This window comes from Hyperoodon ampullatus (assembly GCF_949752795.1).
Source record: "Hyperoodon ampullatus genome assembly, chromosome: 20".
In the NCBI taxonomy this organism is placed as follows: Eukaryota; Metazoa; Chordata; class Mammalia; order Artiodactyla; family Ziphiidae; genus Hyperoodon; species Hyperoodon ampullatus.
Window position 1 is genome coordinate 10,114,514 of NC_136933.1, and position 72,089 is coordinate 10,186,602.

Below are 72,089 nucleotides of genomic sequence, written 5' to 3' on the forward strand. Positions count from 1 at the left end.
GGGGCACTTTAAATGTTAACTAAATCCATGACTACAGAGTAACTGGAACTCTTAGAGGACAAAAAAGTGCAAGATAAATCCAGTAAGGTGAGGTGATCTTTCTGTCTCTAACCTCTCCAATCTTTTCAGCCTTTTAGCAGTAAAGATGTAGAATTTTTTTTTTCTTTCTTGGGGAAGGGGTGGGAGGTGTGAAGTAATAAAAACCTATTCTGTGTTGCCCTGGGAAGTGTTGCCTCTGTTCAGTAGTTAGTAGCACATGGCTGGCACTTGAGATTGAGGGTTTGGGGAGTTAACCAGAGTGCACTAAAGCTTGGAGGAAAGGCTCCCTTGGGGAATTAGATGTTTTAGTGGGACAATGAAATTTCATCAACTGAGAAGGGATAAACAAAACCTTTTACCAAAGGTTCTGGGAAGTGGAAAGAGCACTTGGGAGAACTGTGATGCAGGGGAAAATACTGTATAATGTGTCACAGAAGGGAGAAGCTCTCTCCTTTCTGCCATGGTCTGCCTGAACCCAGATCAAGTGCCTACACCCAAACCCTGGTCTGGAGGACCCTACTCTTCCTGTCTGGTGTCCCCCCTCTTAGCATCTGCTGTTGAGACTCTGGGCTGGGGCCTCTATTGTCATGGCTACTTAAGGCTTCGAGCTGCTAGAGCACCTCCCATGGTGCAATGGTACTGACACTGAGCAAGGCCCTGTGGGGCTCCTGGGCACAAAAGCCTTTCTGCGTCCCCCATTTCTTGATTGCGGGAAATAGGCCTCCACAATCTTCCCTCGGTTACAAGGAGCAGGTTCAAACAGTTGCTAATTAGGGAAGGGAGGGGATGCAGAGACAAGGGAGGAAGAGTCAAGAAACAACAGTGCAGCCTTGGGGCAGGGTCCTGGTTCCCCCTCAAGGGATACACACAACATCTTGAGCTGTTTTGCAGATACTGAAACTCCTGCCAGGTGGCAGAAGTTAACTGTGTGCCACCCACAAGCACGGAGACCCCAGACCGGTTAGAAACAGAAGGTTGAGGATGCCAACTCCCACTTATCTCACCACCAGCCAATCAGAAGAACGTCCACGAGCTGATCACACCCCCTTTGAACCATTACTATGAAACTCCTCACTACCCTCTCCAGGTCAGGACACAGTTTTTTTTTTTTTTTTTTTTTTTTTTGTGGTACGCGGGCCTCTCACTGTTGTGGCCTCTCCCGTTGCGGAGCACAGGCTCTGGATGCGCAGGCTCAGCAGCCATGGCTCACGGGCCCAGCCGCTCCGCGGCATATGGGATCCTCCCAGACCGGGGCACGAACCCGTATCCCCTGCATCGGCAGGCGGACTCTCAACCACTGCGCCACCAGGGAGGCCCCAGGACACAGTTTTGAGGGCATTAGCCTGCTGTGGCCCCTTTTGCCTGGCAAAGCAATAAAGCTATTCTTTCCTACTTACCCAAAACTCTGTCTCTGAAAATTAATTTGGTGTCAGGGTACAGAGGCTGGATTCGGCTTAATGAGCAAGTTAAATCCATAGAAAATTAGCTGTGTGACTATTTCCTTAGTTATTCTCAGGATGGTTATTTAGTAGATGTATTCTAGTTAGTAGATGTATTCTAGATGCATAAGAGAGAAGTTAATTCATTACATTCAAGGATGCTTTAAGTCATGAGGTCTTAAGTTTTTCCTGGACCCTGAGGAAGTCTCTCCTGGGTGCTAACAGTGCCATAAAGTGGAAAGATCCCAAATCCCGGAGTCACTACTTGGCAGGGAATTGCCAGGTTTCACACTTAACTTCACAGAAGGGAAAAGTAAGCTACTTTCATGCATACTCTCTAAGACTTGGGAGTTTAAGTATTTAACAGAATAGCTTAGCCTACTGGATAACTCATCTCCCAACCAGCTTTATCAGTAGGAGTATTTCTCCTCTCTTCTTCAAAGTATGCCCACGTTAAAGTATGCCTGTTGTGAGATAAACTTTTGTGTAACTTTCCTGTTCTGTTTAGTCATCACTGTACAACATGCTTTCTTTGCCCCTGCTCTCTTTCAAGTCCATCATCACATCAGAAACAGGATGATTCAGTCTGACTTGAAGTAAGTCATCTACATAGGCGATAATAGAAAATTTGTTCCAAGAGGCAAAAGATATGCTGAAAAGACAAAACTAAATACTTCAGAAAGTAAACCTAGAGAGGAATACTTACATCCCTTGAACAGAAGTTTCAGAAACGTGCCTATTGGGACCTCCTTGGTGGTGCAGTGGTTAAGAAGCCACCTGCCAATGGCAGGGGACACGGGTTCCATCCCTGGTCCCGGAAGATCCCACGTGCTGTGGAGCAACTAAGCCCGTGCACCACAACTACTGAGCCTGCACTCTAGAGCCCGCGAGCCACAACTACTGGGCCCGCGTGCCTAGAGCCCGTGCACCACAACAAGAGAAGCCACCACAATGAGAAGCCCGTGCACCACAACAAAGAGTAGCTCCCGCTTGCCGCAAGTAGAGAAAGCCTACGTGTAGCAACAAAGACCCAACACAGCCAAAAAAAATGTGCCTATTGTTCCAAGAAACCGTGAGTTTTTTCAATTGTTTTTGTTTTTTTTAATATTCATTCATTTATTTGACTGCGCCAGGTCTTAGCTGCGGCACACATAATCTTTTAGTGTGGCATGTGGGATCGTTAGTTGCAGCATGCGGGATCTAGTTCCTTGACCAGGGATCAAACCTAGGCTCCCTGCATTGGAAGCACAGTCTTAACCACTGGACCACCAGGGAAGTCCCCAAATATTTTAATGGTTATGAGAAATAGGGTGAGACTGTTATGACTCTGATACATAGACTAGGTTAAAGCCTAACTCTAAAAGGAGCTGAATTTTATGGTTTGACTCTGGTGTGGGTGGGAGAGGGCGATGTAGACTGCAGTGTTTTATAGACCCAAAGGTTTCCTAAACTCTGCTGGTCACCTTGTATTAGCAGGAAAAGCAAGGAAGAAGAAGAGGGGTCAATGTACCTTACCTTCCAGAAGCTGCTTCAAAGTCCTCTCTTCTCTGGGAGGGAAGTTAGGCTAAAGATCTCTAAAATTTCTGGTAAGTTTAAAACTCGGATAGTTAAGAAACAGAAGAGATATTGACAATGGTAATGCAGCATTTGCTTATGCTCCATCGCCTCAAGCCTTGTGGAGTGGACTGAATGATGTAATATTTAATGAAAGCCTAGGCATTCTTCTCTCATTGTCTGCTTTCAGGATGGGTGGGTGCCGGGGTTGGAACAAAGCCCCACTCTACAAAGAGAGGATGACTATTGCCTCATTGTTTCATGTGTTCCCAACTAACCTATACCCTACTTGAGCAGAATTCAATTTTATATTCCTTTTTTACCCGCTTACCATCCCTACCCAGTCGTACCTAGGAAAGCTTTCAGCATTTAATAGGTGCTGAGATTGATTTATTGGTCTCCACAAGTGACAAACTGCATGCTCTCATTATGTGAGTCACATTTATGAATTGTTAGAAAAATAATGACTAATTGTATTTTTGAAGACTAACATGAAACGTGGTGCTCTTGATTTAAAGACATTTATACAAAACTTTATTACGAAGGCAGTCTTTATTATGTGAGCAATCATGCACGGCTTAAAGCCTCCAAGTTATAATAACAAGAACATTAAGTTTATAGCATGAATATTAAAATATCTGAATTTTTTAATAATGCAAAGTAGTAAACACTTTTGAATTTAACTCTTTTCTTCTTACTCCCCCCAACTTCATTTGAATAAATTGTCACTTTAAATGCTTGTCTGTAGTGGTGATCATTTTGTAAAGTGTAGAAATATTGAGTCACTTTGTTGTGTACCTGGAACTAACACAGTATTGTAGGTCAATTATACTTCAATAATGAAAAAAATGTTTGTCTATAATATTTTTCTTTTAGTACTACAGCTCCAGATAGGGAGTGTGTCATCATTTCAGACTTGTGTAGTATACATATGGTGTCATTCTTCCCTGGAGTTTTAATATAAATAGTATTTATTGAAATAAGTGTGAATTTTCAATCACAAATGTTGATTGGATATCTTTCATTTTTCAGGAAATGTGTCAAATGCTTTTGGCCATGAGAAAACATAAGGAAATAGGAAATTCATATTAAGATACAAGAGCAATTGGGGGAAAGAAGATTGCTAGTTCTTAAAGAAAAATTTTTCAAGAGTTGTTTTGTAAGTTAATGCATGGACCATTCAGCTCCCTTCAGTATGGCATGGGGTAAATCCTAATTTCCATTCTGAAGGGCCCCTCCATCTGTAATTTCTCAATCAGGGTAGATGACTGGTTAACGTAGTTGACTAGAGAACACAGGCCTAGGGGTTTGTGGCTTCAGAGTTGACCTTGTTGCCAACTTCACTCATTTCAGTGATACAAAATGTGCCCATCCCCAGTCCCCTAAGCCTACAGCAGTGCCACTCAAAGTGTGTTGTTTTATTTGGGGGGTGGGGCGCTAATGGTCCATGGTACATAAAGAAAGTGACAGTAAGCATTGAGAAAGCACTTAGAAATTTTTTATAGCAATTTACAGAGTAACTGCATGCATGTTGAATCTAATGGTAATTTAAGAATTTGAGTTCCAGTATGGATATCTTTTAGCTTCATTTTTCTACTAACTGAGTTTTAGTGTAGTTTATAAAAGTATTTGCTCACAATATGTTATAAAACAAAATAAACCTCTGACCATAGATAGTATGAGAAGAATTAGCATGAAATACATTGTCCTGGGTATAAGCACGTGCCTTAGAGGTAGAGTTCATGAGTTCAAGTGCCAATTCCATTGTTTTCTGGTGGTGAGACACTAGGCAAATTGCTTAACTTCTCTGTGCTTCACTTTCATTGTTTCATTATGGGATATCATTAGTATTATCACCTAGGATTATCTGAGAATCTAAAGTGCTTAAAACAGAGTCTGGTACATTGTGAGGCTCCTATTGTCCTCGGACACTAAGGGGACAAGGCTGTGGCAAGGTAGTTCAGTCATGACAAGAACTCAGGAGGGCGGAATCTAGGAAAAAGGTTCTGTCAGCCTAATGGATCCCACAGTGATTCTCTCCAGAATGAGACTTCTGATATGCTGAAGGGACCTAACCCTTCAAAAAGTATATCACAAGAGTTTAATAGTTTAATTACAGTCTGTCCTATCTCAGCTTGTCAGTGGATGGTAACAAGGCTGTACAAAAGCTAACTAGGTCTCAGGTACAGAGGTGAATAATTATTTCTAACCCTTTTCCATATAATTCTTCTCCTTCCTCCTGATTCAGGTAGATGAACCACATATTATGTCCACATCCCCTCTCTACAGATGATGTGTTCAGTCCTTCCTTATACTTTTTCTCAATCTAAGAGCTATGTCTCTATTCATTTATCTTAAGCTTGTTCTATGAAATAATTTAAGTGAGTGCAGTATACATTTGATTCCTATGTCATCCCCCCTCCCCTAATTTCCCTTCCTTCTTCTACTACTCATGACCAATTACATCATCATCCCTCCAATGTACTGATACTTCTTTAATAGTAAGCACATTAAATTAAGGACTAATATCTCATGCAATTCAGAGAAGAAAGCCAAGGCAAAGAACTGGAGGTTTTTAAAAATTTTGGGTTATTTGTCCAATTTGTGAGTTCTGGAGAGATGGAACTAATTGTTTATATATTTGAGTGATGTGTTTGGGTCTTGGTTTTTTTTTCTTCCAGCTCTGGATCTTGGGCAAATCACTGAAATCTGAGCCTCCATGTTCTCACTGATAAAATCATAATCATCCTAAATCACATGGCTCTTGCTAAGTCATAACAGTCACCATTTAATGAGAAGCTCTATATTCTATGAAGTGTGGAATTTAGATATAACACTTAAATTACACATGGATTTTAACCCAAACAATGACTTTAGGAAGGTGGGCATGATTACCCTCCAGTTTATAGACAGAGAAACTTTTGTGTTTAAAGAGCATTAATAATTCATTCAAGGTAACACTAGTAAAGTGCAGAGCTGGGATTTGAATTGAGATCTCTGACTGAAAACCCATATTTTTGCCATTATATCTTCAAAGAAGTTCATAGAAGCAAGTGTGTTTTGTAAACCAAGTTTTTTATAAATATCTCATAATCTCATCACCGATTCCCACTTCCAGAAAACTCCAGTCCTACCCATAGCAGGTCGGTAGCATGATCTTCAAAGCCCAGCAACAATCAGTTCCAATTACTTTACTAGGCAGGAGGAGACACCTTGACACTGTTGTATTCCGTGGCAGCCAGAACCGTTTGGCACTTTTAGCCTCTGATACCAATTGCTTCTCCTATGGTCACCTTCACTGGTGCGCCAGTTGCCAAAGCAGATCTGTCTCTTTGAGGCTTGCTTTTGCTCAAACACTATGGGCTCATTTGATAAAGAGGCTGACTCCAAGCCATGCTTAATCTTTTGCTTCATGGGCTATGCTTGGGAGTTGGCTCACAAACTGCCCCTCAAAGGGAGGAGGGAAAGTGACAATAAAAGGAGAGTTATGGACTGTGAAACCTTGCCCGACAGGCTCTCTTTCCTGGGAATTAGCTAGGAAAGCAGAAATGTATGTTATTAGAGGGCAAGTGTCTGGCGTTGCGGCTCTCACTGGGCTCTGTCATTGGTAAGACTCCTTAATGGCTGAGTTTGGAAAGACCACACAACAGCTGTGCCTGGAGATAGCACACACTGAGTGTGATTAGGGTAATGCTTTCTTCATTGCTTAAGCAACAGAAGGAAAGAGCCGAGCTAATGCATCAGGCTTTCCTCTTAGGCACGGGAGGGACAAGAGGATGCCAGACAGCTACAAAATGGTAGATCCCTGTGATCCAGACATAATTGAGTTGTTCAGCCCATGCAAAATCAGAAGGGGGAAAAATATATCACCTCCTCTTACAGAACAACAAAAAAAACCCCTCAGAATGATCTATACAGAAATCACGTGAAAACCATGGGATTATTTATGGGATTGTGGTAGGAAAGTTAGAAAGTCTAATCCCTTTTTAGCTCTGCCTGCCACTCCATTTTTGTGTAACATTAAGAAATACATTATCCAGAACTGTGTCTCAGTTTTTTCATCTGTAAATTGGAGATAAGACACTTATTCTATCAACATCAGAGCCATTTTGTAAGAATCAAATACAATAATGGATCTGAAAGTGTTTTGAAATGTACCTATATATTATTGTATTCATATTAGGAATTTGATGGTAAAGCATATTCAGTGTCTGACTGCATTAATACATGGGAGAAAATATCAGAAAACTCTTATGTGTATTGTGTCAGGAGTTTAAAAATGAGCTCTTGAAAATCACACTTAGGTAACTACTTCTAAAGCCTTCTTACATTTTTGTTTTGATTTTTACCTGCTCAGCTTCTTTTAAAAAGTGCTAATTACAGACAATGCTTTTCAGTGCTTTTCCCAAGAAAATGGCAATCGTCAGAACTATTCTAAAGGTAAAGAAAGCCTTGATTCTACTTTATGTGTGCCTCATCTGCCAGTGGAGGAATAATCAAGAAAAAATGCAAGAGTCAATTTTGATACACTCACATATATTTCTATGGCAATACAAACCCTTCCATATATATGCCCCAAGCCACGGCAGGAGTAAAATGTCTACTCTGTGTTTCTTTTACTCTCAGTTCAAGACAACTGGATTATATACCTGTTTGATTTTTCATGTAACCTAAACTTAGTTTTGGATTTCTCTTCTTGGATGTCCTTGTCCTTTGCAAAGACACTTGACTTAAGGGCATCATATAAGTATTTTTGCCACATTATTGTTCTGAACATCTTTTTTTCCAAAAGGAAATAACACTGAAGGTCCACATTCCACTTGGTGTTTCTGGAGGGTGTTTTTGTTTGAATTAGCATTTAAGTTGGTGAACTGAGTGAAGCAGATTACCCTCCCTACTGAGGGTGGGCCTTTCAAGTCAGCTGAAGGCCAGAATAGAACCAAAAGGCTGACCCTCCCCCAAGTACTCAAAATAAACCATCAACTCTTCTGGGTCTCCAGTTTGGCAACTCACCTTACAGATCTTGGGATTTGTTAGCCTACGCGGTTGCATGAGCTAGTCAGCCAATTCCTTATAATGAATCAATCTCACGTAAGTCCTGGGGATGTAATGTACAGCGTGGTGACTATAGTTAATAATACTCTATTGTATATTTCTAAGAGGGGAAATCTTGAAAGTTAATCATCACAAGAAAAAACAATTTGTAACTAGGTGTGGCTGGATGTTAACTGGATTTATTGTGGTGACCATTTCACAATATATACAAATAGTGACTTGTGTTGTACACCTGAAACTAATATAATGTTACATGTCAATTATAACCCCAATAAAAAATCAATCTCTCTCTATATAGATATAGATATATGTGTATATATGTAATATAGTTTTACGTACACACATCCGTTTAGTTCTGTTTCTCTGGAGAACGCTGAAGAATACAGGCAGTCACATTTTGTAGTTTTAGATTCCTCATGAGAGAAGTCAGGCCATTCCTCAATATTCCATTGTTTTCCATCTTCCAGTGTTTCCTGCACTGGTTTTCCATGTAAATTTCAGACTATCTTGGTTGAGGAAAAAAAAAGATATTACTGTGTGTGTGCATGTAAACACAGACAGTTCATATACAGAGAATTTTTCCAATGTAAAGGATCTTCATTATATTTAAACTCACACTCTTTTATGTACATCTAAAATACTCCTACCTGTTAGCTGTTTTCCTTCACTTTTGGTCAGTAATCCTTTTCTTGGCTAGTTTGCTGACATTTTCCATCTAAGATATGCCACAAGATTGATGGCCTCAAACCTTCAACTTCAGCTTTCCTCCTTTTGCAAGTTAAGATTGGGTTTGGGTCAAATCTGGGTCAAAACTATATTAGGTTAGTCTTTTCAGATTGTGTTTAGATCCATATATCAAGAACATACTAAAATTGAGATGGCTTCCTTGGCTGCCCTCTCAAACCATTCGACCTTATAAGATTCTTTTTCCAGTTTTGGTTTCCTCTTTGCACTCTGACTATACAGTTTCTGTTGAAAGTGCTACAGGAAATCATTTCTTAAAACCTCAAAGCACTACACTTACTTCATTTTTTAAAATTTCATTTTTATTCCAGAAATCAAAGTGCTCCAAACAATTCTGGGGCACTTAGGTAGTAGTATGTTAGCAAGAACACTGTGCTGGGAGTCAAACCACTCTTAAGGTGCTAGAGTTCTAGCTTGGAGCTGTGTTACTTTAGGTAAATCACTGAACTTCTCTGATGAAAATTGCACTGCCTACCTTAATGGAACTGAGGAACAGATGACACTGGATTTGGAAAATTAATTTGTAAGCTGTCAATGAATATCATAGTGTATTAAATTTTTCTTCATTTCCTAAATAAATGGTACTTGATTTGTAGTCTACCTATCTACCACTTCCCATTTTCACATTAAATCAAAATTATTATCTCTTATATCCTTGGTGTTGGATAGTGAATAGACATACTGAAACCTCTAAGCATATCTGGTCTAGGTGTTTCCCAATGTCTTCTTGTATATGAAAATATATAATGTAATTTCATTGGAATTTACAATTAAAATATGACCTGGAAGTTTCATACCAAGGACATGAGGTCTCCCCATTCCATCTTTCTTCTAGTGGGACTGGTTTGATCCTATTATCTCAGCACCTCTCATGGTGATAAACTGATCCCCACAGAGAGGACCCAAGTTTTCATAGGATAGATAAGGTATATTAAGGGCACAGAAAGTAAAGCTGCAAGACTGTAAATAATTTAACCTAGAAATGCTAAGCTTGGAAAGCAATTAATTATAGACAAAAATTTATAAAAAGAAAAGAATGATTTAGTTGAATGAATGATGGAAAAAATCTAGAGATCTGGGTTCTAACCCTGTCTATACCATGAAATAGCACTAGGATTTTAGGTACATTTTTAAGCTCAGATTCAGAGTTTTCATCTGTTTAAAAAATAATGAAGGGCTTCCCTGAAGGGCTTCCCTGGTGGCGCAGTGGTTGAGAGTCCACCTGCTGATGCAGGGGACATGGGTTCGTGCCCCGGTCCGGGAAGATCCCACATGCCGCGGAGCAGCTGGGCCCATGAGCCATGGCCGCTGGGCCTGCGCGTCCGGAGCCTGTGCTCCGCAATGGGAGAGGCCACAACAGTGAGAGGCCTGTGTACCACAAAAAAAAAAAAAAAAAAATGAATATGTCTGTACCAGAAGATCTTTAAGAAACTTCCTAGCACTAACTCTCTGATTCTGCCCCTCTCCTCAAGGCTCTAGTTCCCAGGACAGCCACCATGCTATCATAACAGCAGCTTCCTCTTTGTCTCTCATATTCCAACCTCCAGATAAGCTTATGTGGGAACTGAAAGAATTGCCCTCTCCAGCAGAATATATATTATAATCCATTCAATCATTCACAATAAAAAATATGGCACCTACTTTCACAAAGCTTCTTTTATTGCTACCATTTAAAGGTTAGTTCTGATCCAGGAGCCCGTCAATTTGAACATCAACTGGATCCTGTTGATAACAAAAAATACAATTATTAAGATTGACAGTAACTTCCATTTATTGAGCACTTATTATACTCCACACTTAACATTCTTATCTCACTAAAACTTCACAACAATGCTGTAAAATAGGCACTATTACCGTGTTTGAGATGAGGACCCTGAAGTTTACATGGTCAAATCAGACAGGTGGTAAGCACATCTCCTTCCAGATGGCTCCTTTGAAGGGTCTTTCTGTTATCTCACAGTCATCTAAATTCAACAGCAACATTCACATGAAAGCCAAAGTGTGAATGTCTTATTCTTGATCTACTGTGCATCTTTAGTTTTTCTTTCTTTGAAACAGTAACACTAAAGTTCAGGTAAACCTCACATGGACACTGTGAAGGTAATATGTGACACAACAATCAGACTTCAATGATAGATACTGCCAAGTTGTCTTTATTTTTTAAAAATTTTAATTTTATATTGGAGTGAAGTTGATTTACAATGTTGTGTTAGTTTCAGGTGTACAGCAAAGTGATTTAGTTATACATATACATATATCTATTCTTTTTCAGGTTCTTTTCCCATCTAGGTTATTACAGACTACTGAGTACAGGTCCCTGTGCTATACAGTAGTCCTTGTTGATTATTTTATATATAGTAGTGTGTGTATGTTAATCTCAACCTCCTAATTTATCCCTCCCCCACACCTTTCCCCTTTGGTAACCATAACCAAGTTTTCTTTATTGTAACACTGCCCATCCTGACCTTGATTCTGAATGGATTCCCAATCATCTTTTAGAAGTTATTTTAGAGATCAAATAACAGAAAAGAGACAGAATTTTGACTATACTTAGGGTGATCCTGCATGTGCAGAGAAGGCTCAATAATTTTCAATTCCTGATAATGCTAAAATAAATTAATGTAAAAAAAGAATAAAAAGTATTAACCCTACAGAGGGATTCCGTGTTATACTTGTTTGCGGTTTTTGTGTTTTCCACCTTACAAATGAGGCATCATCTTAAGAGATACACAGGTTCTAAATAAATGGTGAAAAAAATCACCTTGCAAGAGAGATTATTTCCAAAAGATTATTTTGAAAACAAACTATTAAATATTTTCTTTAATCATTCAGACCCTCATTATCAGACGTCTGTGCCCTGTGTCTGAAATATTTTGTTTCTTTACTCACAGACTCTCATTTGCTGTTAAAAATTCTCTTGAAATCTTTATCATGAATGTTTTAGCCTTATTGCAAAGAAATAGGCAATTTATTGATCAATTTACTAAGAATGTTTCAAGAATATACATATATTCATAACATTATTACATGTTATATACATTTATACATTATATATTACATTATATTAATCATATATAGATAGATATAGGTATGTCCTAAGACTTGTTTTGGATTATAGGACAAACATGATTTGATTTTAGCCAATATACTTGCTGGAGACACACTATGTGTATCTGTTTGATCTTTTACATGTAATTTACATTTCTCAAGCTACAGCTACCTGGAGGAGTTCCCTCAAATGAGTGGGTGTGGCTCATCAGAGCCTTAGTCTTTAGCTCCAGGGTGCAATGGCTTAGCTGTTTGAACCAGCCTATCCTGTCCCTCCTTTTCTGTATGGCAGTGGTTCTTAACCCCTGCTGCATATTAGAACTCCTAAGGATCCTAATCACTGATCACAAGGTTTCATGCCAGACCATTTGAATCTGGATCCCTGAAGGTAGGAGTCAGGCATCAGTGTTTTTAAAAAAGTTCCCTAGGTGATTCTACCACGCAGCCAGGGCTGAGAAACACTCCTTTACAGGAAAAGACTTGAGCCCTGTTGCCGTCCTGAGCTACGATCTCTGTGAAGCATTCTCTGCCTAACGGGGTACACTCCTGCTCCCTGTTGTAGGGCCTGTTACTCTCAGCTGGTCCTGAAGCTGAGTTTAGGGGTTGTAGGTGTCATTTCATGTGTCACCTCCAGTGTTGCTCTAGTTACTAATGTCTAGTCTCACTTCAACAGTCACCATGATGGAACGGAGAAGGACTCTGTCCCCTCTGTGTTAGGATTACTTATTAAACCGCAAACAGTAGGGGCTTGGACGTCCATTGCTTGTTTTAAAATCTCTCATGGTATTACTTCTGTTATTTAACACTGCTTGTTCAGTTTATTGAGACAGCACCTGTGCATGTCTTCCCTGAAGGACTAGGTCACAAAATGCCTTAATTAACATCACAAAGGCCCCAGTATGGCCTGCTCCCAGGAGCACGTGACCGTGGGAGGAATGACACAGTCTGGTTTATTCCTCCAGGTTAAACCAGTGGAGACGGCACGGGAAGCGGGAGGAGAGGACACAGCAAGTTGGTGAAGGCATCCTCCTGGCCTGTCAAATCATTTCTTATACAGATATTTACGATAAGATCACAAGCTCTTAAGATATTCAAGATCGTAAGATACACACCAACTTTATTTTCCTTTGAAGTGATTTTCTCTACTAATAAACTTCCCAAGAGTTTAAAGGACTAGTACTACATACGGTTATTCCACTGCTCCAACTCTGGCATTGGCCATTTACCACTATATACCTTAACTGTTTCTCGCATTAGGTTTTTGTTCTTTTTAATTTATTTTATTTTATTTATTTTTGGCTGCGTTGGGTCTTCATTGCTGCACGCGGGCTTTCTCTAGTTGCAGTGAGCAGGGGCTACTCTTCGTTGTGGTACGCGGGCTTCTCACTGTGGTGGCTTCTCTCGTTGCAGAGCGCAGGCTCTAGGCATGTGGGCTTCAGCAGTTGTGGCACGCGGGCTCAGTAGTTGTGGCTCGTGGGCTCTAGAGCGCAGGCTCAGTAGTTGTGGCGCACAGACTTAGTTGCTCTGCCGCATGTGGGATCTTCCCGGACCAGGGCTCAAACCCGTGTCCCCTGCATTGGCAGGCGGATTCTTAACCACTGCGCCCCCCAGGGAAGCCCTCGCATTAGGTTTATCGGGTCTTTGTATAAGAAGAATCTCCAACAATTTACCTCCACGATGCCCAATTCCAGCAGAATAACCCCTTTCCCTCTCCCCTGGGATCTAGATGTACAGATCCATAGGAATTTGTTCAGTTCAGATTTCATGTTGGTAAGAATCAAGGTCTTAAAGGACAGTTGCTAGAAACTTATAAACAATCTCAATAAACGTTGGATGAATGAATGAAGTCAGTGAACAGTGTCCAGTAAAAGGCAACCAGCAAATGAAAGCCTCAAACATTATTGCTCGTGATGCTCATAGAAGCGGAGTTGGGAGTTTTGAAGAACAGGAGCACAATTTCATATCCCTTTTGCTCCCTTCCCAAGTTCAGCACATACTCCGTCCCTGTCTACATATTTACTCTATCCCTATCACATAGATCAAGTAGATGCTGGTCCAGGACCTTTCAGGGAGAAGCAGTCCCCTGGCCAAATCAGGGGGACAGCATCTCATGTTTGCCCCAAACCCCTGCCTCCTTCACAGACTGGTTACAATAATCAATGCTGCTGTGACAGGTAAGCAACAAATTAGATATCAATGCCATAGCTCAGAGAACAGAAGCAGATAGTCACCCTCAAATGTGTAAATCCATTTAGCTGTAGTATCTGGCTGCCTCAGCTAGAGTTAAGTCCCTGACAAGTTAAAAGGATGCCTGACATGTATGCTTGGTCCTCCCTGGGGAGATGATAAGAGGGGGGCAGATGGGAGAGAGAAGGCGTGGGAGGAGGGGAAATTCAGTCCTTTGGGATTTAATTTACAAGCTGTTTACTGAAAAATTTAACATCTGAACATACTGTGCTGGGTGGCATCCTTGTCCCTTTGTGCTCAGTTTCTGGCCATTCTCCCTCCCTCTGCCCGCCAGCCCCCACCCTCATTGCTGTCTGACTTGGATGGGAAATCACCATCTTCTTTCCCAAAGACTCATTAAAAATCAGTAATGTAAGGGATCAGTCAGGCCAGCCTGCTGGCCACTCATTCCTTATGAATCATCTGACAATTTTTTAGTTTGACAATTGCACCTCATATATTTTAATATTGGTTTTCAAAGAAGAAAGTGGAGAACTTCCGTTTCTTTACAGCTCCCTGTAATTTCAACTTGCTCTTTACTTATGTATGAAGTCGACTTGGGTGGAAAGGTTAGAGGCAGATGAATTTCTAGTTTCAGAACCTAGGAAAGGCCAATAACATGTGCCATAATCTTAATGCTAAGGTTTCACGGAGCTTAAAGTATGCTTTATGTTCATGGATGACACTCATTGAAAATGATGACAAGGACCTCATATTTCTGAAGGTTTTTAAAATTTTTTTCCTACATCCTAACCCCTGTTTAAACTCTCCTAGACAACTGTAAAAGACAAAATAAAATAAAGCAAAATTTAAAACAAGCAAAAATTTAAAATAATGAAAACAAGCAAAATTTAAAACAAGCAAAAAATAAAACAAAATGAAACAAAACAAGCAAGAGCCCATCATGACTGAAAATGTTTCCTGATACTTTCAGGTCCAACAAGCAAGGTATACTTTGGTTGATTTTAACCCTCCTTAGACCATTCGGAAAAGACCTGACTATTTTTCTAACCCCAAATATTTACCCATCTTCCTACCTATGAACTTTGCTTTCTTTAATTTTTATTCATGAATCAGCTTGCTTTTTATTGACTGCTGTGAACAATTAAAGGATTGGATTAAAAATTCCGGAAGCCATAAAAGAGGATTAGATATCTGTGTTTTATAGGTGTAAACATAACATCATAGGACAATAGTTACTTATTTAAATTCTTACAGTTACCATGATAATGAAGTAAAACTTTGTCCCTTCTTTCCTTCCTATTGCCCTAGGTAAAATAAAGGAGAGACTCAGGACTTAAGGGAAGGAAAGAAATGAAGAGATAGGATGTCTTTTCAAACATGAATTTTGGGATTTGAACAACTATAGCATATGTCTACCTTAAAATAGTCTGTTCTATCCTATTCTAGAAGTTTAGATTCTATTCAGTGCCAGCAATTGTACTTATCACTACAGTACAAAACATCAAAATAATAGCGTATTTTTATGGAGATTCGTACTTTTCAAAGTACTCTCATTTTCATTATATCATTTTATCTTAACAACACCCCTGAATCATAAAATTGTATACTTAGAAGGACCCTCCTATAACATTACCTCTAAAATAGTCCCCCAAACTATGGTCTCGTCTCTAATTTTGGAGAATTCACTATATCATGAAACAAACAATTCCACTTAAAAAAATACTTTTTTCTTTTTAATAAAAAAGTAGCACTTGTTCAGTTTTAAAAGTTTAAGAATTACAGAATAACAATAAAAATAAAATCACTTTCATTTCTACCACCAAGAATTAACTGCTATTAATATTTTGGTAGACCCCCATGCTTTCATCTACACAAATATATATATATAATTAGTTGGGAATATTATCACTGCAACAGCCAACATACATATAACTGTTGCAGGCGTTCAGAATGTGCCTCCCCTTAAATGTGGCGCTTTTGCATGAGGATTTGGATTACTTTGAGCGAAAGGCAATCAAGACCCTGCAGGTTCAAGAGAAACTACTGCCCTCTCTTAGCTACCTAGAAGAATTTAAATTGGGGATTTTTCCCAGAGAAGAGTTATTATCAGAGAAAAATTGTATGTAAGTGGCTCCATCTCTATGGCAGGGCAAACAACATCTAATCTCCAAACTTCTGCTCTTCTTCTTCTTGTCCTGTGAATCACCCTCCTGTCCTTGGAAGCCCCAGGCCCCTAGTCCATTCCTTAGCTCAGGATGGCATACAAACCTCATTTTACCTGTCTCTAACCCTCTCATGTATGCGGGATTCTTGTACATATGTAATGAAATTTGATTTTCTCCTGTTAATTTGTTTTATATCAATTTAATTCTTAGACCAGCCAGAAGAACCTAAAGGGTTGAGGGAAGTTTTTTTCCTCCCCAACACTGTATTTGTTGATCCTTGAGGCAGAAGCTGATCCCTAGGCAGGGCCTGGTTATCAAATGGCACCAAGGCACCAAGAGGGAGGGAGTGAGGACCAGGGGTGAGAGGAGGGGAAAGGGTGGATGAGTAGGAAGTGTGGAGGCCAAAAGAAGTGGTGGAAACTCAAGGGTACTGCGGTGTAACTCCTCCCTGTAACCCCCAGCCTCTTATCTTCAGTGCATTCAATAAGAATTCATCCATTGCTTAGTGTGAGTGGATATCTTATGGAAACTGATAAAAGGGTGGAACATTTTACCCGAGGTGATGAAGCCTGAAAAAGACATCATCCATAAATTTAGGCACTGGATCAGGAGTGCTTGAGCCCTTGGGAATGAGCAGAAAGTTGGGAGGTTTTGCATTCCCACAAATCATGACTAAAGGATGGAAATCAAGCTTTAATGGTTCTCTGAGAGCCAGTGTGCTCCTGAATGACCTCTGAGTTGTATATGCATTTGTAATATGACTTTATACAATGCTGCTCAAATGATCTTGTATTTTGCTTTTGTCTCAGTTTTGCACAATATTATTTATCTTGTAATTACATACTATTTATAATGTGATTTTTTAGATTTATTTTTTACTGAAGTATAGTTGAATTACAATGTGTTAATTACTGCTGTACAGCAAAGTGACTCAGTTATACATATATATACATTCTTTTCCATTATGGTTTATCACAGGATATTGAAAATAGTTCCCTGTGCTATACAGTAGGACCTTGTTGTTTATCCATTCTATATACACCAGTTTGCACCTGCTAATCCTGAACTCCCATTACTATCCTCTCCCACCCCCCCTCCCTTGACAACCACCAGTCTATTCTCCTTATGTCTCTCATTTTGTTTCTGCTTCATAGATAGGTTCATTTGTGTCATATTCTAGATTCCACATATAAGTAATATCATATGGTATTTGTCTTTCTCTTTCTGACTTACTTCACTTAGTATGATCATCTCTACTTGCATTTAATGTGATTTTTAAAGTGTGTTGTTTTTGACATACATTCTATATGTATGTATGTATGTATGTATGTATATGTAGCTATATCACTGATGTGCTCAATTTCTCATTTTTATTATTTCAAACAATGTAATGAACATTCGAGTATATAAAACACAAAAATTAAACAGCATGTCTGGTTATTTCTTTGAAAATATCCCTAGATGTGAAATGTCTGGTTTAAAGGTTTTTTTTTTATTTATGTTTTTGATATGTGTTGCCAAGTTTACAAAAAAGCTGTATCAGTCAATTTCCAATTTCATCAATAGTGTATGAGAAGACCCAGCACCCATTCCACAAGTTAAATTTCATCCACCAAATCCAGTTTGTTGGAACATTTTTGAATTTTTATTTTGTTATCCACTGCATTAGCAATCTTAATGGATTGGGGAATCAAAATAAGCATGAGATCTACCTCATTCAAGACAACTACAAAAATGTTAAGTGAGGTGAAGTATGGTTAGAGCCTTTGGGAAAGCCATATGAAAATGTCATCCAGAAAAATGCTTATTGATTTAATAATACTTTTGAATATGAACCATCAATCACCATCTCATCTATATTTGTACTGTATTTTTACAATCACCATAATCTATTATAATTATTGATTACCATTTATACCTACTTTACCAACTGCAATCTACTTATTCACTTGTATATTTCCCTCTCCCACCATACTGTGAAATAATACCAATTGGTACCACACTCTGAGGGGAAGATGATTCACTCTGCCAACAGAAACAGGGACGGGTGCCTTAAAAAATGCCTCAGAGAGGAAGTGACATCTAATGTTGGCTTTGGCAAATCAATCCAAGCTCCCTGCATAGGAAGAAGGCTAGAGAATTTTAGGGATAGAGAACATTATCATTAAACAGCACAGAGATATAAAACAGATTGTAGGGAACACACACAGAAAATGGTTTGGTGTAACTAAAGCACAAGTGTTGGGGGAGAGAGAGGAGGAATCTGAAAAAGTAGAACAATACAATCTCCTTGGCATCCTCAGGATAAACGTTGACTCAACTTTGGCTAGACTTAGCAGGCTTCTCAGGTTGATTTTAATTCAGACTACAGCAGGTTCAAAAGCAAGAGATTCACTCCCACCTTCCAATTTACAGTCAACTAAATAGTAAGAAATGAGGAGGGATGAAAGGAATATGGAGCTCTCCATATCTACTCTGCTTCTTATCTAGGCTTTGAGTTAATCTCTTGGTTTACTAGTATCGTTCCTTCTCCCTCCCTCCCTTCCTTCTTAATAGACCAATACTATTTAGGCCCTTTTAGATAATGGGACTGGATGGAGAAAGCAGAATTATTTCCCCTATTCCAGCTCCCCATTTGTTAGAGATGCCTGGGACTTTTGTTCCCTATGGCCTCCTTCTCCTCTTGAAAAATGGGTCTACCTTTCTCTTCCAGCTGCATGAGCGGCCAAACAGGGTAATGCTCTGGGCATGATATTTGGGGTGTGCTAAGATTGAGGGTACTGGGTGTCTCATAAGGAAGGCTCAGAAATCCACATCAGTAGTCCAAATGTAAGCTAATGAATCTGATCTTGCTTATCCTTCTGTTGTTAGCCAGAGGTGAGGATGAAGGGTAGGGGGTGGAAATCAGGACTGAGTCAACATGGGGTGCAGATAGCATCAGCAGTGTCTAGGCAGTCTTAGGGATGGGCATCAGCATTTGGATACGTTCCAGTGGGGCTCCATTCACCCTCTGAGACTACAGGGCTCAGATCCAGAATATGGGGCATTCGACACTGTTATAAACTAGATGGAAAGAAGTAAGTAGGAAGTTAAGCTTCTCAGTCAACTGATCTACAGTTTACTCCAAGGTTCTAGTCCTGGTAGGGAACTAAATTTCCCACTGAAACTATGTAAGAGGACAAATTAGATTGATCGGGACTTAACACAGCAGTTTGGTTCTCATAGGGGTGCCCTCACATAGAGGCTTAAAGCTATGGACTCACCTACTCATGAGAAAGGCTCTCCTGATTTCTGTCCAGAGTTAGCTCTCATGGATTTGGGGAACTGAGTAGAACTGAGTTAGTTGTAGGGTAATGGGAGACACCTGGGGGCTGACATCCATTACACCTGGGGGCTGACATCCATTACACCTGGGGGCTGACATCCATTACACCTGGGGGCTGACATCCATTACACCTGGGGGCTGACATCCATTACACCTGGGGCTGACATCCATTACACCTGGGGCTGACATCCATTACACCTGGGGGCTGACATCCATTACACCTGGGGCAAGTGCAGGTTGGATTCCTTGATGAAGCTCTGCCCCCTACTGCTGTGAATTCTTTTGTGACAGCATCTGAGGTGAAACATTGCCAAACATCGTGCCAAGAGGCCTTGCAATGGGTCATAAAAATGCTATAAAAACATGAAAATTGCTGCCATGGAAAAGAGTTATGGCAAAACAGGGAACCTACTAAATTCAGAAGCTAAGAAATACTGAGAAATGAAACCGTTCCACACAGTCCAAGGAGTTTGTGGGTACGCCCACCTAGCCATTTACACAGGTAAGAATTACTTGTGTTTATAATATACTTTAGAAAATCTCTCAGCATTCTGCCATTAAGTATGTGGTCACCTAGCTTTCCCTGGAACTCATTCTTCACTTGAGTCCCTTCTTGGCTTTGTTGGCTAAACTGAAGAGTGGGAATTTCTTCTGCTCTGTTCCTACTTCGAACGGAGCCATTTCATGGGAACGGATCTTTATATCCATCTGATGCCTGGGAGAAATGAAGCCATGTTCGAAGCATATTTCATCATGAGGTCATCAATTGGCAATTAATAAGATGTTTATTTGAAATATCCTTTACTAATAAATCTGAGGATCAATCTTCCTTTGCTTTTATATCCAGTATTGGTTTTTCCAATAAAATTTCTGGACATCATTAACACTGGTAATTTGGGGTAAAGTGTACAGAGGGAATTCATCTCCATATGCCTTTTATGCAGATGTGGTTATACTGAGATACAGTAAGTACCAATCATATCTCTGTATATAAAATTCTGAACATGCTTAAGCAATAGTCATAAACACATTAAATAACACCATCCCCAGCACTAAGAGCCTCTGTCTGCTAGGTGGGTGAGCCCCTTCTATATGTCATTTTGATGTAATACACTCCCATTTCTGCTGTCATTAGATGCAAAGTATTTGAAAAGATGCTAGATTGAAAGGAAATCTGGTTACATCTTGGGTTTTTTTAAATATTGCCTATTTTCCTCAGATACACTGTTCTGTTTTCTTTTTAATCTCACAAATATGTACAGACATTCCTACCCTTTCTTTTCTATCTTATCTTCTCTACATTCATAGATCATATGGGATTTCTGATTCTTATTTTAAAATGTAATTGAGATATAGAAATGATGAAGCAGTAGATCACAGACTCCAACATAGAGAAAGCAAGAAATAAAGAAAGAGAGAGAAAGAAAGGAAAGGAAAGGAAAAAGAGAGAAAAAAAGAAAAAGAAAGAAATGTTTAGCCTTTCATATGGTCATAGATTAATGGTCTGCTGCATATTGGATTAAAGTCCAAAGTATGTTCATTTGTACTTCATTAAACTATAAACCTGTAGGTCATTTAGGAACATGTCTATAATCATAAATTGTTTCTTATAGCATTTGTTTTCCTTATGCAAGCACCTTTCATAAGGGAAACTTAAATGAATAGGAACATATTTGATTACTTCTCACAACTGCTTTATCGTCTGGAAGACAAGGAAGATGTGGTAGTTCAGTATGGGTCACCCAAGACTGCGTGAACTGAGACCTTGGGATTCTTTCAGTTATTCTGTTAGACTTTCTCTTTGAAAAGTAACATCCACTTATGACTACTTAATCACAATCAAAATGTGAGTATATGTCAGGATAATTTTCTCTTTCATACCTTCCAAAATGATCAAATCATATCAATTCATTTATGTGAAATTTCAATTCCTTGAATGAGCCTCCAAGGATGAAACAGAGAAGTTACATCTTAGCCAGAATAGGGATAGTCCTGTCTCTGTAGAGGATTGCAGTTTGGAGCACTGTGAAATGTGTATCATATAAGGAAACTGCAAAGTTAGTGTAACTAGCACCAAGGCAGACCCTAAAAGGAAGCGTGATCTTGGTTAATTGGGCACAGCGCAGAACTGGTCTCAAAACCTCTATCTTGTCCAAGCCCCAGAGTTAATCAGACCCAGTGAGACACATTCATCTAGTCGAATCTACAGAGAACATATGTGTAAACCAGAATGCCAAGGTTTCTTGTACCATGGGGAAAGTACTTTCTAGAGTCTGTATTATTCATGATCTTTAGCCAGTACTTTCCTGATATATATGTGTGTGTGTGTGTGTGTGTGTGTGTGTGTGTGTACACACACATATATATGGGAAACCAAATAAACAATTAGAAATTTGACTGGTGAGCTTGGGTACAGAATAAAGGGAGGTGGGTAATGTTTTAGAGATTTGAGTGTCCTAAGCATACAGGATACACGTTTGCAGACAGTCTCTTCTTTTACATCCACAGATAGCCAATCTCTACCATGAACACTGAAATTCACTACATTAAGTCTCCTCCCTCCCTTCCTCCCTCCTGCCCTCCCTCTGTCTCTGTCTCTGTCTCTCACTACTTGTAGGACACCATATCCTGCCCACATAGCATCTACCTAGTAAATGCTTTCATCCTTCTTCACACAACCAGCTATGCTGTAGAGTCATCAAGTCCTGTCTCATCTTTAAAACATGTGGATTCCAGTACTTCTCACCTTACTTCTGCTTTTGAACATCGCCTGTTGGAAATTTTTAATATCTTATAAGATTTCCCTGCATTCAATCTCTCTTCTGGAACTCTTGAATTTCCCAAATAATTCTGCATATTGACACCTAATCAATTTTCCCCAAACAACAGACTTCACTCAGCAATTGACCTCTTTTAAGTTTGATAGTCCTCTGTTTTATGAAGTCCAGATTCCTCAGTTTGGTCTTGACAATCTATACCCAACCTACCTATCAAATATCACTCGCCACAGTCTCCAACAAAAGCAAACCTCTGTTCCCTTGGTCTTCCATCATACTATTCTGTTTTCACTTTACCCCTTTCTTGATAATATTAGTCTCATTTTGCTCTTTTTTTTTCAAAATCACTATTATCCAGAACTAGATTGTGTCATTGTTAGTGAACTCCGTTTTCTGACTTTCTATGTCATGTCATGAGCACTTGTGCTTGTTCAGAATTTTTATTTATGAATGTCTGCTCCCAAAACTAGAATACAATTCCTAGGTGATTTACAATCTAGTTAATTTATACCAAATTAGTATGACCACAGCAATGAATACATTTTATTGATAACTCATGACAAATATACTTTTAAAAATCTTTCTCCCGTTTGCCTTAGCCAGCGCTGGCTGTCCTGTGTGATAAAAGCTCAAGGAACAAGAATTGACTTTGTCATTTGTGTCATGTCACAGACACTTAATAGTTTACTAAGTGATTTGCAATGACAAATATAATGAGAAGGACTTCTCTCTGACTTAAAAAACAAAAAAGCAAACAAAAGAATCCCCCCAAAACAGAAAGTAATTTTGAAAATAAAGGTGACAAGAATTCATCTATGGCACTATTTTCTGATAGTCAGATAACGGGTCACTTAGCATTTGTGAAACTACACCTGCACTGAGCTGTAACCTGTACTGACTCCTCTCTTAATCCTCTGCCTGCTTTTCTGTTATGTCTCCTGGCAGTTCTGATCTAGTTGACCTTCTCTGTCTCGCCCAAGAGCACTGTCCTACCAGGCACAGACCAAATGCTTCAGGATTTCCTCTCCAACCTCCTCACCCAGCTGCAGTCTGAGGACTGAGTACCAGACAAGAAAAGGGCTCTTTCCGAATTTCCATATTTGGAGATTTTCTGTTGAGTATACAACATAGAATAACTAGTTTTAATGAGCGACAGTTTGGTGCAGCAGAAACGTGTATTGGTTCTGAAACCACTCAGAAGAATTTCAAATCTCAGTTCCATCACGGACTATGTGACCTTGAACAAGTTATTTCAATTATTTGATCTTGTATGTCCTTGGAGTTAACAGAGGGAAAAAAAAAAAAGATTTACTTACGTCACTATGAGGCAAGCATACTACAGGGGCTAAAGTTGTAGTTTTGAAGACAAAGAGCCCATGCATGATCATGGCTCTACTACTGATTAGAGTCCTTCCAAATTCCCCACCAGTAAAATGGGGAATAATAACAACACTCATCTCCTAGGCTTGTTGTGACGACTGAATGAGTTAATGTATATAAAATGCATGGAATAGCTCCTGCCATATGGTAAGTGGGTAAATGCTCACTAAGGGTCAGATATTAGTATTGAGAGGACTAAATGAATTAACATAAATGAAGTGTCTACCATAGTGTCTGGAAAGTTGCAATGCTCTACAAATATTACCCAGGTTTCCATTTTCTGTAGTGAACCACCAGGCTCCCTGTCTCTTATCCCTTCTATTCTCAAATTTGGAGCCCCCTGACTCCTAGCTGGACAGTCAGCCCCCATGCCACAGTAGATCCAGGTTCTGTGCAACCCAAAATGTGTACAATTTGGGGAGCCCTCTCTGAGAAAAAAGACTACAAAGTTACAAATACAAAAACGAATATTTATAAAGAGAAACCTATGGCAATAAATTATATATTTAAAATATGATAAATAGCACAATCATCAGAAAATTCAGAAAAACAGCATAATCTTTACTAATTAACTTCTTGACACTTCTAAACTCCTTTTTATTCTACATGTTTTAGCTACACACTCTTTGAAAGCCCCTTCTTATAAGGGTTTTAAAATATAATTTCCTATAGAAAAAAAGATAACTGAATTGGCTATGATTGACTAAACTTGTTATGTTTTAATGATTGATAGTTTAAAAAAGTATCAGCTTTACAACTCATTAATAAAGTCATATAAAACTTTCAGAATACTGTCAACTTTTAGGACTTTTTCTGAGGTTTTTCTTTTTTCATAAATAAGCTGTATAGTTTGGAGAATTTTGCCAAAGATTGACTTCTGGCTTCATGCATTTCACATTTTGTTTTTGCTCTATTGTCCACATCTTTTGGTATACCAGACACATAGTGTTACCTTTATGTGGTTAGACATCCTGTGGTCATGCACTTGAATGTGATGGTTCCCAGTGAACACATAAGTGGATGATAAGAATATTCCTGGAGGATATTTCTATGTTGAAATGATGGACAAAAATTTATTTGTACATCGGAGTAAGCCACATCTTATAAGCCACATCTCTATCTCACTAAAAGTAAACTAAATTAAACTCCACTTAGATTCCTTAAATGCCCATAGCCATTCTTTGGCCACCTGAGACAAGGAGAGGCATGATGAGAATGAAGCTGGAGTAGAAACACATAGTAGTCTTTACCAGTTACTTATAAAATATCACATGTTTTTGAAACTGTACAAACACATATGACCAAGCATAACATTATTAGGGTCCCTCTAATAGGAGAAGCCCGTGCCAAGTCAAAGTTCCTGAAGATAATATATATTAGCTTCACCATAAATCTCCTTTGAAGTCGGTTTCCTTAGTCATGTGTAACCTAATAAGCCATAGCCCTGCTTCAATATTATAGTTAAACACAAGCAGTTATTTTCCCTTTATGTGACTTAATATTTCCTCATTTCTCCAGCACTATTCAAACCCCCTTCTGTCTTTGTTCTTTGAACTTTCTCTCTTTACTGGCTCTTTTCCTTTCAAACTAAAAAATTGATTCAAGAATTTCCCATTACAAAAACAGTGTTAAACCCTACCTTTCCACAATTGCCTTAATCTCATAATCAAAATCCAGTCTTATCTCTCTTCTATCCTTTACCACTAAGTTCTTATAAGAGAAGTTACAACCACTGTCCATCCTCTCTCGCTTTTATTCTTACCTCAATCTCTTGCACTCTGGCCTCTTCCTCTGTAACCTATTAAAAATATCTGTGTGGTGATCACCCATGACCTACTTGTTAAATTCAAATGCCCTTTAACTTCCCAATCTGTAAGACATCAACATGGCATTTTGATTGCATGTGACATTTGGGATTTTGAAACTTTGTAATTATACTAATCCTTTCTGGCTAAACAGACACATCCTGTCTATAGGAAGGTTCATCTCTGAGCATGTGACCCACTGAAATTGCATATGTGAAGTTCCTGGATCCCAGCTCATCCCAGTCTGCCTTATTCTGCTGCCTGCTGAGATCTAAGTTCTTGTTGTGACATTTCCCTCCTTGAGAGGCTGTAAATAACACTTTCAGACCACATATGGGGCACTGTGAGAACTGATGCTCATTAAGTGTGTTAAGTGAAAATCATGAGTGGAGTACCAAACATTAGCTATAAATCAAAATTAACAAATGTGACTTGCATTCTCAGGAGGCAAAACACTTTGAATCTTAAATAATATGGCTGTCAGGAATCACACTGAAAGATGCATTTCTCCCCAAATATGTGCACAGATGAAATGCAAAGAAGTAAGCTGTCAAGATAGTCAAGAAGAAGGAAATATGTTGCTTGGCCCTTGAAACAAGTTAATTTAGCGTTATAAACCTTTGGAGTTTCCTTTTCAAATGGATCCATGTGGAAAATCCAGATGGCCGAACACTCAACTCATCAATGTGGAAACTAAGCTTCAAGGCCTGAATATAGTCAAAACATTTTACTTACTTATTGCTGAACATTTTTAATCACTTTTATTTAAGAGAGAAACATTTAAATTATTCCTTAAAATACCAATATTAGTTCATGACGACTTTCTCAATGGGAATCAGTTTGCAGGGTTGGTAGGATAGGCAGTATAGTACTAGAGGAAGCTGGATCATTTATTTAAAAATCAATTTAAAATTTACCAAACATCAACTCCTTGCCAAACACTGCTGCTAGATCTCGAGGGTAGAATAACTTAGTTCTTTTTGGGAATTTTCTAATTTGGTGTATTGCTTAAGCCATAAAGGTGGAAATCATCGTAGACTATTTCTTCTTCTTTATCCCCTTTCCTACCATCCCAAACATTAACAAGCAGTATTGGTTTTACCTTTTGAAAGTCTCTTCAACATCTTCATTCTTCTTACCCACTGGCACTGCCTACTTTAGGCTTTCATAATCGCTTAGCTAGACAATAACAATTGCTTCCTACTTCCAATCCATCCTTCTCCCTACCTTCCAAGAGCCCTTCAAACTAGAAATCAGTTTGTGTTGGTCTCCTGATGAAAATTTCTTAATGGCCACCTATTGCTCATGTAATAATGTTTCAATTTCTTTGCATAACCCAAGGCCCCCACTGCTGGATTATCTCAGTTCTTACCTTTCCCCTTCACACAGGCCAGTCTTTCTGAGTTGCTGGCTATTCTGAATATGCCATGTTCTAGCATGCCTTCATGCCTTTGTGGCTCTACTCTTTCTGCCTCGAAGAACTTCATCCATCTTGTCTGCTTGGAAATCTGCTAGTCATCCTCAAATTTCACCTGCAGTATTACTTTATCTCTAAGTCTTCACTGACTACCAGGCAAACTTGGATAGTTCTTACTTTCTATTTCCTCTTATACCAAATCCCCCCAACTCCCCACTGAATTGTACCTCCTTCAAGGAAGGGACTGTGTCTGTATGTTTTCATAGCCTAAATACCTACTACAGTAGCTGGCACCTGGTAGGCAGGCACTAAATACATACTAAAAGGCAAGAAACGCCAAGCAAGCACATTCTCTGCCTTTTAAGGTATCTTAACCAGGTCTCCCCAGCAAGCAGAGCTAGAAACCAAAAAAATCACACACCCTTACTTTATCAGGAAGCACAATATCCCACCAAATAAGGAGAAAACCTGTGAAATAGGGCAGGAGGGAGCCAATAGGCCTGGTACATCATTGAGCAGGCTACCACAATTGACGGTACAGAAGGGCAATCCGTCTGGCTTACACTCTACGATAGTGGCCTCCATTTTCAAGAGAAAAACATAATCCTCACCTTTTTCTCAAGGAGGGTAGTGCAAGAAGTTTCTCTAAACAAGCTGTACTCTCTGCTGTTGCAATTTGTTCTGAGGATGTAGCTGATTTTCATCCTCCCTCCTATACCCTCCAAACAGTAGGTATTCGACCTTTGCCAGCATTTTGTGCTTTGACTGTTCTGGTAACTTGCCTAGTGGAATGACCAAAATCACATCCCTAAAGGGTCTCAGCCCTTATAGACTTGTTTTTCTTGGGTCATGGTCCCAGTAATTCTCTATTGTTATTAGCGGTCAGGAAAATATCATGAGATGTTTCTCAGTAAATCCCAAGACCCAAATATACTCCTAATTTCCTACAGTAGTTAGTTCCAATTCCATATATATGTTTTTCATTTTTCTGGGTTCATTACCCCATGAGTACATTAAACACTTTCCTTGCCTATTGATCTTTTGGCATGAACAGCCCAAAGTAACCACATGGTAGTGGTGCAATCTAGTTCATTGGAATACTTACCCTACTCTGAAAAGAATTATTCCTCTTTTTGGAATGAGAAACTGTAACCTAGCAGAAGCCAAGTTTGTGAAGACAGCAAGCAAGGTTCTAGAAGTAGGTCTCTGAGATGATGGTGAAAGGCCAATGTTATTTCCCATGGTTCCCAGATCCATGTGTGTTAACATTTGAAGACTCAGAACCAAATCTTGGCCTTTGGTTCAGCACAAGAGATTGCTTGATCTTACAAGAATGTCCTGTGAGGCTATACAAATTCCTGAGTCTGAAAACAGTGTATCTAAATTAAAGGAAGAAATAAAAATTTCTCTATGGTTCACCTACTGGGGTGCATGTGTATAGGTATCAAGCAGATCCTCCATCTCATATCTCCATATAAACAGGAAAATTTGGGGTAAGAAGTGCCTGATGTGAGCATAAGGCTAGGCGCAACTGAATTTTTTCATTTGAATTCAGTCACAGACTAGCTGGCGTAAAGGAAGTAGCCAAAAACCTCAGAAGTGATACATAAGAGGTGTCTGATACACAGGGATTTACATTATAGATGGAAAGATAAGAGTGCAAATAAATTCTCTCTTTCTCTCTCTCTCTCTCTCTCTCTCTCTCTCACACACACACACACACACACACACACACACACAGGCAGTCCTTGCTTTGCACCATTCCAATATATGTGAATTTTAGTTACCATGATAGATAGTTTACTCAAATAACACTAGTCCCTCAACAATGTGGTCTAAATTTAATTTCCACAGTATATTAACTATGAGTAATTGCAAAAAGTACAAACTCCACTGCTAGCTCTTCCATTCACAAATCATAATGTAGCTAACAGATGTGAAGATGTGATCATGGTCAGTGACTAATACATCAATTCTTTTACGTTCTGTCAGTGACTCCTCACTGCACACTCTTAGGCACAGACAAAAAAGTGTGCAGTTGTGTTGTTTTTTGTCTCCTAGTTATAAATCCACGTGTTATTTTATAAGTATGAGTAATTAAAAGAGGAAAGTGGCTAACAAAGACAAAATCTCAACAAAGAAATAAAAAGTGACGACATTGGAAGTGACAACTGAATTGAAGTTAAATAGAATTACAGAAGAAATAGCTGGCTGAGGGAATGTTGACACGGCTGCCATTTGAGCGACCCTAGCTATGCAGCCAGAAGAACTCAATAAAGGCAAACTTGCCGACATAAATGAGAAAAGAGATTGTAACAAAAAGGATGAAGATGTACCAGAGGAAGTGACCCTGGCAAAGAAATTTCCTGTTAAAGAGAACCTTCGAGATACTTCATGACCTTGAAAGTTCAAAGAACAAAATATTGGAAGCTGATCCCAACTTAGAAAGGATACGACAACTTGCCAAGGCATAGAAAACATGCTTGCTCTGTACTGAGAGTTACAGCATGAGAAGGAGGAGGAAAAGCACTGTTACCTTCTTCACAAAGAAATAAAATATTTTCAAGTTCAATTCCTAATGTTTTTAATCATAGTGTGTAAAATACATATTTGTTTTTTGTTTTTTTTACTTCTCTATACATTTATAACTGACAGAGGCATTTTAGTGTTTTGACAAAAAAAATTTCAAAGTTCATGAAACAATTACAATTTTTCCCACAGATTAGTAAGATAACCTTGTTTTGTTTTAGCTTGCACTGTCATCTTATGGTCCTGCACTATTGCTCAAAATGAGGACTGTCTCTCTCTCTCTGTGTATACACGTATACACATATGTATGTATACAGATGTAAAACAAAGAATGTTGCCCATCATCTTCTCCTACAAGGACTGAGTCAGCCGCTGCAGTCACTAACCTACAATATACCCTGAAAGGAATTCAGGGTGAAGATCAGGAATGAGGCACTCTGTGCTCTGGGAAAACAGGCAGAACAAGTCCTCAGATAGTTAGAAACATTCCAGGAGAAATTTTTTAGGAACCCAGATTCTAGCATCTTCCCGTATTTAGAAAAGCACTAAACTGATAAACTGAGATATTTGTTCCTCATGACTGGCAGTAACCTTCTACTGAGATGTGTGCTTGAGTCCATGTATCCCTTTGCCAAAATCACACATGTACTGACCTCTCCCCCTACCTCTTCAGAGCAGTTCCTCAGAGTTATCTGTGAGGCTGTCTCCAGGATACAGTCCTCAGTAAGACAGTGAATAAACTCAGCTCACAGCTCTTATGTTGTGCATTTTTTCCCAGTTGACATACATGTATCTATACATATCTACTGTGAGAAAAGATGGTATTGGATCCCAGTCTTAAAGGAAGGGTAATTGCTCACCAGTGATAAAAGAGATGAGGAGGATTATAATATAATGGTCATCACAGACAGAATAACTGCATGTACAATGACCTGATGCAGGATGAGGTATGGCAAGTTTGGAGAATTTAGGAGGTTTGGTACAGATGATGCTCAAGTGTGCACTAGGTAAAGAGCAGCAGGAGATAAAACTGAGAAGGTCATCTGGTGCCAAGTCTAACAGGGATTTCTCTGATTGACTGAGGATTTTGATCTTTATCCTTTAGGTTATGGGAAACTGAAGGGTTTTCAGCAGATGAGTGACACGAGCAGACTTTTAAGACAATCACTCTGAGGAGTTTGCACGGGGTGGGAGCCTACAGCTAGGAGGCAGGAACATCAGATACTGACTAGATGGCTGATGCAGTATTATATGTAAAAAATGGGAGAGAGTGAACTAAGATCCATGTGAGTATGCAACCCCCTCACTTTGCCCTTGGTCATCACCAAAAGATGGTTCCTTAAAATCCGCTTTCCCCAACATGTCTCAGTAAGTCTGCATTTAAGCAGATTGAATAACACCTCCTCATGGACTAAGCTACAGTGACACTGCAGTCAACCAAATATGCCAGGGATACCTACACAAATGCAGCTGAAGTGCCATCCCCACTGGTTAGGCTGAATACCAGCCACTTTCTCACTTACATAATCAGTGATTCTTTCCCTTCTCCTGCATGGGCACTTTCTGTTAAACATAGCTTTGTTTTCCCTAGCCTGATTAGTAAAAACTAGTTCAGGTAAGATGCTTCATTAACAAATAGTGTTCTTTTGTTCCTTTCAAACTGTCTCCTACATTTTAATTTACTGGGCAATCCTAATGAACTCAACAGGAGACCTAGTAGTTTCCCCTGGGGATAGAGAAAATTGCCAAGTAAACATAGGACAGTGAAGACAAAGCAATGCCAAATTCAAATTTTAATGAAACCACCTGTTGCACAGGTAGTAAAGGATAAGAATGTCACCTAAGTTTGCTTCTTCATATATTACCATTTTAAAGGACTAACCATGCTCCAGGAACAAACTTGCTGTATCCTTTTACATACAAAATGATTGAAAAAAATAAAACAAATGAAAATATTTTCTTCTTTACATTATAGATTATAGCCTCCCAGCCATCATCATCATAATCAGAAGTTTTCTTCATCAAAATTTTGCTTTTTGAATCCAGAAGCCAATGCCCTCTCCTAATAGTATTCTTTGAATTATATGGTTTAGCCTTGTGGATCTGAGTTTTATTCCATAAGAAAGGGAAAGAAACCTATTATAAGTATGCATTGTTATTTTATAATCCTGGGTTATGTCATTTTCTCCAAAAGTATGCTCACCACCCTTCAACCAATGTGTTTGTTTCATTCATATTGACTCTATATTATTAGTTCTGCCCTTGGATGAGACTCTATTCTTTTCCAGAGAAAAAGGAAAATCCTTTTTCTAATTTTTTTTGTTGTTAAGACATTTTCTATTGTAGTAGATGGCGGTTTGTGATCTCACCACACACTTGGCAGATTTCCTTATTCCTCATAATAATTGCATCAACATCAGCAATGAATATCAATTATAATAATGTCCCTCTTCAGACTCTTTCCTCGGCTCATGCATCTGGCCTCCTTGAATTAGAGCTCAGGCACCAAGGTAATGATATGCCAAAACCAGTGATGCCAACTTCTCACTCTTTGACCAATTACCTCCTGGACCTGGTTCAAACTGAAACCAAAACACCCTGAATAAGTTTATTCATCTTTATAAGTTATCAAGATATATGAGAAGCTACAAATAATATTTCAGAGGTTTTTTTTGGGGGGGCCTCTCACTGTTGTGGCCTCTCCCGTTGCGGAGCACAGGCTCCGGACGCGCAGGCTCAGCGGCCATGGTTCACGGGCCTAGCCGCTCCGCGGCACGTGGGATCCTCCCGGACCGGGGCCCAAACCCGTATCCCCTGCATCAGCAGGCGGACTCTCAACCACTGCGCCACCAGGGAAGCCCCAGAGCTCTTTTTTGATGATGGAAAAGAGATACTCATTGTATCTATATAATAGCAGCGGTTTAATATATTATTATTTGTCAGGCACTGCAGTGCAGAGAATGATAGTTTTCCACGGACATTCAAGGTGATAATGCACAGAATATTGGAAGTTCAGGGCACTTATTTATATCCACAACTATAAGACCACTTCATGGTCATTAAAGTCCTATACTATAGAGAAAATGGATCAAGAGTTTTCTGAATTTCTGTATCAACTGAAATTAGCATATTATTTTAATGATTAATGGTTATATATCTCAGGTGCTTATCACAATATAATTATGTCAAGAATGACACGAAAAATAAATGGGAGTAGTATGACATTCATGTAGGAAAGGCAACTACTAATTTTTCAGACTCAAGAAACACAGTACAACATGGTAACTGGGAAACAACCACAGTAAAGGAACAGAGTTGTCAGAAACATTGCAACACCAAACTGAAGATAAGTCAACATGTCACAGAGATGATACACTTTTTTTTTTATTAGAGATGATACACTTTTTTGGAAAGAAAGCAGCTGTAGTTCCTCCTCAAATCACAGGCTACACACTTTGAAAGGACTAATTTCCTGTACTGACATATATACAAACATACCATATGGTTGCCATTTTACAAGTGTATTTGCATGTATGTTGGTGAACGTATTTATATATAGATACAAGCGTAGTTATACATATAAACTCCTCATATAAGGCTTAGCACAGCTTTAAATGATTCTATGCCAAACCCTATAATCTTGATTATCTGATATTCTGCTAATCATAACTTTCTTTTAACTGGCATTTCAGAAGGTATACAGTAATATCATGTTTATAATAATGTCAAATAGCTTAATAATTAAGAGAATGGATTTTGAAGTTATTGTTTAGAAGCCAGTGAAAGATAATTCTTTGGTAAATATCAGCATTTAACCAGAATATTCCATTTTAAACAGTACTAGATAACAGAAGGTTAATGTTTTTGTATTACTCATACATTTATATTTATGTTCACTGACATCTGCATTTCTGCATTCAATTTATAAGCTTCTCAAGAGCTACGCTTTTAAAAAGCTTTATTTCTATATCTGTGATGGTCTTTGAATATGGACTCAGGGCTTACCTCAAATGGTACATTTCACATGAGATCTTATAGGTTGTGCTAAGTTAAATACTATTGTGTCTTAGTTGTTATAGCCCAAGGCCATGGGTAACAGATGTCTAAGACTAGGTCTGCTCAGAAGTTGAATGATCAGTGGCCTACTCATGGATTGAATGATGAAAGAGCTTATTAACCATGAGCTTGGCACATGTGAATGAGTAAGTAATGTAAATCTTTGCTAAAAAACAGTTTAACTCTGATCAAATATATTAAGTGTTTAGGGAAGGAAAAAATGCTTGGTTTCTAGAGAGAAACCAAATCAAAACAAAACAAAACAAAAAAAGAAAAAATAGTCACAGAACTTTAAAGTATTGAAGAAAATTCAGCCACGTCTCCCTAGTCTAGGGGGAGAAGTAAAGCATGTTTCCAGGCTATTTTCCAACTGGGTAAAGTGTTAAAGAAATGAGGATTAACATTTATATTAGTATCTGGACGGTCATTGCCTTCTAGCCACAAAAATAGGTAGACTTGGTGATTTAAAAAAAAAGATTAAAAACAAAACAAAAAAAGAACACTTTTTTTTCCTCCCGTTTGAAAAGAAAAATACAGAAAGTCATTAGAGAAATAAATATTTGGAGATTTGGAGGAAATTGAAAATAATAAAAAGCCCATCACTTTTTTTTCACAGATAAAAGTCTCTGCAATTTGCTTACCTGAAGTCTATTCTATCACCTACAATCTACTAGAAAAGCCAAAACAGTTGGAGAAAGAGGGGAGCCAATGCCTCAAGGTGGAACAATAACTAAAGCTCTATTCTTGAGGCATCACCTATGGAGCTCAGAGCGGGCCATGACATCAACGAAGCGTAATTTCTGAAGGAAATAATGTTTATGGTAGAGAAAGGGGAAACCTTGTATTTATTGAGACGGGGAATGTAAGCACTGAATTCTAGAGAACGAAAGCTTTTCTGAAGGAAAGGTGAGCGCAGTGTATCTGGGCAAAGACAACATAGTTCTCACACACACATGCAGATACAGGTACACGTCCACCACACACCCTGTACACGCTGGTTAACCTTTCCCTGGGCTTCACGCCTCCCTCTGTCTGGAAGAGAAGCAAACTTTTGGGCTGCCACCAATGAGACAGAGAGTTGATGATACCTTTTAACTCGGCTCACAATCATCTAAATATCAAAGAAACACTCTCTATGTATGCTATATATAAACAGTTTCTGGATTTCAAGATGCCTGTTTGCTGAGGTTGCTCTCTCTTCCCTACACAGGCAAGGTTAGTTCTGGGTGTGGGCTGACTAGGTGGGAGGGCACTACCTGTACCCTGTGATTTGAGGGCTGCTGACAGCCTTTCACCAAAAATAGATTCATCATATGCCTGTCTCAGTGACCTTAAGACAAGACAAAACTGCGGCAGGGTCACTCATTAATAACTACGACATAGAGAATCATAGGCTATTAGAGGAAGAAAGATTTTGAAAAATCATCTGGTCAAACCCCCTCATTATACAAAGGAGAATATGAGGGCTAGAGGTAAGGTAATTAGTCCACATTTTTTTCCAGTTACTTCATGATTATCATGTGTCAGCAAGTAAAGAATGGGGATCTTGGGTACAGGAGTTTCTGAGAGATATTAATGCAAGAAGCTTCATGAAGGCATAGGATCCTGTAACAGAGCTGAAAGGGTGGCCTCAAAGGAGGAAGACCCTCCTCTTCTCTTATTTATTAATCTACCATCTAAAGGTAGCATATATGTATATATATAATTTCTTACATGTATATGTGTAACTTTAGCATACTGTATCCTATATTAATAACAAGACATCTACATAATTCTTTTTATTGACCTCATTAGTAATCCATGGCATGAACATACCATGATTTATTTAGCCAATGCTATTAGTTAATACTTAGGTTGTACCCTATTTTTTTACCTTTACACATGACACTTACATTTTTCAAAGTTTTCAGATTCCCAAGATGTAGTATTTTACACGCATCTTTTTTTTTTAATTGAAGTGTAGTTGATTTACAACACTACATGAGTTTTAGGTGTACAACACAGTGATTCAATATTTTTATAGATTGTCCTCCATTTAAAGTTATTATAAAACATTGGCTATATTCCCTTGCCTGTACAATATTTACACACATCTTTGGTTCTTTCCTAAGAATATGGTTTTGCACATGATATCTCTTAAGTCAAAGCTAACTATTATTTTAAAGATCTGATACAATATAACAGCATTTCTTTATGAAAGTATATCTATACCAGCTCCACTGGTAGGAAAAACTGTTCTCAGAGATCCATCACTACTTCAATGCACAGCCATTCCCAGTAAGAGGATGACAACGTCAGGCTCCCTTCTGTCCCTCTGTGTCCTGCTTGTAGTTTCTTTTTGACATTCTTGTTTTGAAAAGCCTGAGGGCCATCTGAAGTGGACAGAAATCAGACAGAAGAGGGGAGAGGAAAAGGACTGAGAACAGAAGAAAGAGACCACGGAAATAACCCTCCTTGTTATCAGTACTGCAATCACAGCAACCCCAATTACTAAAGGGAAGAAAAGAGATATGGTGGGGCCATGGAATATTACAGGAAGACCAGCCAATCAGAGCAACTGCAATATTACCTGCCATCAGTACCAGAAAGACACAATTTTTACTGGGAGTGGAAAGTGAGAGGGTGAGAGAGCTGGGACCATTGTTCACTGGAATTTCCCACTGTCCTTTGTAGATTTCAGCCCCTTCCCTGTGGGAAGGGTAAGCCCTCTTCAAAGCTCAACTAAGGCAGGCTCCAAGGTAACATTTAAACAGCTTACACTATGTCTTGAGTCACAAGCAAAGGTAAATTTATCAATTTTTCTGGCCATGTCGCTCTCGGGAAGTGTTTGCTTTTTTAACTGCTCAGCTAGGGTTCGTTGCGTATAACTGAACAGCTACCTGATTAGAGGACACAGACTGAGGATGGCAGGAGCAGCTGACAGGAGAGTCTCCCGCACTTTGAGTGGCTCCCTCTGCCTGCTCTCCCCCTGCTGCGGCGATTCGCTAATGCTACCTTGACTGGCGAGGAGGACAGGAAGTCTGCGTGACCCATCCAGCCAGCCAGCAGTAGGAATACAGCCCGCCAAGAGGTTCTCTATCACGGCCAGATGTTAACTGAAAGCCTCAAATTTCAGGGATTTCATTAAATGTGCGAATCACACCTTCTTCTTATCACCTGCAAAGAGCTGCAGGCTCCCTGAGGGAGAATGGCAGCTTCACTGGCTGAGTGCCTCTTTCCTAACTCCCTGCTGACATCTTTGAATAGGGGCTGATGCCATGAAAAGGATCTTGTTTCTACTCTTGAGAGGCCTCAGGACAGGAAGCATTCACATGGAAGGAAAGGGAACATTTTCTGTGAGCATTCATCCTTGCCACTGCCACGGTTACACTTCCAGCAATGAAAAGTTCCTCCACTTCTGAAATACAATTGTCTTGCAAACAGCTGCTCCAGCTTGACTTCGCAGAGTTTTCAAAACATTTCAGGCAAAAACTTCTTCTTAGCCCACCCACAAATTTTCATTTGTATCTCTCACACTGGCTGAAGCAAATATCTCATAATTATCCATAATTTCTCCCATTCTTTATATCATAACATGAAAGAATTTTAGAATTGGTGGGAGTGAAGTTTTTGGAATAGCCTTACTTTCATGGAATTTATTTATGATAGCAACAATAAAATTGTTACCAAACCAGGTTTGTTTGCCCAACAGGCAGCAATCCAAAAGCTGAGACATCGAGGTTTGCCATAAGGCAGCCAGGAAAGGAGACAGGAGAACAAGTCTCAGATCCGCCTGCCCAAAGGCAAGGAGCTTCGGATATTTATGAGTAAAGAGTATAGGGTGGTCGGAAGTGCAGGGGAAGGTGATCGGAGGCAGGAAAAAGGTGAGTAATTAGTGCTCTGAGTTACACGCTTCTTCATGGGAGGCATGTTCAGAAAATGGCGACGTTAGCATGATCTGAGGTTGGGGTTTTTGTCCCTCTGACATCAAAAGGTCATCCATCAGACACCTGCCCAGGCCCGTTAGAGGGGTGGTGGTTCCACCCAGTCTATAAATTGGCTTGAGGGACTTCCCTGGTGGTGCAGTGGTTAAGAATCCGCCTGCCAATGCAGGGGACACGGGTTCGAGCCCTGGTCCAGGAAGATCCCACATGCCGCGGAGCAACTAAGCCCGCGCACCACAACTACTGAGCCTGCGCTCTAGAGCCCACGAGCCACAATTACTGAACCCGTGTGCCATAACTACTGAAGCCCGTGTGCCTAGAGACCGTGCTCCACAACAAGAGAAGCCACTGAAATGAGAAGCCCGCGCACCGCAACGAAGAGTAGCTCCCACTCACCGCAACTAGAGAAAGCCCGCGTGCAGCAACAAAGACCCAATGCAGCCAAAAATAAATAAATAAAATAAATTTAAATAAACAAACAAACAAGCTGGCTTGAACTCAAACTGGACAAGAGCTGACTCTAAGTTCCTGAAAAACAATTTCAGCAACTGTTAGCATAGCGACTCCTATCAAAGGTCTTAGCTACAGAGGAGCCGTTAAAGGAGTATTGTGACATATTGTCTAAGTTATGTGACACTTGGAGGGTATGTAATTTGCAGGAACGATTAAGGCAGCCTTGATTGGTGAAGGCAGGTTATAGAATATTATTTGTTAAGGAAGTTATAGTTCAAGGATTCTAATTGATGACTGTCCCTTGGTTTCAAAATATAACCTCATGTGACTGAAGATGGAAAGAATAAGGCCAACTGAGCATACGCTGTATCTGATTTAGTAGATTATTTCCTTTAACTTCTATCCAGTGATAAACGGAATATTTATAAATGGAATATTTCCTGCCATATCAATAAACAAAGGATGTCACAGTCACCAATGATTGCAGCCCTCCAATGTGAGCTGGTCAGCCCTGAGGAAACTCCGGGCTGTAAAGAACACCTGCCATCTGCCGCCATCAGACTGCAGCCACTCCCTGCGGTGAGCGCAGAGGAAACTCAGGATGTGAAAATACAGGCCCCAGATGGCTAAGGTGCATATCAAAGGGATGATTTCAGTGAGCCCAGACTCTTGCATCTTCCCACACAAAGAGAAGCGCTAAATTCCTTAACTTGAGATACCTGGTTTTCTATATTTAACAATAATCTTTTGATGTTCCCAGTTACCTATCCTTTGTGGCAAAACTCCTCTATATCCCGGCTCCTCCGCTCGCCTCCTCCGAGCAGTTTCTCAGTGTTATCTGAGATGCTGTCTCCCGGAATGCAGTCCTTATTTTGCCCCAAATAAAACTTAACTCACAACACTCACATTGTGCATATATATTTTTTATAGTCAACACCAGCAACTCTTCATGGCCAATGTAATAAAGGTGATGGAAACCGGCCACAGTCTAGACACAGTGTGAGGCTCAAGTTGGTGGCAGCACTGCTCTTCTAAAAGTGCGATAATATTTTGGCATTTGAAGATAGGGTAGCAACTTGTTTCTGTGAATGTTCAGTGATGCACTGCCCCTAGAGCACCCAAATAGGAAGCACTGGCCCACTGCTTCCCTTGGGAAACTTTCTTCTTGTAATATCTCGAGAAATTAAATCGGGAAAGAGAAATGTCTCCTCCAAAGACTAGACCTACCTGTTCCTCTGGGATCACCCTTATTTTATCACTACACTCAGTATCAGCTACATAATTTGTAAGACCTGGTGCAAAATGAAGATATAAGTCCCCTTGTTCAAAATTATTAAGAATTTCAAGACAGCAGAGTCATCAACCAAAGACAGGGTCCTTCTAAGCATGGGCCCCCCTGTGCCTGCTGTTGGGGAGAAAACATAATTTTTCCTCTACCCTTCTAGGTGCTTGCCTGAGACCTCCCCCTTCCATAATAAAGAACAGATTAACCTGAGAAAAACAAACAATAATATGTATACCTCCTATATACATGGGAGATACCCTGGAAAACTAAGTAACTCTGAAATGGTTCAAGCCACCACCTTAAACATCATCTTCAGCTAAAGAAAGATAAAAGAAGAGGTGTGTGTGCTGGGGGTGGCGGGTGGGGTGGGGGGGGAGGTGGGTGGTATCCAGTTATGGGAGGTGACCAGGAAAAGTATAAAAAACAAGGGCAAACTCGTTATGCATATTTAAGCCCTTACCTTCTCCAACAATAAGAGTTTCCAGAGATTTAGTCATCCTCCTCTTCCAGGTACAGAGAGGGGACACCCTTACAAATGGAGACTTCCCTTATAAATGTCAATGTCTCTTACCAAAGGGTAACTCCTACTCAGTTTTCAGAGCTTCTCCTGCTTCTGCTGTTTCTTAAAAATAATCAGCCTTACACCAAAGAGGTATATTTGTGGGCAAATTCTGCTCCCCTTTATTGCACAAGTCTCACATCTAGGAACCTAGCTCTGACTATATTATACTCTTTTCTGTCCTGTCATCCCCTAAAGTCCAGCATTCTTGGTCAATTTAAATGCACAACTTATTGTCACAAGAGTGGGGAGGTACTTTAGAGAACACATTACCGTTCTAGGTACTGAAAATAATTTAAAAATGTAATTTCATGTTATTTATTAAGTTGGCATAGGCTTAATTCATTAAATGAGCCCTCTTGGCTTTCACTCCTTTTTCTGTTCCCAGGGTCCATCTCTAACACTAAGTTTTGGAGCTACTGGTTTAACCTGCTAGTCTGTCCTACTTATGTCCCCAAACTGAAGATGTTCCATTATTTTCACTCCCTAGACAAACAATGTCTTTTCTTGTCTGATACCAGGTTCATCCCTTCTTGATTTTAACTTGGTTCTTTTAAACACTCTTTCTCATTTTCAGTGTTTCTCAATCCCCTTCCCCCCTTTTTTAACTTTATTTTCCCCCTATGGAATGTTTTTAGATGATTTTTCCCTAATTGCACCCTCTATGAAATTTTACTACTACCAATACACAATAGCATATATACATATACATATAATATATACTATTTTATATGTATATCAACAAAAATTGACTCCTTTGTGAAAAAAGGTACTCATATATAAATATATATGTATATGTATAGGTGTGTGTATACATATATATGTATATGTGTGTATACAGTGTAAAAGGAAAATCAAAATGGGGTCCAGTTTGCAGGGAGAGCTCCTCAAAATGGAGCTGGGGGGCCATTGAGGCAGGGGGACTTATGCACGCCTCAGCCTGGATAGCACCTGAACTTTGACCGCTTATTGTCTTAACGCAGGCATCCAAAAACATCTGCCCAGTGTTCCAGAAATTCAAGATACTTATCAGACCCTTACCCTAAAATAACTTCTGTCAGCCTATCCCTTAAGGACAAATATTTCCTTTCTTGCATCAGAGTCAATCATAATTCCTACCAGACAACTTTAACAACCTTGTGCTTTTTGCCTTTGTAAATCCCTGACTTTTTTCTCTTCCCTGGAACACTCTTTCAGTTTTACTGTGTCTCCTGAATTGCAATACCTAAGACCCCATATAAACTCTTTTCTGATTTGCAGCCTTCTGTGTTTTTCTGGTCGACATTACATAGATGTAACTTTCTTCACCACACAAGAATCAATTTTTGTCCCTCAGGGAATGATATTACCTCTTTTGAGAACATATGATCTAAAGAAACACGTCTCAGGATCATTTTCAACTCTACCTACACAAAGCTTCTCTCTCAAAAAACAACAACAACAAATCCAAAACACTAGCTTTCACATCCTCAAATTTCTTGACTAAGCTCAGAAAGCATATCATCAACTGGGAAGTTAGCCTACAAACTTTTGTGTATGATCACAAGTCTATGCTGTGAACCTGTCTGCATTTTAATTACAATTTCATGTTCCTGACTTCTGAGGTCAATTCTATTCATGGCTACCCTTAGAAAGGGATGCTTTTAGGGGCATATATTAACACAAAGATAGTGATGGGGTTCAGGACACACTACTCCAAAATATGGTACCTTTGCACACTGAATATTTTAAGCTGAAGGAGTTTGAGAAAACAGCAGAAGCAGGAAGGTTAGTCTGACTTTCCCTCTACCCTTCTCCCCTGAAACTGGTCATAAACCCTCATGTAAGCAGCGCCCTCCCTACATCTGGAGGAGAGGAACATCCTTATTCCCAAAGACAAAGAAAGGGACACAGAGAGTAATTTGAACAAACAGGCCTTACTGTTTCCCCTGGTTTATTATACTCACTCCATACCCTTTGACCTATCACATTTCTCCATGACTGTCCACTCTTCATCAAACCTAGCATGAAAATACTTGGGATTAACCATTTCTTCAAGTCTTCATTTCCTTATGAAGGCTCCTGTGTCATGTAAAACTTGTATTAAATAAATTTGTATGGTTTTCTCCTGTCAATCTGTCAGTTTAATTTTCACACCCAGCCAGGGACCCTAAGAAGGTGGAGAAGAAAAATGTTTCCTCCCTACAATAACAAATTATTCCCTGCAATCATGAAAGGGCCATGATATTATGCAAACCCTAGAAAGATGAGCTTCCTTCCACCTTGTCAATTTCATGAGAAATAGACTGATTGACATTCTCTGGAATATAGATAGATACCCATCATAAAACCAGTTTCCAACACGAATGTCTTTTTCGCTGGATAATGGGAACACTGCCACTCGGTTGGACAAAGAGTTGGATGGAAAATTACCTGAGGGAAAGAAAAAGTTGCACTGATAAAGGACTCCAACCCTTCTGGTCACGTCTCAGGCAAGGAAAGAATGATCTAAAAGTGGTTGTAAAACACTAACATAAAGTACCACTTTTCCTAAAGATAAGATATAACTTTCCTGGATCTTTTTTGATGATATTCCATGGCTTGATAAATTATCTCTTCTCTTGCATGAAGACACAGCAAGAAGATTAAAGTAACTACAAAGTACTTATTTCCATATAGCAACTAGCTAACCATGGAATGCAGTTTAAGTCAGCTTGAAACAGATAGCATAATTTGAAGCAATTTTTTCTCTTCGAATTATATTGCTTGGGCCACCTTGAAATTATATTGCTAAAGCAGGACCCATAAAAAAAAATCAACCCCTCATTTTATTTTGTTATATCAGTTTCTTTTATGTCTAAACCTACCATAACAACTCCCCCCCAAGAAAGAGAGATACAAGTTTTCTTTTTCCATCTAAGGAGGAGCTATATAGTAAGCAATGAAAGACCAAATGGGAAAGGATATGAGAGAAACTGAAAGCAGAGTCTGTCAAGAACATATGCTTCCTGGATGGAAAATCAGGAAACAATAATTCCCAGGGTAGAACCCCATGATGTTCATTGCTTATTCCTGGCTTTTATGTCTTTGCTCAACAAATGGTCATTGAGCACCTATTATATACAAATGATTATGCTAGATGTTCTATGAGATTGGACTCACGCTATAGAAGATATTTCTTCTAATCCTGTCTTCTGAAATATTTATATATATTTACAAGGTTTGCTCTCAATTGCAATTAAAGGCTCCCCCCCACTTCCCCACCTCCCATCCACCAAAGACAGAGCTCTAAGGCTCTTTCATAATTAGCTGCAAATGGCTGTGAATAAGGCACATCCAGGAACATACATAATGACTAACCTTCACGGGTCTATAAAATATTCAGTGGTTCAGTATCATTTCTCCTAGTTATATTAATCTAAGTTTGGAGTGAGAAAGGAAGCAGGGAAGATGAAGCTGGACCTCTTAACTGAGAAACTATATTTCTCGAAGAGACTCAAGCCCACCAGCTCATAGTTTTTTCTTGGTGTTAAGATCTATGTCGGCTTCACCATTTGGGGTACAAGTAAGGTCACTTTTAGTTTTTCCAATTAATTACTTAAAATACCACCTCCTGGTATAACTAAGGGAATATTCAGCACCTGTCTCCTAATGCTTTCCATCATCACAAAGAGTCCAAGAATCTCAGTGGGGACGACAGTCTTTGTCAGGAGCCAGCATTCTCCATCCACTCTCTATACTACTATTCTGCTTTATTTTCCTCATTTTGATCCCATCTTAAATTATCGAATTTCCTTAGTTGCTTGTTTATCTTATGCCTCTGCTACTAGAATTTAAGCTCCTTAAAGGCAGAGATTATGTCTGTTTTGTTTGTTGCTACATCCCCGGTGCCCGGAGATGAGATGAGATCTCATTACACTGCAGTCACTCAATAAATATTTATTAAATGAATATTTGAATTGTCAAGGCAATATCACCAGTGAAAATAAGTCTCATCTAGTTCCAAGCATCCTTGCCCACTGCTGCATTGGTTTTATTAGTCCAGACCTCTGTACATTTGCAGTGATGCTGTACACTTACATTTGCTAAGTAGCAGCCAATTTTATTTCCTAATCACATTCTCAGCTTTTGCACTTGTAAGGGAGGAAAAAATAATTTTCCTTCTACCCTTCTAAATTCTTGGCTGGGGCTCCTATAACAAAAGACAGATTAACAAGAGAAAATGTGTCTACCTCATCTTGAGTACGACCTTTCAGAGTCCAAGAAACCCTTGGGTTATTGGGCCAGTTTCCTATATCTGCCCAGCTAAGTTCTCCCTTAGTTTTCTTGCTGGTTCTTTCCTGCTGACAAATCTCAATTAGGAATATCGGAGTAGACAGAAGATTGTCTCCTTATAGTATTAAATCTCACAAGGGAAGAGGTCAGGGTCTCTAATTTTTCCCTCCAGTATAGTCTTTAGCAAATTTATCAGTGACCAGTTTTGTTTACCAAAGTGCATTTGGAAAAGAGGCCTTCCAGGTCACAAAAGGTCCTCTTGCCCATTTCCAGGGCAGTGGGTGACTACTAAAACTACATTTGTATAACTAAAGGGGGTTACTCAAGGGGTGCTCTCTAAACAAAGATTTGCTCTGAGGTGAATCTGTGTATCCCTCTAAATCTAGGTGGGGTACCCTGTGATGTATGGTCGGATCTAACTCTTCTTTAGAAATGCATGTTTGAGCACAGCTGCTGGGAGAGCCAGCTCTCAGGAGTCAGCTCGCTTTGGGGCTTGCCTCTGCTGAAAAGAGCCAAGATCCTACCCCTCCTGAGGGACTGCCCACATAAACGACTGATCTGTGTGGGAGGAGAACGGACTGGCCCTCTCACATCAACTTGGAACAGCTCTACAGCTTCAGAATTCTCTGCAGAGTTGGTTGCCACTTCCATCAAGTCTACATTGCAGTTCAACTTCTCCCTCTGACCAATTCTGCTTCCTACCCTTTCCTTCCATGGTTGTTTTTCCTAAGAGTCCTCCCAAATAAACCTTTTGCATGCGGACACATGAGACAGCTGGTAAAAGCTGCTATTTTTATTGTTGAAAAACTCATCCCATTATAATGGGAAATAATCTGTGACAATGTACTTACACTTTGTTTACAACTGGAAATTAAATATAGTTTCAGTAGTGGGTCCAAGCAATGTCTAAGGTTTTGTTGGAATAGAATGAAATAAAAAAGATAGATGAAAGGAAGAAAGTGAGAGAATAGTTCAAATGACTAGAGAGCAGACGAAATCAAGATTGAAATGTATCAGGGAAAGAGGCAGATGGCTGGCCCCAGATTTTGCATGCAGTGCTGACTGGTGATTCAAATAGTAATTCACATTTACATTTTGTTTTACAATTTCTAAAGAGTTTTTATATACATTGATGTATTTTGACATCTCAATTGATCTGGGGTGAAGGAGGTAAAAAAAATATTAGATTTGTAAGAATCAGTGAAAGTCCTGTAATACCCCCGTCTCTGCAATGTAAGAATATGCCTTAGATTTCTCATCTATAGGGATTCTGTGAGAATGAAGTGAAATATTATTTGTAAAATATTTAAGGTAGTGTACAAATATAATTAGTGCCTGATCAATGTTAGCTGACACCATCATCATCCCTCCCAGTCCCTTTATAACATCCTTTCTGAAGACAGAGGGTAGAACTTTATAGTTCATTACTGAGTTTCCCATCTTACCAAGTTTGGAATTTTTACCCAGGAAGGGAAAAACTCTACTCTAGACAAATGAGATAGTGTTACAGGCAAAACTAAACCTCATGAGTGTCTGTCCAAAGCCTGTTCCAAAAGCTTTCACAAAGTACTGGAACTCTGCATTAAATCTGAGAATCTTGCTCTTCCACTTGGTAGATACCAAAACTGAGAAACCATGAGAAGTGATATGATCTCAGTTAGAATGTGAGACAAAATCTTCAAGGAATTTCTGTTCCCTGGATACTCAATCCAACCCATCCTATAGCAAGGGTGAAAATAAACACTAGGCATTACACATTCAACAGGGCCACAGTGGACTGGATGATTATGCTATGGGATCAGTGTGATCTATAACAGAAACATAAATAAGGTTCTTGATGTAAGTTGATACACATTACTGTTAACACCCTTAAACCTCTCTCCCCATCCATACCCTTGTCTAAACCTTTTCCCTTTCCCCCCTCTTCCCTCTCCCAATTTTTTTATAAAACAAAATGACATGTTGCATTTTTTTCCTTAATGCCTTGGAGATGCTGTTCAGTTGGTTTTTATTTACTTATCTATTTTCTTTTTGGGTTTTAAGATGGAGGTTAATTGAGGAGATTTGCGCAGGCTTGTGAGGAGCTTTGGGTATTAACAAGCTATTAGCTTCTGAGATCCTTTAGTCCTGATACTGAGTCACTCTTGTCCACAATATCTGGAGTGAAGTAAAGGGTCTGCAAAGAGTCTCTCTTAGATCAAAACATGTATCTCATATTTTAGCACTGCTTAGGAAAGCCAAACTCATCATTTGGCAGGTTCTGGCTGCATTTCCTAAACTTTAATTTTTATCTTAACAGATAAAACTTTAGATCTCCACTACTAAGGGAAAAGTTGAAGAGCTATTGAGCTGTTTTGTAACTTTATATTTGTTAAGAAACAAAAGCAACAACAACAAATCTCTCAGCACCTAGTTCTCTGAATGAGGACAGTGATAAAGACTGAGGTGCTGCAGGATTTTCTACTGTGGTCCTGCTTAGTGGGTACAAAGAATGCTGGCCATAGTAAAACTGTGGCATATCTAGAACCCACATTTCTCTTCTCATTTTGTGAAAATGGATGTCAGAGTGAGCAGGATTGAAAAAAATATATATATATGAAGTCCTTACCCAGGTACAGCCCTGAGGAGAATCTGTGGATGTTAGAACCCTAAAATATGGAAGATACTTGGAAAATGATTACATCCATTTCCTTTCTTCTTATTTAGCCTTTCTGGAAAATTAGATACAAAATGTAGGGAAGTTTCAGTTACTCTTGGTGGAATGGTTTGCCTAAGGTCTCTCAGTGCTAGTAGTGGAAATCAAGAATTGAAACCAGAAGGAATATCTTGAGGTGAATCCATGTGATGACCTTTAACATTTCTGAATAATCTACTTTTTGTTGCTGACACCAATTTCTAACACCTCCCTCTTGGCCCCCAAACCTGAGATCCTATAGAGGTCTCTTTGTTATGGTTTCATAAGCAGGTCTTAAATTTTAAGGTTTCTCATAAAAACAACAATAGTGACAACGAAGATCAAATAGGTATGTTCAATTTTATAGAAGAATTAAATATTTATTCCCTGAGGCCAAAGAACTTTATGTAGTGTTTAGACCAAGAATCAATTTTGGAGGCAAACTGTAAGAACCTCTAAGGCAAGTTTCTAAAATGGAAATGTTGAAAAAGTCCCTGTAACAAAATCACCACTGGAAAAGGGAGCCAGACTTTGAAAGGTCTGTTTTCCTCCTCTCAGATCTTTGCTCAGAACTGAAATTGCTCCTTTGCCAACCCAAAAAGAGGCAGTTTTTGAGCCTTTTGTTGAAAAGAGAGCCTACAGCTGACACTAAAGTAAGACTCTGTCAATAGCAAGGACAGGGTGATTTTTATTTCATTTATTTTATTTTTACTATGTTTTTTGTTTGTGTGCAACTTTTCAAAAAATTTCCCAACATTTTATTAATGAAAAAAATTTAAATATATTGAGAAGTTGAAAGGCTTGTAGGATGGACACCCATATACTCTCTACTAGATTTTACAATTCACATTTTACTCAACTTATTAAATACCATCCACCAACCATCCTTCTCGCTCTACAGCAGTCCATCTTATTTTGTTGATACATTTTACACTAAGTTATAGAAACAAATACTTTATACCATTACACATGTTAACATGAGTGTCATTAGTTTTCTTGTTTTTATTCATTCACAGTTCTGATTGCAAGAAAGCTTTGTAAAGAACCTAGACATTCTGAGGTAGATCCACAGCAGTGATCCCCATGCTCGACTTCTACAATTATTTTGATATAGTATCAAAAAAGATGATCTACAATGATCTAAAATGGCTATTAAATTACTCCTCCCTTCTCCAGTTGCGTGTCTGTGTGAGGGCAGATTTTCCGCATATATAGCAACCAAGAACACCCAAGTCCTAACAGATTAAATTCAGAAGCAAATATGAGAATCTAGTTGTCTTCTATTTAGGCCATAAAAGAGATTTACAAAAATGTAAAACCAGTGTCACTCTTTTCATTATTTTCTTGTTATTTTTCATAGTTACTCTCCATGTTAACTTAACGGCCTTATGATTGCCATTTTAAAATAAATCAATAATATTTATTTATTTCACTGTTAATTTCTAATAAGATATAGATAAATAAATATAACTTTATAAAAAAAGCTCTTTGGTATGCTCAGGAATTTTCTACCTGGTCCCATTAGCTTTCTGTCCTATACAAATGGGTCAAAATCTCCTGCCCAAACACTTCGTTTTTTCTACTACTTTCAGCGCTCTTGTGGTGTTATTCCCTTTTAATACTTTTATATACTAGAAGTATAAAGAATAAAAGTAATACTATAGTTATATAATAAATAGTGTTATTATTATTACTACCATCACCATTGTTATTTCAGTAGAATTTGAAGTGAAACAGGAGTTTAACCATGGAGTCAAAAACGTTACCCCATTTAAAATAAATCATAACGTCTAAAATATTACTTTTTAGATCAAATATATAAACTGGGGTGTGATTTTTGAAAGAATCATTCATTTTATGAAAGAATTAATTGATACATATGAGAGATAAAGATATACATACATCCTTTAATATAATTTCTATATGTATGTTCAGAGATTAAGTGCAGAAAAAAGCATGATGTAGTAGGAAAAAACCAAAATTCAGGAGTCTTAAAAAGTTACTGTTTAGCTGTGTGTTTTGAGCTCCAACTTTATATTTTTGTGATTCAGCTCTCCCATTTGAAATGGAAGTCACATCAAAGTTCCTATAAGGTTCTTTTGGTCTGCACATTACTATGCTGCTTCATTTCATTTAGTAATACATGTAAAAAGTTATCATCTACTACATTAAAAACCTTTAGCTAGGGGCTTCCCTGGTGGTGCAGTGGTTGAGAGTCCGCCTGCCGATGCAGGGGGACACGGGTTCGTGCCCCGGTCCGGGAGGATCCCACATGCCGCGGAGCGGCTGGGCCCGTGAGCCATGGCCGCTGAGTCTGTGCGTCCGGAACCTGTGCTCCGCCAATGGGAGAGGCCACAACAGTGAGAGGCCCGCGTACCGCAAAAAAAAAAAACAACAAACCTTTAGCTAGGAATGTTGAGGGATGCAGATATATATATATGAAATATAATTCTCACCTACAATAAATACATAATTTTTTTGGATATGTAGAAAGTATAAATAAAAAGTAACAATCAGTAATGGGATTTTTGAATTTTCTTTCTTTTCCTTTCTCCCTTTATTTCTTTTCTCTGTGGAAATAAAGACTAACCAAATGAGAAAAACAGAGGCTATTTATTCAGAGCTGCTACAGCAAAGGAGCCAGACACTGTCACTTGCATTTGGCAGAGACTCAAGGGCAGGCAGAGGAGTGGGAGAGCTTTACAGTGGAAGGAAGCGAAGGGCTCAGGTATGCTACAGTTGGAGGCTGTCGGCATGAGGAAACTGTAGGTGGACCAACTAGAAGTAGGGCATCCTATGCAGTTGGTAGGGGTGCATATCTGATTTTCGCTGGTTGGTGCTAAGTTGGAAGTGAGGACAAAAATGACAGAAGCTGTCAGTTATTAACCAAACCCTGGTCATTTGGGGTGGATCATTAGAGAAATTACTGGTTAGCTTCCTGGATTGTTACTAGAGATAGCAATCCTACTTCCTGTGAGTCTTACTTGTAGCAGGCTAGCATCCTGAGCTGGTTCTTGTGGATGAGGAGTTTGGTTTCTGGGCAGGTTGTTGCAAGTTGTGGGTCAGAACTCTATTTTTATATAAGGTCTGGCCACTGTCCATTTGTACACTTATCCTCCCTCTCTCTGTTCTCTCCTTCCATCCATCCCCCCTCCCTTTTTCCTTCCTAGTGCTTGATTCTGTTTTTGTTTTTTTGGCTCCTGAGAGGGAGAGGAAAAGGAGAAAGAAGAAAGGGCAGAGGAGAAACAGAGAGAGAACAATGATGGGATAGAGTGAGTCTGGGACTTAATGTGTTAACAAAGTGTCCCCATAGTGAGGTCAATTAAGGACATTTTTAAAAAGAGGAAGCCAAATATTTAATATGAAGTTATACGTATGCTGCCCTGTAAATACCACGTGTCACTCTCTCCCTTCCTCTCTCAAACTGCAGTCCCCGAATCCCAAGAGGACCACAGTAGAAAGTACACCTGTGTGTGTGTGTGTGTGTGTGTGTGTGTGTGTGCGCACGCACACACGCTTGGTGCTTTGCCAAAAATGAGCAAGTAGTTAAGATGACTCACACAGATGCCTGGATAGGTTAGTTAGGTTAATCTTCAATTAGCATGTTCCACCATGCCTGATAAGGACCAGAGTTCGTTGTTTGACCATAAAGAAATAAAAAGGGAAAGTCAAAATTGGTTAATCTGAAAACCTTAGCGCATGCCCCTGAGGGAGCTACAATGAGTAAGCAGTTAACTGTAGCGGATGACCTGGGCCTCACCCACCTCTCCTCATTTCTAGCAAGCAGTCCTTTCCAGAACTGCCTCTCTGAGGGGTGAAAACACTCTCTGTGACACGTGAATTTGCCCTTGAATACAGGCCCAACCAAGCTGTTAAAGTTCACACTCTTTGGTCTGTGATTTACTCCATTTTATAGTTTTCAGCCCTGTGTAACTCCACCCACTCAAGACGCTTGCCTCTGACTCCGTTGCAAGATTTCAATTTTAGATTTACAGCTAAAGGTAGCAAACATCTTTATAAAGCAAACAAAAACAAACAAACAAAAAAAAAACATTAAAAAACTCCCAAGAAATAGGGAAGGCCCATAAAGTTTGATTTATTCTCCCCACAAATTCAGTTAGATCTTTGGGGAAGAAAACCATAAGAAAAAGAAAAAGTACTGAAACCCAGTTGGAGGCTTCTGATCCACTGAGCCATTTAAAATAGAGACTGTTCATTTTGATCTTACCAAGATGGCCATTCGCTTTTCATGGGGAAGGAGGAAGGCAGTGATTCCTCCAATATTTTAGATTTTGAAATCTATCATTTGATTCTTAAGCCACATGCCTCCCTCCTTCTAAAGTCTGTGCTTTATTCACTTCTTTGAATTTTAATTCAGTTTGAGAACATTCTGTTGGAGGAGAGTATACTAAAATGACTAAGGGCACTGGAGTCACATAGCATGGTTTTAAACCTTGGCTCTATCGCTTACTAGCTATATGATCTAGAAAAGTTTTTAAATTTATCTGCACCTCAATTTTCTTCATTAATGAAATGGGATAATAACTGTCTGGCTCATTAGTTTTCTGTAGAGTTAAATGAGATGATTTATAGAAAGTTCTTAGTGTAGTGTCTCTCTTGCATATACCAAGGTCTCAATCAATATTAAAATGAGATGATTTATAGAAGTTCTTAGCCTAGTGTCTCTTTAGCATACACCAAGGTCTCAGTCAATATTAAAAGTACTAATGGGTAAAAACTGGAGAAATAGGAATCACTGATTTAAGGAATACGGTGTTCAAGAAGCAAATGTTAGGAGAAAGAGACATTCAATAGGTAATGTATTTCTTTCAAGTTTTCTGATATTGATATTTTAAAACTATTTGCTCTTTAATTTCTTAGTCTTGATAAAATTTAATTTGCTTGAACATACAGATACTATGTTTCATGCTTAGGGTTTTATGGATATTATTTATATTTTCTGTCCCTCCCAGGGTTCTTTATAATAATAGTAACATAAATTATTATTATTTTTAAGATTTTGTGGCTGTGATACAGACTTTAGGTTAAAGACTTATCATAAAGAGTGACTGACTACTAGAAATGTCCATTAATTAAAGTCATGTCTCTCTTCCTCTAGTGATGTATAACCATTTGTCTATTTGTCTGTTTCTGAGGACTCCCAAATTTATTAAAAAATCATTATTGGGAGTGTGAATGGTCCTAACAAGGGGCCACTCTTGGTCAATATTATTTATTGAATTAAGTGTTTTGAAAGGCCAGGAAAGTCAAGCAACAAAGTAATTAAATGTTACAATAAATGATTATCATGACTCCAAACATAACTGTTATCTCTAGACCACCAGCTTTTCTGTTAACTTCATACCAGAACAAGTATCTGGTCCTGTTCATTTCCATATTCTCACAAACAAGCCCTGTGACACATGGTAGGCGTGTGATATTTATTAAAATGAATTAAAATAAATTATCACAATTCCCTTTTCAAAAGCATGGCCATTATTGAACATCAAAGATTTGAGTAAAAGGAAACTATTCTCATTAGACTAAATAATAAGGTTTCTTCCCTGCTGTGCGATATTATGAATTTTGAATTGAAAAGTAGGTGGTTTGGGAGATGAAAGGTTATTCCAGAATACTGAATTTATATAAAAAGCCCAATGATTAAGGTAAAAGAAAAAAAATCAAAAAGTTCACTTTTTTTCTTAACTAGAAAAAAATTAAGAGACCAAAAAGTCACTAAAAGATGTTGCTTGATTGAAATAAGAAACATGAAAAATAAAGGAAATATAAAAAAATGTATGTTCTAGTTTATTGTTCATATTTTGAACCTGATGTTATACTCTTTAAGTTTTTCTATCCATCCATCCATCCATCCATCCATTCACACTTCCATCCATTCAACAACAACAAAAATATATATTGAGTTCTTACTAAAGGGAAGTTCCCAACAGACTCTGTCCAAGTTTCATGGAAAAATCCGACCTTGTGAGGCAGTGGAGATGAGACAGGCACAGACCCAAGTAACATGTGAGAAGACCAAAGTGTACATGTGAAAAGGAGATGGGTGCTTTGAAGAAAAGGAATCTAGTTTAGCCTGTGGGTCAGGAAAAGCTTGTCTCAGGAAGTGGTAGCTGAGTAGAGGTCAGGGGTGATTATGAATTTATTTAATAACAAAGGAGGGGTATGCAGACATAGGGACCTGCACGAGTCAAGCTCCTGTTACAGAGGGAATGTGGCACATTGGAGGAATTTCAGAAGGGCTAGTGTGGCAAGATTCCAGAGAGTGAGGCAAAGAATATGGAGAAAGAGTGGTTAATGATGGTCAGAAGCTGGGCCACAGTCCCATAAAGACTTTGTTTTCCTTATCCTCAGAGGAATGGGAAACACTAAACGTTTTTGACAGGAACGGCTTGAGGGAACACAGTCATATACTCAATGTAGCTTCATTTTGGAAAATAAATTATAGATTTGGAGGACCTAGTAATAGGCTATTATAGGACTCCAGGTGAGAGAAGATGGTAGCTTGGGCGATGTTAGCAACCATTAAGATGGAAAGAAGGCATGGAATTTGAAAGATATTCACAGTAAAAAAAGGCTCTGAAGGGACCGTGGCAATGAAGGCAAATGTAGATTGGTGAAGAGGGAAAGTCCAGTTTTGCCCCAAGGAGTCTGGTTTATATAACTGGGTGAATGATAATGCTATTCTACTGAGATCAAAGGCACTGAACAAGAACCAGATGTTTTCCCCCTGTACATGAACAGTGCATCATAGAATCAGTTTTGATTATGTTGTATGTAAAGTATATTTGAGGTATCCAGGTAGAGGTCCTGGGTAGGCAGTTATACACAAGGTTCTGGAGCTCAGAAGGGAGGTCTGGGCTAAAGGTCACTGGCATATTAATACTACTTAAAAGCACGGGGTAGGATAAAATTCCTAAGTGGTATTGTAGAGTGAAAGAAGGTGAGATTCTGAACTTTAAGACAACACATTATTCAATGCCTGTGTAGAGGAAGAAGAATTTTCTATGACGCATGAAGAGAGTAATCAGAGAGGCAGGAAGAAAACAAAGATATTTAGCTCTCACATGCAAGTTCTTTTCAAAGCCTTGACTTCACTGGATGCACATGGTTAATGAGAAAATGCTTTGTTTGCTACATTATTTCTGCCATACTTATGGTTTCTGGCAAGTAATTTATTTAGTCACTGTGTTGTTTCTGAGCATTATAGTCTTCTTTACTCACTCAATGTGTAAAGTGTTTTAAAAAACCTTGCAACCATCAAAGTAAAAGATGCAGCACGGTGCCTCATCTTCTAGCATTGCCACAGGGCTCAATAATCTATAGATCATGTAATAATTTCATTTAGCAGCACAATAAAAGTCAAATTAGCTTCCATGAGACAGTTATGTATGATCATCTGGATTACTGTGGCCTCCTACTGACTACATTAGCATTGTAATGTTATTTCCACTTCTGGGATTCTGGCGGAATTTTTTCTTTCAGTTTGTATTTATTGAATAATTATGAAAACTGAGTTCTTAAAGCCTTGAAGAAGTGGATTTATACCAAAAAAAAATTAATGTGCAGTGATAATGATCTTAACTTCCAATATATCACTCTCTCCTTTAAAGAAGTGACTTTAACTCCAGGGTTTCAAAGTAGTTGAAAATGTATCTTAGTGAGTTTGCAGCTAAACACTGACAGCTAAAGCCTGTGTCTCCACCTGCTAGGGCCAGCATCTGCCAGAGGCTTTCAAAGCCATGTCTCAGTGTAAGTCGGAGTTCATGCAAAACTTAAGTATAAGAAACTTGTTTACCTGTCAGGGATTGATAGGACTGCTTAAAAAGCCAGGACTTTTCAATGCAAATCCCAAACAAATCCTAGTGGACACTTCTGTAGAAACTGACAAGCTTAATATTTATAAGAAAATGCAAAAGGCCTAGAATAGCCAAAGAATTTTTAAAAAGAATAACAAAATTGGAATTCTCATTCTACCTAATTTCAACACTTATACCATAAAGCTACAAGAAATAATCAAGATAGTTTGGTTTTGGCGAAAAGATAGACATGTAGATCCAATGAACAATAGATACTCCAGAAACATACCCAAACGTATATGGTCAACATATTTTTTGACAAAATTGCAAACACGATTCAGTGGGAGAAAGGAAAGTGTTTTCAGTAAGTGGTGCTGGATCAATTTGATATCCATACGGAAAAAAAATTATACCTTATGCCACCTCATACACAAAGATGAATTTAAAATGGACCATAGGCCTAAATGAGAAACCTAAAACTATAAAACTACTAGAGGAAAACATAGGAGAAAATCTGTTATGGCCTTGTGGTAGAAAAAGATTTATTAAATAAAACACAAGAAGTATGCATCGTAAAAGAAAAACTTGACATTTTGGATCAAAATTAAAATTAGAAATGTTTGCTATTTAAAAGACATCATTTAAAAAACCCAAAAAAAGACATAGACTGGGAGAAAACATTTGCCACACATATGTCAGATAAAGGAGATATATATATATATAATATATAATATTTAAAACTGTTTGAATTCAATAAGACAGACAGCTCATTTTAAAAATAGACAAAAAAAATAGGCAAAAGATTTGAACAGATGCTTAACAAAAGAAGATATACGAATGAGTAATAAACACACAGGAAAATGCTTAACATCTTTAGTTAGCAAAAAAATGCAAATTCAAACACAATTATATTCCACTACACTCCCATTAGAATAGCTAAAATTAAAAAGACAGAACATCAAGTGTTGCCAAAAGTATGATATAACTGGAACTCTTCAACATGACTCCTGAGAAAGTAAAATGGTCAACCACTAGGAAGACAGTTTGACTGTTTCTTTAAAAGTTAAACCACAAACCTATCATACGATCCAGATAATTCCACTCTTAAGTATTTACCCAAGAGAAATGAAAGCATTTTTTTCACAAAAAGACTTATACACAAATGCTTATAGCGTCTTTATCTACAGCCAAAACCTGAAATGATTAAACCAATTGTGGTGTATTCATACAGTGGAAGGTTACTCAGCAATAAAAGAGGTACAAATCATCATTATTAAAAAAAATGGATGACTCTCAAAAATTATGTTCAGTAAATTAAAGCAGTCAAAAAGACTACTTACTATATTATTCTATTCATAGAATATTCTTTAAAACAAAAACAGGTTCATAATGACAGAAAGGCCAGTGATTACCTGGAAACAGTGGTGAGGAAGGGCTGGATTACAAAAACGGCATGAGGAAACTTTTGGGGGTTGTGAAAATGTTTGTTACTTTGTTTGTGGTGGTGGTATCATGAATGTGGGCATATGTTAAAATGTATCACGCTGTACACTTTTAATATGTACCTTTTATTTTATTATTTCCATTGTACCTCAGTAAAATTGTACAATTCCTAAGTGTAGAAGACAGGCAAATTACTTTATCTGAACCACACTTTTCTCAGCTAAAAATAGGGGGCAATAAAGATACCCCTCATAGTGTTGTTATGATACAAAACGTGATTTATTTAATGTGCTGGACATTCTAATTATTAATGCTTAATTTTAACTCAAGGTTTAGAGCTAATTTCCAAAATATTGGAAATTCAGAAAACAGAGAAATGAGAAAAAAATGACACTAGGAGAAAATAAAGAGCCAAATCCAGAAAGAAAGAAAGTACTCTGCAGGATAACAGAGTAGGGTTTTGCTTGTTATGTTTTGTTTTTTCAGTAAGACCCTGCTGTTGAAGAAGGAAAGAAAACCAACAAAAACTCTCTTCTAAAGCAAGAGAGAATGATTGGATGTAAAATCATATGTGATGTTTGGCCCTGGATTGATTCTGGTTTGGACACCTGATTGCAAAGACATTTTGTGAACAATGAAAGGAATTTGAATATGGGCAGAATAGAGATAATGTTAGGGGATTACTAATTGTATCCACTGTGACCATGTTATTGAGGTGATATGGAAAACGTCCTTGTTCTTTGAAATGTGCTGTTTTATACTCTTGTTCTATACTACAGTTAAAGAAAAAAGAATTCTCGGTATCCATCATCTACTCAAACACATAAGAGAGAGAGAGAATACTGTCTCTAAGGAACACTCATGTGGAATCAATAATATTTCACACCTCTTCAGAGATACAGAAGCTGTAAGGAAGTTGTTCAAACTCCTCTAACTGTGCTTTATAAAGCAAGTCAACATACACCACATACTATGATGCTCCAGGTTGTCTGCCCTTAGATATGACACAAATTCATTGGCTGACCCTGAGTTCCATGCACTTTCTTTTTTTTTTAGTAATTTAAATTCTTTTTTTAAAATAAATAAATTTATTTATTATTTATTTTATTTATTTTTATTTTTGGTCGTGTTGGGTCTTCATTGCTGCACGTGTGCTTTCTCTAGTTGCTGCGAGCGGGAGCTACTTTTTGTTGTGGTGTGTGGGCTTCTCATTGCGGTGGCTTCTCTTGTTGCAGAGCACGGGCTCTAGGCACGCGGGCTTCAGTACTTGTGGCATGCAGATTCAGCAGTTGTGGGTCGTGGGCTCTAGAGAGCAGGCTCAGTAGTTGTGGCGCATGGGCTTAGCTCCTCCACGGCATGTGGGATCTTCCTGGACCAGGGCTGGAACCCAAGTCCCTTGCATTGGCAGGTGGATTCTTAACCACTGCGCCACCAGGGAAGCCCCCATGTACTTTCTTATCCTCTACAAAACTTTCCTCCAAGTACATTGCAATGGAGAGCCCATCACTCTGCCTGAATTTTCAGAATACCTGGCTATAATCCCCAGTTTTCTACATACGTTCCTCCTTTTGATCTATTGATCAGTCATCAATCTATCAATAATTGAAGGTCAGGTACAGCCTGGCGTATCCTATGTAACAAATAAAAAAATGAAAGCACTCTTCATAGGATTAGTCAGCTGCTTCTCCATTTTCCAAAGCACTGTAGCTCATACTTTTTATTAAGTCACTTGGGTAATATACTTAGCTACCTTTCAAATTGTTGGACTTTTTTCAAGATTGACACTACTTATGGCAATCCTGGTATGGCTAAACAGATTGACAATTAAGAAAGCATTCCACCTTAAGAAAAACATCAATCCTAGGAAGTTGCAGTATCAGTTGCTATATCCTCATATTCAGGTAAAATTTAGTTTTCAATTTCTAAATACCAGGCCATTCTCTCTGTCTGCTTCAGCTGTTACCTAGGAGCTCCTGCTATGCCAGATTGCTCATCTCCATGCTTCAGTACATCTTCAAAGTGTTTTTTTCACCCTTCTTACTTGCAGCTGCCACACTTTAGTTCACAAGACAGCATTGTTTGAGTATCCTGTTATTTTAGTGCTGCTGTGTGTGCCCAACTCAGCAAAGCTATGCACCAGAGAGCATCATTTCAGGGCTGTGAGACTTGACTCTGTAGCAGGAACCCCGTGAGAATGATCCTTTGGGGCATTCTTCATTAGGCACAGAGGAAAATAAAGGAAAGTAAAATATGCGTTGTGTTTGCTACTCAAGATATGTTTATGGTAGAAATGGAAGGGTATAGAAAGTGAAAAGGGAAGAAGAGAAGGAAGGAACTAAGGAAGAGAGGAAGAAAGCAAGTGAAGTGATTAGTGGGAAACAGGAACAGGAAATGAGAAAAGATAGAACAGATTTACAGAAAGAAACTTGACTTTATTTCTCATTTAAGACTTCACGGGGGGCTTTCCTGGTGGCGCAGTGATTAAGAATCCGCCTGCCAATGCAGGGGACACAGGTTTGAGCCCTGGTCCGGGAAGATCCCACATGCCACGGAGCAACTAAGTCCATGCACCACAACTACTGAGCCTGTGCTCTAGAGCCCGCGAGCCACAACTACTGAGCCCGCGTGCTAAAAAAAAAAAAAAAAAAAAAAAAAGACTTCACCTTCTTGGAGAATCTACCCTCTGCAAAAAAAGCTTGACAATGCTCAACCACCATTCTGTAAATGCTGAACTTTCTTTTTTAATAAATTTTTTTATTTTTCTTTTTGGCTACATTGGGTCTTCGTTGCTGCACACAGGCTTTCTCTAGTTGCCGCGAGCAGGGGCTATTCTTCGTTGCGGTGCACAGACTTCTCCTTGCGGTGGCTTCTCTTGTTTCGGAGCACGGGCTCTAGGCGTGCGGCTCAGTAGTTGTGGTATGTGGGCTTAGCTGCTCCGCAGCATGTGGGATTTTATGAGACCAGGGCTCGAACCCATGCCTCCTGCACTAGCAGGTGGATTCTTGACCACTGCACCACCAGAGAAGCCCAAATGTTGGAACTTTTAAATTCTATGTTCTACTTAATTGCTAATTAGGTCCACCCAGTTGAGCAGAACAATCTTTTAAATGTTTCTCTTATTCAAATTGTATACAGACAACAACCAAATTGATTGAAACAAATGATTGAAAAACATCATGAAATTAGTAACATGGAGTTTACCAAACGATTAACTTAAATATGCAGAGAGAGAAAGTGAATGCACACTGTATGTACAGTGTGCAACGTTGGTGTTGACTCCTGCCTACTAAGAACACGGTAAATCTACAGTCAGGGGTGTCTGTAATGAATTCTCTTTGCTTTAGCACACTCCAGACCTTATATTCTGATTCCATACCATTTGTCAATTGTCTGTGCTGTTCTTAATCTTGGCCAAAATGGACTTTTTTCATGATTGTGGCTTTTAAAATAAATGAGTAGAATTCTCAGTCTCTCTCTACAGCTGCAAAAATACCAGGATTTCAAGACAGATATTCTTCATCAGCTGTAAATTCATAGCCCTATTTATCTCTCTTCTGATTTCCTTTTTTACATTAAAAGCTCTGTTTCATTCAGTCTTCACTACAAGGCGATTGTCACCAGTTACTCTCAAATGACAACTTTCTCTGCTCTGCCTTTGGATGTGGTGGTTGAAGAGACTGTGTAAACTGCCCTGTCTTTTTGGAGGAAGAAAAGATTTTCAGCGTGGCTATAAAGTGAAAAAACCTACCCTGTTAAGCAGAAGCCAATGACTTGATACAACTTCCCCTGCTATGTTATAAATTAATTCTTCTCCTTTCCCTTTAATGCTATGTTTCACCTACAGCAAGCAGCTCAACTGGCACCAGTGATTTTTTTTCTATTTATAATTTTCATGCTCCAAAGTACAGACTATATTGTCACACGACAATAATTATTGCATGTATAAGGCATGATGTTAGGTGCAAACCCATTGGTCTTTTATGGGAAAATCAGTTCCTCAGAAGTCATATTATGTGACGTTAATTATCATGAATGACAATTAACAACGACTTTCAGAGATTTTGAGAAATCTGTGCAACAGCTACTCAGAATTTTAAAAGCACTATTTGTGGTTACTCTTCCATATGACTCAAATTCTGTGCATTTTATTTAAAAAATAAAAATGGAGGATTGATTCAACATGGCGGAATACAAGGACGTGCTCTCACTCCCTCTTGTGAGAACACCAGAATCACAACTAACTGCAGAACAATCATCAACAGGAAGACACTGGAACTCACCAAAAAAGATAACCCACATCCAAAGACAAAGGAGAAGCCACAGTGAGACGGTTGGAGGGGCGCAATCACAATAAAATCAAATCCCATAACTGCTGGGTGAGTGACTCACAAATTGGAGAACACTTATACCACAGAAGTCCACCGACTGGAGTGAAGGTTCTGAGCCCCATGTCAGGCTTCCGAACCTGGGAGTCCGGCAACAGGAGGAGGAATTCCTAGAGAATCAGACTTTGAAGGCTAGCAGGATTTGATTGCAGGACTTCAACAGGACTGAGGGAAACAAGGACTCCACTCTTGGAGGGCACACACAAAGTAGTGTGCGCACTGAGACCCAGGAGAAGTAGCAGTGACCCCACAGAGACTGAACCAGACCTACCTACTAGTGTTGGAGGGTCTCCTGCAGAGGCAGGGGGTGGCTGTGTCTCACCGTGAGGACAAGGACACTGGCAACAGAATTTCTGGGAAGTACTCCTTGGCGTGAGCCCTCTCAGAGTCCGCCATTACCCCCACCAAAGAGCCCGGGTAGGCTCCAGTGTTGGGTTGTCTCAGGCCAAACAACCAACAGGGAGGGGACCCAGCCCCACCCAGCAGCACACAAGCAGATTAAAGTTTTACTGAGCTCTGCCCACCAGAGCAAAAGCCAGCTCTACCCACCACCAGTCCCTCCCATCAGGAAACTTGCACAAGCCTCTTAGATAGCCTCATCCTTCAGAGGGCAGACAGCAGAAGCAAGAAGAACTACAATCCTGCAGCCTGTGGGAAAAAAACCACATTCACAGAAAGATACACAAGATGAAAAGGCAGAGGGCTATGTACCAGATGAAGGAACAAGATAAAACCCCAGAAAAACAACTAAATAAAGTGAAGAGAGGCAACTTCCCAGCAGAAGAATTCAGAATAATGATACTGAAAATGATCCAGAACCTCGGAAAAAGAATGGAGGCAAAGATCGAGAAGATGCAAGAAATGTTTAACAAAGACCTAGAAGAATTAAAGAACGAACAAAGAGAGATGAACAATACAATAACTGAAATGAAAAATACACTAGAAGGAATCAATAGCAGAATAACTGAGGCAAAAGAAGGGATAAGTGAGCTGGAAGACAAGAATGGTGGAATTCACTGCTGCAGAACAGAATAAGAAAAATGAATGAAAAGAAATGAAGACAGCCTAAGAGACCTCTGGGACAACATTAAATACAACAACATTCACATTATAGGGGTCCCAGAAGGCGAAGAGAGAGAGAAAGGACCCAAGAATATATTTGAAGAGATTATAGATGGAAACTTCACTAACATGGGAAAGGAAATAGCCACCCAAGTCCAGGAAGGGCAGAGAGTCCCATACAGGATAAACCCAAGGAGAAACACACTGAGACACATAGTAATCAAATTGGCAAAAATTAAAGACTAAGAAAAATTACTGAAAGCAGCAAGGGAAAAATGACAAATAACATACAACGGAACTCCCATAAGGTTAACAGCTGATTTCTCAGCAGAAATGCTACAAGCCAGAAGGGAGTGGCATGATATACTTAAAGTGATGAAAGAGAAGAAGCAACAACCAAGATTACTCTACCCAGCAAGGATCTCATTCAGATTCGACTGAGAAATCAAAAGCTTTACAGACAAGCAAGAGCTATGAGAATTCAGCACTACCAAACCAGCTACAACAAATGCTAAAGGAACTTCTCTAAGTGGGAAACACCAGAGAAGAAAAGGACCTACAAAAACAAACCCAAAACAATTAAGAAAATAGTAATAGGAACATACATATCGATAATTACCTTAAACGTGAATGGATTAAATGCTCCAAACAAAAGACACAGGCTTGCTGAATGAATACAAAAATAAGACCCATATATATGCTGTCTACAAGAGACCCACTTCAAACCTAGGGACACATACAGACTGAAAGTGAGGGGATGGAAAAAGATATTCCATGCAAATGGAAATCAAAAGAAAGCTGGAGTAGCAATACTCATAGCAGATAAAATAGACTTTAAAATAAAGAATGTTACAAGAGACAAGGAAGGACACTACATAATGATGAAGGGATCAATCCAAGAAGATATAACAATTATAAATATATAGGCACCCAACATAGGAGCACCTCAATACATAAGGCAACTGCTAACAGCTATAAAAGAGGAAATTGACAGTAACACAGTAATACTGTGGGACTTTAACACCTCACTTACACCAATGGACAGATCATCCAAACAGAAAATTACTAAGGAAACACAAGCTTTAAATGACACAACAGACCAGAGAGATTTAATTGATATTTATAGGACATTCCATCCAAAAACAGCAGGTTACATTTTCTTCTCAAGTGCACACGGAACATGCTCCAGGACAGATCACATCTTGGGTCACAAATCAAGCCTCAGTAAATTTAAGAAAACTGAAATTATATCAAGCATCTTTTCTGACCACAATGCTATGAGATTAGAAATCAATTACAGGGAAAAAATGTAAAAAACACAAACACACGGAGGCTAAATAATACATTACTAAATAACCAAGAGATCACTGAAGAAATCAGAAAAAATCAAAAAATACCTAGAGACAAATGACAATGAAAACACGACGATCTAAAACCTATGGGATGCGGCAAAAGCAGTTCTAAGAGGGAAGTTTACAGCTATACAAGCCTACCTCAAGAAACAAGAAAAATCTCAAATAAACAATCTAACCTTACACCTAAAGAAACTAGAGAAAGAAGAACAAACAAAACCCAAAGTCAGCAGAAGGAAAGAAATCATAAAGATCAGAGCAGAAATAAATGAAATAGAAACAAAGAAAACAATAGCGAAGATCAATAAAACTAAAAACTGGTTCTTTGAGAAGATAAACAAAATTGATAAACCATTAGCCAGACTCATCAAGAAAAAGAGGGAGAGGACTCAAATCAATAAAATTAGAAATGAAAAAGGAGAAGTTACAACAGACACCACAGAAATGCAAAGCATCCTAAGAGACTACTACAAGCAACTCTATGCCAATAAAATGGACAACCTGGAAGAAATGGACAAATTCTTAGAAAGGTATAACTTTCCAAGACTGAACCAGGAGGAAATAGAAAATATGAACAGACCAATCACAAGTAATGAAATTGAAACTGTGATTAAAAATCTTCCAACAAACAAAAGTCCAGGACCAGATGGCTTCACAGGTGAATTCTATCACTCATTTAGAGAAAAGCTAACACCCATCCTTCTCAAACTCTTCCAAAAAATTGCAGAGAACGGAACACTCCCAAACTCATTCTATGAGGACACCATCACCCTGATACCAAAATCAGACAAAGATATTACCAAAAAAAAATTACAGACCAATATCACTGAAGAATATAGATGCAAAAATCCTCAACAGAATATTAGCAAACAGAATCCAACAACACATTAAAAGGATCATACACAATGATGAAGTGGGATTTATCCTAGGGATGCAAGTATTCTTCAATATACACAAATCAATCAATGCGATACACCATATTAACAAACTGAAGAATTAAAACCATATAATCATCTCAATAGATGCAGCAAAAGCTTTTGACAAAATTCAACACCCATTTACGATAAAAATTCTCCAGAAAGTGGGCACAGAGGGACTCTACCTCCGCATAATAAAGGGCATATACGACAAACCCACAGCAAACATCACTCTCAATGTTGAAAAACTGAAAGCATTTCCTCTAAGATCAGGAACAGGACAAGGATGTCCACTCTCACCACTATTATTCAACATACTTTTGGAAGTCCTAGCCACGGCAATCAGAGAAGAAAAGGAAATAAAAGGAATACAAATTGGAAAAGAAGAAGTAAAACTGTCACTGTCTGCAGATGACATGATATTATACATAGAGAATCCTAAAGATGCCACCAGAAAACTACTAGAGTTAATCAATGAATTTGGTAAAGTTGCAGGATACAAAATTAATGCACAGAAATCTCTTGCATTCCTATACACTAATGATGAAAAATCTGAAAGAGAAATGAAGGAAACACTGCCATTTACCATTGCAACAAAAAGAATAAAATACCTAGGAATAAACCTACCGATGGAGACAAAAGACCTGTATGCAGAAAACTATAAGAAAGTGATGAAAGAAATTAAAGATGATACCAACATATGGAGAGATATATCATGTTCTTGGATTGGAAGAATCAATATTCTGAAAATGACTCTACTACCCAAAGCAATCTACAGATTCAATGCAATCGTTATCAAATTACCAATAGCATTTTTCACGAAACTAGAACAAACAATCTTAAAATTTGTAGGGAGACACAAAAAAGACCCTGAATAGCCAAAGCAGTCTTAAGGGAAAAAAACGGAGGTGGAGAAATCAGATTCCCTGACTTCAGACTATATTACAAAGCTACAGTAATCAAGACAATATGGTACTGGCACAAAAACAGAAAAATAGATCAGTGGAACAAGGTAGAAAGCCCAAAGATAAACCCATGCATCTACGGTCAACTAATCTATGACAAAGGAGGCAAGGATATACAATGGAAAAAAGACAGTCTCTTCAATAAGTGGTGCTGGGAGAACTGGACAGCTACATGTAAAAGAATGAAATTAGAACACTCCCTAACACCATACACAAAAATAAACTCAAAATGGATTAGAGACTTAAATGTAAGACCAGACACTATGAAACTCTTAGAAGAAAACATAGGAAGAACACTCTGACATAAATCACAGCAAGATCTTTTTTGATCCACCTCCTAGAGTAATGGAAATAAAAACAAAAATAAACAAATGGGACCTAATGAAACTTAAAAGCTTTTGCACAGGAAAGGAAACCATAAACAAGATGAAAAGACAACCCTCAAAATGGGAGAAAATATTGCAAACGAATCAATGGACAAAGGATTAATCTCCAAAATATATAAACAGCTCATGCAGCTCAATATTAAAAAAACAAACAACCCAATCCAAAAATGGGCAGAAGACCTAAATAGACATTTCTCCAAAGAAGACATACAGATGGCCAAGAGGCACATGAACAGTTGCTCAAAATCACTAATTATTAGAGAAATGCAAATCAAAACTACAATGAGGTTTCACCTCACACCAGTTAGAATGGGCATCATCAAAAAATCTACAAACAAAAAATATTGGAGAGGGTGTGGAGAAAAGGGAACTCTCTTGCACTGTTGGTGGGAAGGTAAATTGATACAGCCACTATGGAGGTTCCTTAAAAAACTAAAAATAGAATTACCATATGACCCAGCAATCCCACTATTGCGCATATACCCAGAGAAAACCATAATTCAGAAAGACACATGCACCCCAATGTTCACTGGAGCACTGTTTACAATAGCCAGGTCGTGGAAGCAACCTAAATGCCCATTGACAGACGAATGGATAAAGAAGATGTGGTACATATGCACAATGGAATATTACTCAGCCATAAAAAGGAACGAAATTGGGTCATTTGTAGAGACATGGATGGATCTAGAGACTGTCATACAGAGTGAAGTAAGTCCGAAAAAGAAAAACAAATATCATATACTAATGCATATATGTGGAACCTAGACAAACGGTACAGATGAACCGGTTTGCAGGGCAGAAATTGAGACAAGACATAGAGAACAAACGTATGGACATCAAGGGGGGAAAGCAGCAGTGGGTGGGGGTGGGGGTGGGATGAATTGGGAGATTGGGATTGACATATAAACACTAATATGTATAAAATAGGTAACTAATAAGAACCTGCTGTATAAAAAAATAAGTAAAATAAAATTCAAAAAAAATAATAAAATAAAACAAAATAAAATAAAATAAAAATGCAGCCTAGGTCATGATAATTGCCTGAAACAATATGCTAAAACAAGGCTAAGGAGAATAAACATTAAAGAAAAAATTATTTGTGTTTAGATAAATTCAAGTGTTTAATATTTCTGTCTCATTCTCCTGAATTCTTAAAGATAAACAGTTTTGCTATACAAAAATTTTATTCCTGGATGGAAATTTGAGATAACAAAATCAAGACCATCATGTAGATCTGAATTATGCACATTCCTGAAATTCCGATTCAATAGGTCCATGATTGAACACAAGAATTTGTGTATTGAAAAGGTTATACAGGTTATTCTGATGCAGACTCCTCATCGATTGTTTGCCTAATGTTACACAGCTCACTAAGAACAGAAACTGGACCAGAAACAAGTTATAATATATTTCAGTAATATTTCTATTATGCCTGGAGATATATATATATGTCCAGCTGATTCACTTTGTTATACAGCAGAAACTAACACACCACTGTAAAGCAATTATACTCCAATAAAGATGTTAAAAAATTTTTTCTATTATGCCATCTAAGGAAAAAATATAAATATATTCATTTCTCCTCTACTGCTGTACTCTGAGGATGAGAAACTAAATACAAAGGTAAAGACCTGTGCACCATGTGAGACAATCTAGATGTGGGTAGCTCTGGGAGTGAAAGGATCTAAACGGGAGTGAATTGTGTGGGTCTGGGAAAGAACGGGACTAGAGGTGGAATAGTGGGGGTGGCAAAATTCAGAGTAACAGAAATAAGGGAAGACTCTGGAAGAGAGTTGAAGCAGCAGGTATAATCACAGCCTACTGAGAACAATAACCAGATGGTGATCATCCCTGGAGAGTAGACACAGAGGTGGAAGCCAAGCCAACACAGAGACACAAGATGCTGCAGGGAACATCAAAGAGTAGAAAACCAAAACCTGCAAGCAATGGCCTTAGGGCAAGATTCCAGAGGGTGGGCACCACTGCTCCACTTGGCCTTTGTATGTGCTTGTGAAGAGGGCAGGGCTCCCATTTCCCACCTCCCCTCTCTATTCTTTAAGGGGCCTGGAAATGCTTCAGACATCAACTTGAAAGACTGTTGCAGGACTAGTACATTAAGTTACATTTTATCACATCAAACATCATATTTGATCTCTCTTGACTTCTTATAATGAAACAATATTAAGAGAGAAATTTTAGAACTCATGAAGAAACTAATATGAGCGTCATACAAAAAAGCATAAAATAAGATTTTATACAAGATGATTCTAAAATGGGTGCCTTCATCTGAACACATGGTACTTTCAAGAAGAACAGGTAAATTTCACTAACAGCTAAAAGTAATTTATAAAAGGCCTGTAAAGCAACCATTAATGGAAAGGAAATGAGAGCTAGAGAAATGTCAGAGGGTAGAAACAAAGCAAACTGCAAACTCAAACCACCACATTCATAGAGTGACCTGACACACTTAACAGCTATTTTTATTGGACTAAAATTACCTCACAGAAACCAAAATCACAGACTGAAACATTCTGAAAAAGGACTAAACCTGTGATTGACTCACTTAAAAATGTCCAATGAGAGCAAAATTAGGTGAAAGGGTCTCTGATTTTATTTAGTTCTAATCCTTACTGGGTACAGAATCAAAAGGACAGCTAAAGCAGTTGTATCAAATCAATTCAAAATATAATTAAATGCATGTGTATCTGCTATAGGCCAGTCACTTCAATAGACAGAGAATGCAGAACAATAAAATGCCATCTGTTCGTTTGAAACCTGGGAGCTTCCCTGGGTGAAATCTGAAACTGGTCCTCATACTGGGAGAGCATGGAGAGATCAAAGAAAGAGGCAAGCCACTCAGATTGGTGGGCGGCAGGTTTAATAAGCAAGGGAATTTTCATACAAGGCTTGTCTTGGGCACCACAAGACGAGCAGGTCTCTGCACTGACCTCCAGAATCTTAAAGAGTTTATGTAGAGGCCTTAAAGGGATTAAGTCACATATAGTGTCCAGATGGTCTCAACAACACACGCTCTCTCAAAGCTGCATCCTTGAACATGGTTCCTAGTGTGGGAACAGTAGGTGGGATGCACATTCCAAGGACAGAGGACAGGTGAGGAGACCTAATTGCCCAGGTCCAGCTCAAGGGTCAACCTGTAATCACAGCCTCTCAATGACCTCCTCCAATACCATCCCTGCTTTAAAGAGCTAGAAGAAAAGAAAGAATAGTAAACAGTTAACAGTGACATATAAACTCTGGCATGATGGAAGACAGATCATAGTGCTGTGGAGATAATTAAATGTTGTCTAGGGACAGGAGGTGGGCACAGAAATCCACAGGATGAAAGTGACACTGGATGCCTTGGGGATGGAGTTTCTCCAGGTGAGCACAGGGAAGAGGGAAGGAGACGAAAATCCCAGGTTTGGGGACCAGCGCTTGGGGAAACAGAGTGCGCACACATCCCAAACAGCGGGCAGTCTAGTGGGGTGACAATGCACCATGCATGGGGTTGAAAGGGCATTATGCTAAGCGAAATAAAAGTCAGACAGAGAAAGACAATGACAGTATGATATCACTTATATGTGAAATCTAAAAAATACAACAGATTAGTGAATATAACAAAAAAGCATACTCACAGATACAGAGATTAAACTAGTGGTTACCAGTGGGGAAAGGGAAGCAGGGAGGGACAATATAGGGGATTAAGAGGTACAGACTGTTAGGTATAAAATAAGCTACATGCATATATTATACAACACAGAGAATACAGCCAATATTTTATAATAACTACAAATGGAGTATAACCTTTAAAAACTGTGCATCACTATACTGTATACCAGTAACATATAATATTATAGATCAACTATACTTCAATTAAAACGAAAGAAAGAAAACGTAGCCTGCGACCAGGTTTCAGTGGTTCTCAATCCTGAGTGTGGCCCCGGGGACAAGGTGTGGGGTGCAGGGTTAGAGGTTTGAATGTGCATCCTGTCTCTCCAATTTCATAACAGATCTTTAGCAAGTTACCACCCCATCCATGCTTCAGTCTTCTCATCTGTAAGTTGGGAATAATAAAGCATTTCCAACCTCATGGTATGATTTAAAGGATCCAATTAAATTATATATCTAAAGAACTAAGAACACTGCCTGTCACATAGCAGTGTACTAAATAAGGTTAAAAAATATGTATAAATAACATGTTAATATGTATAGCTGTATTAATATGCATAAATAATATGTGTAATGTTAATAATGAAGAACTTGGAAGGCAATGTGAAATGACGATTAATCGCCTGGACTCAAGAGTCTTGTAGCAGCATTTTGCACTCCACACTCATAGAGCATTGAGGGAGCTATTTCTCTGTGTCTGTAAATTGAGGACAATAATTGTGAGTTGGCACAGCCAAAATGCAACTCTCAATGAAGTTATCTATTCTTTGAGAGTCACTAAAGAGGAGGTGAGAATCATGAGTTATATGGGTTAGGTAGGAAATTAGATACATTTACCTCCTCTAGAAAAGTGTCCCAAGAAAGCAAAAATGAGAGTAAAATGTAAATAGTTTATTTTGGCTTTGGGAAGCAAACGGCTAATGCTTTCGTGGTGGTAGTGGAGGTGTGTTGTACTAGGGTGTGTGTGTGTGTATGTGTGTGTGTGTGCATTTCCTTTCAAAATACAGCTTTTAACTGTTTTTAAAAGAGACAGGCATTTGTAGCATTTGCTTGGCTGACACACTGGCTTTCAGCCCTTCCATTCTTCTGAATGTAATTGCTACAGTTAAGCAGGGCCAAAAATCTCTCTCAATGCAGTCACCAGCAAGACTCCTGACTCGGAGCAATAAAAATATATCTAGCCCATGAGGCAGTATCGCTTTGCTGATGATTACAAATGGCAGAAGCCACAGTGTGCTAGGGGAGAAGATGCAGCAGCCTGCGAGAGGTAGCCCAGAAGGCTAACTAACAGGCATTCTAAGCCCTTTACCTATTTGTTAAAAAGCACTTTTAAAATGTTATATTTTAACTCTCACAAAACATTCCTTTCTTCATTCAAAACTATTTATTGAGCATTTGCTACCTGCCCAGCCTTATGCCAGGAGTCAGAGATATACAAGTCCTTGTCAAAAGGAGGCTGTGTGGAAGACTGGCAATGGAAGACTAGCACTGAATCAAATACTCAGCGAGCATGAGATGTGAGGTGAGAAACAGCAAGATTTTCTTTCTGTGAGAATGTTGCCAGGCCGTCTGGAACCAGGAAGGACACCTTCCTTCTCCCAATCTGAAGAGCAAGTGCAGTAATCTTGCAAAGATGGCCTCCCTCTGTCCATGCCTTTGATATGGCCTCCTGCCCTGACCCTGGGCTGGCCCTGTGACTTACTTTGGCTGATGGGACCATAGCAAGCATAACCTAAACAGAGACTTGAAATGCACTTTACAAAACATTCTTGGATATGATTATTCTACTGTTTTCCAGATGGGAAATGGAGGTTTCAGATATGTTAACTGATTTGCCCCAAATTGCACCATAAAGAAATGGTGGAACGTCTCTGGTATCCATGTTCTCCTGCACACATTCCTAAATATCTTACTGCATGTAAAGTGTGTGTCTGAGGTTTTATGTTATTGGGGGTGGGGGACAGAGGTCTAGTTGATCATGAGAAAGATTAAACAGGAGGTTCTCCAAACAGAAGTTAAATCAACAAAAATGTACCATTCGACCTTCCTGGTCACAATATTCATTTAAATGGTCATCCCTGATTCTGCTTTAGGGACGTCCTGATAGAAGCATCTTTCAGTTGATGTGTACATTTGTTGTGAAAAATTTGTTAAGATACTGATCACTTCTCAAAAAGAAACAAAGGCAAGCCATGGGCTCATATAAATGAAGTCACCCCTATCACATTCTTCTTCCATCTCATCATCATACAGTGTCCGTGGAGGAGCGAGAACTGCGCTCCTGCGCTGACACTTAGTAACATCATGCCATGCCTTTCTTGAATTGTTTCTGTTCTACCTCAAGGCGGTGATCCTTCAATGTGGAAAGACTCATTTCAACGCTTGACACATAAAAATCTCTAAATCTTAAAAAAATAAGCTAGAAGACACCAAATACTCTAGATTTTTTAGATATATACATACCTGTATCTATTTCTATATGTATTAATATATGGAAGTATAAATATACTTCTACACCCCTTAGCTCTTCTGTAAGCCACACTTTGGTACAAATACTGTTTTCTTAACTTAAAAAAAATGCCACTCACATAAAGCAGTTGTGTGCAGCAGACTTTTTGATAAAGATCAAGAGAGTCAATGGGATTACACAGAATCATGGTGGGATCAACACCTGAACCCGAACATTAGCATGCCTCTTCTCATAAAATGTTCAGGCATCTTTACCACCATTTCCTGACGGCTTTATCCCTTCAGATACCAGGTCTCCTGCTGTAGGACCACCCCTGGTCTCTGTCACTGTTTTCATGTCTTTTCTGCTCCCCATCCCTGGGCCCTCCCATCTTGTCTTCCCAGGCTACCCCTAGAAGCTCCATTGTTTTCTTTATTCTATTATGCACAGCAATATAGCTGTCTCTTTGTCTTACTGCTCCTGTCTATTCTCTGCAATCTAACATCAAAATAACTCATCCAATCTTTTTGGTAAACAAAAGATAGGTCACTTTTCAAACTAATTTTCCTGCCTTAAAATAGCGAAGTCTTATGGTGGAATCTTAGTTGGGATACAATTCAGCAGAAGCCCATTCATACGGTATTTGTTTTTCTCTTTCTGACTTACTTCACTCTGTATGACAGGCTCTAGGTCCATCCACCTCACTACAAATAACTCAATTTCGTTTCTTTTTATGGCTGAGTAATATTCCATTGTATATATGTGCCAAATCTTCTTTATCCATTCATCTGTTGATGGGCACTTAGGTTGCTTCCATGTCCTGGCTATTGTAAATAGAGCTGCAATGAACATTCTGGTGCATGACTCTTTGGGAATTATGGTTTTCTCAGGGTATATGCACAGTAGTGGGGTTGCTGGGTCACATGGCAGTTCTATTTGTAGTTTTTTAAGGAATCTCCATACTGTTCTCCAT